This window comes from Salvelinus fontinalis, chromosome 1 (assembly GCF_029448725.1).
Source record: "Salvelinus fontinalis isolate EN_2023a chromosome 1, ASM2944872v1, whole genome shotgun sequence".
Lineage (NCBI taxonomy): Eukaryota > Metazoa > Chordata > Actinopteri > Salmoniformes > Salmonidae > Salvelinus > Salvelinus fontinalis.
In genome coordinates, this window is record NC_074665.1 from 33,998,970 (window position 1) to 34,066,389 (window position 67,420).

A 67,420-nucleotide genomic window follows, 5' to 3' on the forward strand; every position below is an offset into this window, starting at 1 on the left:
TCGCTAGAAATAAACACTTTTCTTAATATCATGGCTTATCAACATTCTTAGCTTGCCCATTCACTAAATATACTGTTACACAACTCTGACTGACACCGAATAGCTTAAGAATGCTAAGCGCTAATGGTAGGTTATTAGCATTAGCCAACCATTATGTTGAGGAAGACTAGCTCGTTAGCTACCACCAACCCTGCACAAACCTGTGGATAACTCTGCTGCTGAACTTTGACTTTCTGTCTGTTCTGCCTTCTCCACCCCATTCACTGCTTCCTCAACCTGCTCACTTTTTTCTGTCTTTCGGGAAGAAGTTCAGAATACCCATATTTGCTCTGAGCTATGCTGCACACTGACTGACAGTCATTTTGCTGAGTGATGACATCTAAATGGCGAAGGAGGGGTTAAGGGACGTGAGCGGTCCACTGCGTTTTGAAATCTCGACCCATAACAGCAGGCACCTCGTCCAATCAGTGCGGTATACTGTACTGTTTATTTTTGTCATAAAAAATGTCAGTAAAAATGTGTGTATGTATGTATGTATGTATGTATGTATGTATGTATGTATGTATGTATGTATGTATGTATGTATGTATATATATATATATATATATATATATATATATATATATATATATATATATATATATATATACTGCATAGTGCAAGTGATGCATGGTTGTGGAAAATAAAAATACATTTGGATCATCAAAATGTTCGGGGCTGGACCATGTTCCGTTTCTCACAAAAGCATCAGTATTTAAGCTCCGGATCAATTTCCCTCCTTTATGCCCTAATTTGGTAATGAAATTGGTGTCTATACCTATACCAAGTTGTATTGGAATTGACAAAGGTCTTAACCTAGCCTAATAGTGGCAATAGTATCAGATGCAATAGATTCCTCAAGAAGATATTGGTGTTCAAAGACAGAAATGCAGCCTACTCTTTCTGACGTTTACCATAAAACATTGTGATGTTCCGTACAGTATGGTCTTGTAATGAATAAAACGATTTTAAAGTTATTGATAGTAAGATGTACGCCCTTGGGTGTCATCTGTTGCTATTGATTAAAATCTAAGTCCGCGAAATCTTAGAGGAGAACATCAGGATGATAGGAAAACTGTGAGGAAACCTACACCTGCACACATACATTAAGGATCTTGGTACATTAACTCCAATTCAAACGACACATCTTCTTACAATGCCAGTATCTGCTTTGACACAGGAGAAAAGAGGTCTGTAAAGTGTCAGGAGATTAACTATGACATTTATGGAACTTAATTCTTTACAAAAATGAAGGCGACTACATTCAAAGGAGAAATATGTAATTTGCTGATGATGTGGGTCCACCTCAGTAATGACATAAAATTGTAATTGAATCCAATTAATATTTGTCTGGTTTGAGTACAGCTCTATCATCAAAAGAAAAACACATATAGGCCAATGCATACAGTAGGGTGTCAACTTCATTATCCTGATGCTGACATAGGCACAATTCTAGAACTAGCTCGAGATATATAAAATAACTTTTCATTTATGGAGCAAGCTCGTATCAACATCATTCTTCAAGTGTTCTATTACATGAAGAGATTTAAAAGTCCAATTGAAATGATATTCATTTGAACTAACTGTAAATATCAGGAATAATTTATGTTTGAAGCTTTCAGTTACTGAATTTGTAATAAAAGAAAATTGCAATGAGTCCATGGAAAGTGTTTGATACAGCATAAGCAGAATTATTACATAAAATGTATATTATTAAGTACGTATACTGTGCCATTGTAGGTATTTACAAATACTTCGCAATTAAAAACATGTCAACTAGTGCTAAGTTGTTGCTTCTCCAGTGGAACCTTAACCTGCTGGTGAGAGTGAGAAAATAACCTCTTGATTAGAGTACCAGACATGATCCCTTATTGCAACACATAAAGCAACTTAAATGGAAGAAGCATGTGAACTCAACAGACAAGTGTGGATAACTTGACCTTAAATGTGTTGAATATACTGCCCAGTATCTTCAACTACATACAACTACACAAAACTTTCTGATTCACCACCCTATTACCCCTGATATATTCAATTGTCATCCACATGCTTGACTCTGCAGCACACCTTGCAGTGATACAGTAAGATTGTAAATAAAAAATGTGGACGGTCCAGTAACGCAGCATCTTAAAATAGCATTCATAAATGGAAACGAGATGTCCAAAAATGAAATCCCATACATTGTTGAAGGTTGATGTATCATTCTTAATTTCTCAAATGACAAATGTACCAGGACATCACTCATGGCTCTAAACGGGGCTGCATATCTTCTAAATGGTGCAGGAATCTGATGTGGTTTTGAACAGAGAACTCCACGGAGCAGGCCTAATAAGCTGGGGAGACCATTGTTTCATTCTTTCCGTAGACATTTAGGTATTTGTATGTGTCTCATGCATGCTCACACGAGAGGGACTCTCTTGAGGCGCCCTGCATGGTGACATGCAGGCCATCTGAGGAAGTATTTGTTTGCGTTCGCCATTTTGCATGATGGAGCACTTTTCTTATAAACAATATATTTCAATGTTGTGCTTCTACATTTAGACTTAGAATTGGAAAGAGTATCTATTCAGGTATATTCGGAATACGTTCATCAAATGAAGTCAGGTGTTCCCTTTCAAAAATACGCAAACAAAATCCAATACTCTATTCAGTATTAATGTCAACAGAAATGTGTCTGATTGAAAGACCTGTCAGGGGGATATATGTGGGCAAGAAGAACACATAAAGGACATAGTTACCTTTCTTCAAAATGCTTTCACAGCTTAAACACATTTAATAAGAATATTTTGATTGACAGGAGCGAGGTATCCCACAATGTATTTTTGCTCTCACATTCCTTCTCAGCAGCTGTGTGTTGTTTTGAATGGAGTTGAAGAGACTAAAAACCGGCACAGCTCACGTACTAACTGAACTATTAACTATGAACCATTTATTAATCTGTGACTGTGCAGTTCAGTTGACTGCACACTAGCTGTGCCTTGTATTTGTGATGCAAGTATTACTTGTACTGCATCAATTGTTTTGTGGGTGTGCAATATTTTATCAAAGGGCTTTACAATTTCCTACAACAATTAAAGGAGTACTCTAATTGAAAGGAAAAGATTTACAGAATAAAAGTCCAAACAGGCGGCCTCCTAAGTGGCGCAGTGATCTGAGGCACTGCATCGCAGTGCCAGCTGTGCCACTACAGATTCTGGGTTCGAGTCCAGTCTCTGTCGCAGCCGGCCGTGACTGGGAGACCCATGGGGCGGCGCACAATTGGCCCAGAGTCGTCCGGGTTAGGGGAAAGTTTGGCCGGCAGGGATGTCCTTGTCCCGTCGCGCACTATGACTCCTGTGGTGGGCCGGTCTCAGTGCATGCTGACACGGTTGCCAGGTGTACGGTGTTTCCTCCGACACATTGGTGCGGCTGGCTTCCGGGTAAAGTGGGCATTGTGTCAAGAAGCAGTGCGGCTTGGTCGGGTTGTGTTTTGGAGGACGCACGGCTCTCGACCTTCGCCTTTCCCGAGTCCGTACGGGAGTTGCAGCGATGGGACAAGACTGGATACCACGAAATTGGGGAGAAAAAGGGGTAAAAAAAAAAAAAAAAAATCCAAACAGGGATATTTGCATGTATCTTTGTGTTGATGTACATGTTTCCAGGAGTCATTTAACCATGTATTGGTGTTGTCAGACAGTATCCAGCTCTGTGCTGAACCCAGGCTGAGTGAATGTGAGTCAGAACCACTGCGGAGGTCTGTGCAAGTGGCATAGCTGCAGAGCCCAGTGGGGCTTTCTCTGCTCCATCTCCACAGGTGCTTATTAGCACATAGGAGCTGCCATATGTTCATAGCTGGGCCACAGCCTGAGGGAGCACAAAGAGTCTTTGCCCATAATCTTCAGAACCTGATCAGGCCTCACTCCCAATAACAAGGCCACATGGTGTAGCATGTTAGTTAAGCAAAAATATAGCTCAAACATGATCTTTTTTTGAGTTACAGGACAACTTTTCTCCGCATCCCACCTCTATTTCCATACTCACCCGGTTCGAGTTGAAGGTCCGTTTGAAAAGAGATATGTATGTACAGAACGTGTAAGAGATATCTATTCTCAGTGACCAAGAATGATTTAGGTTCAGCACGTTTCATAGTAAAATGTTCTTTTAACAGATATCAAACAGCTTTTGACTTCACCAGTGGTCAAAATGTCTCACACCTGGTCAGCATGACAGAAACCCATCATGACAGAAACCCATTGTCATCTTAACAGCCCCCACTTTGTGAAACGTGAACGGTTCCGCTGTTAAAATCTGCGAGGGAAAGAAGAATGGGGAGGTGTTGGGGAGGATGGGAGCTGTCCGTGTTTGAAGTGGGCATATGGTCGTTGCATTTGCATTTAATACCCTTCAGATTACTTGTTTTAACTTGTGCTAAACACCTCACTCGGTTGAGGCTAATTTGATGAGGTCATGGTGTGACCCAATGACCCCCCTCTCTCCATGTTCTCTAAGTGAAACCAGCTGAGCCAGAGAGAGAGAGGGCCTCTGCCCTATCGACCGTGTGTGAATAGCTCGGGCTATCCCATCCCCACCCAACAATCTGGAGTTCTGTGCACTTAGCTCCACAGTGGACCGCTGTGCTGTGTCCACAAAGTCTGTAGACCTAGACCCTATTCCAACCCCCTTAAAGCTAAAGAGCTTCACAACCCTCTCGGCCACCAAAACAAGTGTAGTCAAAACACATACAATTGAGTCTGGAAAGAATAACATATGCCTCAGTTTCTTATCGCACACTTTTCACTTTGAAGATGTTTGCAGGAGAGGATTTGGGAAATATACATTTAACCAGAGATGTGTGCGTGACCTGCAGGACCCACATTAGGTTATTTATTTTCATTTCCAGGTATATACTTTCTTGTGTTACAAAACATTAAATTACTGCTGTGCCGTGCGATGTTCATTAAAATGTTCTTTCGACTTTACCCACAAGGAAAATAAGTAATTTTGAAATGTTTCTAATTGTCATCCTCCGCTTGTAATTGTTGTTGAAAAGGACAAATCAATGACGTGTTAACGTTTAGGAGTTGAACGTGTTTAGGATGTCAAACTTTTGGATTGTTTTGCATTTGTATCAACAATATGATTTGGCCGAACACTTGCATTAAGTTTTATTATAAAATACTGATGTCCTTTCAAAATAATAAATGGTCATTAAAAAAAAGTTTACAAAAAGGTATAATAATACATTTGTTTTTCGCAATTCATGTTAAAGGCCCAGTGCAGTCAAAATGCTAATTTTTGTATTTTATATCATGTTGTACAACAGCCGATGAAATTAACACTGTACAATTTTTGGAAAATGTGATCAGTGTTATTTCCTTCTAGTTGGTGGTTGACAATACAATCCACACAGGACATTCTAATCAGCAGGTTTGCATGGGCGGAAGTTTATGACATCACCATGCGGTAAATTGGTTAATAGACCAATAACGAAGAGTGTTCCAAACCTCTCGGTCAATAACAGCTTGTTTTCAGTTCCCCCTCCCCACTCAGACACCGCCCAGGCAAGTCCAAGCAACAGTTTTGCTTGAGAAATATATTTTTCCTGAAAGCTACATTTGGCCATTTTAATGGAAATCTATTACAGTAAGGCACTTAATTGTTACCCAGAAATGATTTGATATTGATATAAAACAGCTGCATATGGCCTTTAAAATAAACATGAATTATGAAAAGTCACAGTAGGGTGTTTACAATTTCCATTTTACTCTACTGGAAAGGTCTGTTTGACTGATGCACTACTAGACAGATCATACAAAAGAAACTTCGAACACAATTATATTTTGTTTCTGTATTTGCTTTAGCTCACATTGTCTTTCTAAAACACAAAAAACACATAAACATACACACGCATGCACACATACGCATGCACACGCACAAATACACACACACACACACACACACACACACACACACACACACACACACACACACACACACACACACACACACACACACACACACACACACACACACACACACACACACACACACACACACACACACACACACACACACACACACACACACACACACACACACACACACACACACCAGAACATGAATGTCCCCACATACAGTGTAGAAACACAAAAAGCCGTCTTATAGAATTTCAACGAAGGTTGTTGAGGACACCGATACGCAGTGAGAGTGCGACCACTCTGCTGGAGAGCAGGCTCAACTGTTGTCCAGAGAGCAGTCTGAGGGGCTACGTATTTCTAACCTCCAAGGCTACCGCTGCGAGGGCGCCTCAAGAGAGTCCCTCTCGTGTCAAAAGGGGAAGCCATTCGGCCTTTGCCTTTTGATCAGTTCACAAGTTACAGTTTTGCTCAGACCTTTTTTTTGTTGCATGCAAATGGAATTCCATCAAACACAGTGCCGAAAAAACATCTCTTTCTTCCGTGCCTAAATAGGACGTGCTCTTAACATGGGAAATTTCACAACCAAGTGCCTCAAGAGGGAACCCAGACAACTGAACAATAGCCTCAACTTAGGCTACAGGTGTAGACGGGGTTCCTTCTAAGGTCCAAAGTTCTTTCCAATCGTTGCCTTTGTGTGCTTAGAAGACCGCATTGATTCCCAATTAAAGGATTCGATATTCAGGATGGCATTTAGGACAAACTGCTTTCAAATATTTTCCCACAGCATACAATTAGATCACCAGGTTGAATTTATATTGTGTAATAGTGTGGCTGTTTTTCTGAATATTCATTTTGTAACCAGTATTTCCTGTTTTTAAAAGAAATCGTGGATAGCGATTTTTTTATAAAGAAAGCTTGGATAGGTTTTTTGGTAGAAACACCATCCCACTGGACGATCAGTTCTGGGTTTTATTTGGTGTGTTTCATATCATGCGTGTGCATTGGCTCTCCAAAGCTTTTAATTATGTCCCTCATAAAGTTCATGGTGATAGAAATTGGGAAGGGGGTGAGTCAAAACTCTTGTCAAGGTCATGTTCCGACAGAAAGCACCAATAATGCCATGGATAATCCCTCCCCCTCCAACACGGTCTGACCCGGGTCCTGCCGCTTGGAGGACTCAGAGGCTGGTGGAGCCTGGAGAACTGGAGGACAAGGACCCGGCTCACTCCTCGCATTAGGCATCCGAGAGACCCTGGATTATCTGCCAATTAGCACCAATTGTGGCGAATGGTTCAAATATAATGTTCCATATTTTTGTTATACTGTTTAATTTCTGCTCCTCTTCTCTTCCCCCTCTTCTCTTCAGCACAACTGAGATTGTCAACACTCTCCCTATGCTATTTCTCATTTAAAATAAAAGATTTGGGCTTTAATTAGCGTGGAATATGCCCTGCCAGCACAGCATTTGTTGGAGAGAGAGAAAGGAAGGGGGGGAGAGAGAGAGAAGGGAGTACTGTAAAATCATTTTAAGGGGGATACTGTGAAGGACTTGTTTGAACAGGCCCCAAGCCTTCCAGTGTTCCCTAATATTGGTGGAAAAGTCTGCTTTGTGTTGGAAGAACGTGTTGCCTGACTATTGTGCCCCCTATGGTGGTAGGGTTTGGTGAGTTTGGATTAGGAGACTCCGTTACATTACCCTGATAACTGGATCAAACTGTCTCATCCAGTGCATCAGATCCTCAAGTATTAGTCCTCATGACTCATTAAAGCATTTCAGTGGCTGATCTGAGGACGATGGTTACAGAAATAAATGTCTGAAACCTGAGTTAGCTAGTCATCCTTTGTCTCTCTCTCTATTAGATGTTCACATTTAATTATTTTAACCTTTATTTAACTAGGCAAGTCAGTTAAGAACAAATTCTTATTTACAATGACGGCCTAGGAACAATGGGTTAACTGCCTTGTTCAGAGGCAGAAGGACAGATTTTTTACCTTGTCAGCTCGGGGATTCGAGCTAGCAACCTTTCAGTTACTGGCCCAACTCTCTAACCACTAGGCTACCTGCCGGGGTCCGAAATGATTGACACCCTTGATAAAGATGAGTAATAATGACTGACGTTAAATATTTCAAACACTGAGCTATATTATATCCAGACAAATTGGGAAATTATATTATTTTATACTAATACAATTGCTCAGTGAAAGAGATTTTGTTTAACAAATAATATATTTTTTTTCTCAAAAAGGTAAGGGTCAAAATTATTGACACCCCTAAAGAATCTTATGAAGTAGTAGTCCAAAGTTTAGCATTTGGTCCTATATTCCTAGCACACAATGACTACATCAAGCTTGTGACTCTACAAACTTGTTGGGTGCATATGCAGTTAGTTTCTCTCACCTCTCACCATTACCAATAACAGGGGAGGTTAGCATGTCTTTGGGGTATGATAAATGACATTCTGTAACTTTCTCACTCATCATTATTCACGATTCATTCAGGATTATCCGTAGTCATGGTAGCATCAACATTCATTTAGTAGTGTTTAGAAACATTCTATTGTTATTTACAATGAAGGTGGCAATACATTATTTACCATCCATTTCTATTGTACACAAAATAATCTTAAACACAACCAAAGCGAACTGCAAATGCATCCAACAAGTTTGTAGATTCACAAGCTTAATGTAGTCATTGTGTGCTAGGAATATGGGACCAAATGCTAAACTTTTGACTGCTTCATTTATAAGAATATTTAGTCGTGTCAATTAATTTTGACTCTAACATTTTTGAGAAAATAGTACTTGTTAAACAAAATCTATTTCGCTAAGCAATTGTTTTAGTGTAAAATAATATAATTTCCCAACATTTTGAGCATACAATATAAGCTCAGTATTTAAATGATTTCCTTTGTACAGTCATTATTGCTCATCTTGATCAAGGGTGTCAATAATTTCGGGCCCCACTGTATACTTGTATTTCCCATGTAAAGTTACGAGTATCATATTTTTCCTTAACCTTTCATTTACAAACGATTAATGACTACCATCATCTTAAACTTTGAACTCGCACTGTATGCAAATACTCAAAACTGCTATAAGAGCACATTTCATGAACACACGTGTGCAGTTATTGTCATTTTCAAGACCACTGTAAAACTCATTAGTCGTTTTCAACATCCTAAGGTAAGATGGTGGTACAAATTGACAGTCTTTTCACACGCCTCCGTGATTACTGTGGCAAAATGACAATAATTAATCGGCTATGTCGGGATTCCCACATGGGTTTACAACACTATTGTACAGATTAATGGTTTCTAATTTGGAGGCAAATGACTAACTTTAGTGCTACCTCAGAGTATTTACAAAGGTCATCACAGTCAAGTTCCACCCTAAAGCCTTGATACCCACATATTGTGACAACAATGTGGTATAAGAGAGAAAATGCCCCTTATGATTACAAGTCTTTATGGGTTTATGGGTCGTTACAGACAACAATAGTGTGTGCAGCTAGCAAATATATTTCTGTGTGTATACCTCTTGATAATGGAAAACTGTACATTTGTACCACATCTATTGATAACAATATTAATTAATCCATGTCGCAACCTTTAAAATAAATCAGCATATGATTTTTAAGTATCATATATTTTTAGATTTTAGATCAAGCTCTTAGTTTCTGGGATAACAAATGAATTTCGAGAACACAACACATAGGGTAGTTAACAGTCTATGGTACATTCACAGACATCATGCTATACACCCTTGTGGGAGCAAGCAAAATGTGATTGTGTATCATTGTGTATACAGTAACTGCTTTAATGAACGTCAAATTCTTTGTTTCTTATGCGTTTCTTATGCGTTATGGTCTTTTTCTAATGGTCCCAATTGCTTACAGTAGCAGTAATTCGACTGGGGTCTGTACAGTAAAGGATTCTTATTAAAATGCTAAACTTAGTGCATTTACATCAAAGTGAATTAATGGAGAATGACCTTCATGACAATGTTTGAATATAAAAAAGAAAATGGTCTCTACGAGAATGCGGTAAAGACATGAACAGATTACATATAAAGCCTATCTCCTTTGATGTTAACTGTCCAGACCAATTAGGCCTGAGGACATCAGTGATTTCTGATGGTTTCACGGTTTCAGGTTGCAACATGAGCTTTCACTGTGCTATTCTTCACTGGAAAACCAACCAATCTGCTGAGATTTGGCTGAAATTAAATCAAATGTCTATAAAAAAAAATATGTAGATAGGTTCTTTTTGTTGAGAATAGGTGATTTGTAAAAGTTGTTGCAGTAACTTTCTTTATAGAATTTTCTGTTGCTATGTTTACGCAAAGGATCATGTCTACAATGGAATAGCTCATAAATGGTCAAATTAACCTCCACTATAAGCAGGTGTAAAGAAATAAAAAGCTGTCAACGAAGGGATATCACACTTTGCAAACTGTACAGCCTAAAAATAAGTATGTGCATCCACTGTACATCACTAAGTCTAGTTTTAACTTAAAACTGGTTCAGACTTTCTCTGTTGCTCTTTCCCAAAGTTATCACCAACCTGTCTCCAATATGAGAAACCAGCGTCCAGAGGTATGTGCGTTGTATGGAAGGGGTGTTTTGCTCAGGTTGGGCCAGAGGCCAGTGGTCATTAGCAATCCGGCTTCCCTTTATAGTGTTAATATGGGGTCAGGCTGTGGACTAAAAACCCTCGGCCACAGCTGGCACATACAGAGACTCCATGGACGGTGTTTTCACTACTGAAGAGAAAACAATCTACCCGCTGTTCCCCCTGGTCTGCTGGCCGACCTTGCCCTTGGGCAACACCAACATGCCCCAGCTGCTGTCGATCTGTGGCAGGGGGAAAACTGACCAGTTTGTCTCACTTGCATGGGCGTTCTCTTGTCTACGCTGTCGGCCCTTCCTTCAGGTGTGCTAGGGCCCTCTACCTCCCCTCTGTTTGATTACCTCGCAGGCCCAATGCTTAGGGCTTCTTAGGGCTAAGCATCTAACCCAATTCTCAGACTGATTCAGGGCCTCCAAATGCCTTTTAGATCCCTAATCCCAAACATTTAAGCCATTCCTGATGGGTTCAACTCAAGGTCCTGCTGTTTAACCAATCCAAAGAAATTCTACCTACCTTTAACCTTTTTGTATTATTATTTGCTGTCATAACTTAATTATTCTGGGGAATAATCTCTAGATCCCTAGAGTTATTGTTATAGCACAAGTGTGTGTGTGTTCGCACATGCATGTGTGTGTGTGTGTGTGTGTGTGTGTGTGTGTGTGTGTGTGTGTGTGTGTGTGTGTGTGTGTGTGTGTGTGTGTGTGTGTGTGTGTGTACAGAATGTGAGTATGCAGGTACATAATGTAAACATACTGTATAGTACATGCTCTTAAATTCCATCTAACTGACTGGGCCAGCCTATGTTCATTTAAACATGCAAACATTATGAATGAATACACACATCATACAAATGAACATTGGGCCACACCTTCCTGGAACTATCAGATGCCTTGGGCATTGGCATGTATGCATTTAGATGTATGCTTTACTTTTCTAAACATGCAAAGTAACAGTCACTAGCTTTGTTTCTTAACATGTCTTGCATATTTTACTTGTAAGTGCTGCACTCACTCTTTCACACGAGGTCAGAGAAATGCCACTGTTTTTTTGTGTACGCTTCTGTACAGGAGTTTGTGTACCCACCCAAACTCCCACTTTCTTATTGTGAAACGCTATACAAGGGTGGTATTTCTTCAGCAGTGCTTCCACTTCCCTCATTTAGTTTGGGTAAATAGTGGTGTCCAGGCCTCCACCTGTTTCAGGCTGCTTGAGAAATTAACTTTTCCTGAAAAGTCCCCTGACCTCTGATCTCTGAGGAGCAGGAAGGGGCTGCCAGCAAACCAGTGAGCCTGTGCCATCCTGTGTGGCCAGCTGCCATTTAACCCCCTAATTGTTACAAGGCAGCTACTGGCCCTCAAAAACCTAGTTTCCGGAAATCGCTCTTAAACAATCAAATAAACGCACATGCACGAAATTCGCTATGCCCAAGGCCTGAGAGAGAGAGTTTGTGTGGGCACACTCGCTGATTTTCTTAGGGGTTCGACCAGAGGAACGAGGCATGACAAATTATGAGGGAATTTTCTAAAATCTTAAGGCCATTTTGGACATAGTATACAAAATCAATTTTGACAGAATAGTCATTAGTAAGCTTAGTATTGCCGTTCATTTGCTAAACAAATATACAGTTGTCGTGTTCACTAGGCGTATGAAACATCAACAGTCAGGCTAAAAAAGATTAAGTATAGTTCAAGAATTCACTAGGTGTCACCCAATGTAATGGTCTACTCAGCATTCAGTTGCCATTTCACAGAAATCCTATAAAGGCTGTGAAAATGCTGTTATGGTCATAATGCTGTACACATTCAAATTAGAAAAGGGTGCGGTAATATCAAGTTGAAAGACAGTGCAGTAAAATGATTCCTACCTTAGGAAAGTGGTCAGTTGAATCTTGATCTCCCTTTGCTTACATAACACCAGAGAAGATGTCTAAAGATGTTGTTGTGCGTTTAGTAGTATTGACTCACACCAGGCCTCAGAAAGTGTTGTCGATTTTCCTCAGTACTTTTTATCATTTTATATGCTGGGGCCCATCAGGCTCTCTATGTGGTTGGCTGCACTTTGCTATTTTGTTCCATCCCCACACATTTGCTTTTTGCTTTGGCACTCACCTCCGGAGTCAGGCTTAGAGTGTTTCCCAACAGCCTTTCTGATAGCAGTCCTCGCCGTGATTGCTTCCCAGGATCAGAGCCGCGAACGCCAAGAGCAGGCGGCTCAGCATACCGCACATGCTGCAAGATCAAGGGTCATTCTTGGAAGCCTAGGATTATGGGGGAGGTAAAATGATATTTAGTATCCTTCTGCTTTGTTTTGGATCCCCCTAACTGACCCACCTTAACCCGTACTCCCATGCCACCTCAACCTAGAACTTAGACTCATGTAATTTCTTAAGAGGGGCTCTTGTGGGGCGTAGGGGTTGAAGTTCGGTAACGTAATGAAACAACAGACAGATGCAACGCAAACTTCAGCACCAGCAAATGAGGTTTGGAGAGAGTTCTAAAGCGACGCCAAGGTCAGTTGATGTAGGAACTGATGTCTGTCCCGAGCCTGACGGAAATAGAGTCCGAATCAAAGGCAGCTCATGACTGATATTTCAACGGAGGTCATTTATTACTGCAGGCAGAAAGTATGACATGTACAATACAGAAGCTAGCATCCACATTGACAGATAATGTATATGACAACATCTGCTTTATTATGCTGTGTAAATGACTGAGTTATCAAAGTATTTACTGTGCAAGTAGCTACTGACGTTTCCACAATTGTTTCAGCAAAATGATTCCGGTAATGTTAAAATGTTCACCTTTTCCACTATTTTGAATCTTTAAAAGTTGAGGCGTTTACTATGCAATGCTTGACTACAATGCAATAGCTTAAATCTGTCACCAATTCTATCCAGCCTTTATCTTTAAAAGTGTTTGAAGCTTAAGAAAGACGCTATTTTTTTATATTGAAAAGCTATGAAGGTAATTACACACTGGTAGGAATCCCAAAAGTGCAAATTGCTAATGATTTGTTCAAGATGATGTCAGGTTGATAAACAATAAGATGAGACATACTTTCTTATCACTTACTTACTGTAACTCAGCTTTTACGTTTCTGCACAACTGAAATAGTTCTTACAATATTCACACTAACAATTACGTAAGTAAGAATATAAATACTCATACAAAATAAAATATGAAAACAGAACGTCTGAAATGGTGGTGGATGAATGAAATGCCATTTTCTCAAATCCAGCTGTTTCAACACCCTTACACCCATCATATTACCTGTGATGAACAGTCATATATCTTTAATTCAAAATGTGCAGAAACTATATTAAATGCATATGAAAATTGATTACATCGTATTACTATCGTCAGTATTCGCAATTGAAGACAATTATAAATAACGACCATGACAAGTGGTAAGTATAGTTACAGAAAGCAGTTTATGCTGACATAAGTTTATGCTGACATAAACCATAAGCCATAAAATAGTTAGCCATACGTTTGGATAAGATTGTCTTTGGTTCTTCTTGATTTAAAGAACCATCAGCAACCAACCACAACTTCCTGTAAATCTGTATTGACTAACGTGTATTCAAAAAATATTATTAAGTACTGAAAATCTACAGATGTGTATATGTATATACTGTATTTGTTAAAAGAACATGTTTTGTTCAGTATGTAATATTGCTTAATCTGGTCGAGTTTATGCCTTGTACATGTTTCTCTTTAACCTTGTAGTAAGTTTGAACTTTTGTGATTTATATGATTTTAATATTGGTCTTTTGAATAATGATGAATATTGAAGGTATATAACTCCGATGTGCAATATCTGTGTTTTTCTTATGCTTTGAAACTAAAGTAATGTCATTATTTTTTTTTTTAAATAGCATCGGTTTTGTGCAGGGTGTCTCTAAAAGCATATGTTACAATTGTTTTAGGTTATCACATTGATTAAATTGATGTAGCAAATATTCATTCTAGGGTCTTTATCATATTTATCATATAGCTTTGACTGTCCATAGCCCATTTATACATATGCACTGTACATATATATCTGTATTTCAAAGAAAAAATAAATACAATTACAAAGTGTAAAGAGGTTGTCTCTCTATTGACTAAATATATACTGGAGTGTATTTCTCTAAACTATGTGTGCTACAGTGCCTAATCAGAACATAGCTATGATGAATCTGGTGCGCACAGTCATTGAAAGGTATTGTTTTAAAAGGGGGGGAGGGGGGGAATCACCTTTGTACAGATTTCAAAGGAACAATCAATTTGAAAAGTAAAGATTGTCATGCCCATTTTAGATTTCATAAGAAGATCCTCTTCCAGATTTCCAGATAAGATAAAGAACCTTTCTGTCCTTTCTTCTCAAATTCATTGATAAACAGTCTGTATTTGAAAGGGACAATCATATTTGTTCATTATTGAAATTATATAGACTATCACGCCGGTCGTGAGTCTGATTTCCTTCTGTCTGTTAAGGTCAACAGGAGTAATGGTGTAGAGGAGAGGAGGCTCTGGAGTCAGGACCACAGTAGGAGACAGACACTGCCCCAAAGAACTGCGTGCCTCTATCTCCCTTTCCTTCTCCATCCCCCCTGTGATTCAAATGCTATCTCAGCGTGCTAGAAGGGAATTGTCAGACCTGAGAGTGCCATTAAGTGGTGTGTTATTTACACATCATAGGCCAGTCTATTACATTGACATCCAGAGGGCCCTGTTCACCACTGTTCTCAGTGGGCTCGGGCCTTGCTCTCTGTTTGCTCTAAGGCCCCGCATGCTGATTGTGTGCTTTTGTGATATGACATTACAATACTGTGGATCACGCGTACATTTTCCTCTGATATAGTCTGAAAACATTTATTATTTGGGGGAAAACTTGATAAAAGGTCAAGTAAGTGATTGGGTGGGATGGGATGGGGTTATATAGAGTGGAGGGGGGCTTTACAATTGGATGGGGGATTAAGTTCTCTCTCATATATCTCTTACTTACAATTAATCCACACGTTTCATCCAAAAGATATTGTTTAAACTGAGGAAGAGCATGAAGCAAATGTTTGACTTATTTCAAATTCATTGAGTTCAAGCATAACATTGCTGGTCAGGGTGAGCCCTGAGACTCTAAAGGTGACCAGTACAGGGAATATCTCTGGTCAACATTCTCATCGTTGTCCCCCAAAACAGTCCTGCCATTTACCAAAGGCATAAAAATATTTGACGTATTATAATGGGATCTTTTTCCAGAGTGATTCCTGTAACTATTGTTGACAGAGGTGCCCCCAGGAAAATAAATCTGGTTTAGCTATTGGTATGAGTGACCCGTGACTGAACCCAAAGAAAGCACTAATGCAGGTGATGGACTATACATTTCCCCACCTAAATGTACTCTAGTACCTGGCCACAGATATATTAGTGTACCACAAATCAGTATGAAAATAGTATAGCTATTGTCAATACATTTATATGGACATTCACTTTTATGTATGTGTTGAAAAAAAGCTGCAGAATTGACTGTCTTAATTTGTTTTCCTTTGACTAAAGATATGAATGTATGAAAAAATGTATGTAAATTACTAGGCTGGTGTCAATGATGGTACTATATATAGGATAGAAATGCAAACTTATGAAAAACACCATCTTCCTAAATGTATACATTCTATTATTTTTTTAAACATTTATCACGCTATCATATAAAATATCCATTGTTCCTTAATCTGCATGTTATTCAAATCGCTTGACAGATCATCCCTACCAAACACAACAATAAAAGACAGCACTTTCCCAATGAACATACGCTGTAAAATTACACATGGGACAGTGACTCCCAGCACCACAGATGAGATGCACTTGGTAGTGTGTGTTAACCCCTCTTCCAAAGTACTATGCATTTTAGCCTATGTGATTTTGTATTATATTTTGCAGTTTGTAACAGGTTAATAATATGTATATTATTATTAATAATAATAATATTAATACAATTTTAACATCAAAGCTTGAGCATTCAGTGTAACTAAAAGTTACCGGACATTAGGGGGTAATATGCTGCACGACAAAGTGGTCTATATAACAATCCAGTATGGGGGAAACCAAATGTGTCACAAGTGTGATGAAAGAGCTCAGACATAACGCAACAGTTGTGAGCCAAAATCAAAAGGTGTGTCAAGTCCCTCTGCTACTCCGAGAATACAGTACGAGTCATTTGAAATCGATAGGCCACTCTGACAATCTGGTGTGAGGGACAGAAATGTACACCAGCCATCATATTGTTAAAGTAATTTACAACTGGCTTTTATTGGTATGTCCCTAACGATTACATTTCCCATTTGTAAAGACAACCATAAAACTGATAACAGTGTACTGCAATTGGAAAGTTTTAATTTGCTAAAAAAATATTGACAAATCATGTACGGAACCTGTGAGAAGGCAGATTGGAATCTATCATAAAATCTCCAGACTGTTCTCCACTCCTGTCTCTCATCCTGTGGTCTCTCTTCTAGCGAGCAGCACCCCACCCCACCAGAGTTGGAGTCAGTCCCAGTGGTATGAGTCTCTCTGTGGTTATCATACACCATCTAGTGGCTACAGCGGGTTAAAGGAGTTGCAGCAGGCCACCTTGGCCAGTACCTCTCTGTCTTAAAGTGGCAGCGTGGAGAGGAGCTTCCATTCATGGAAAAGGAATGAACGGGGCTGGTGAGGATGCACTGCGAAGCTCAACATTACAGCCAGTTGCAGTATTATGTTCTGTGTTCTAGTTCTATGTTAGTCAAGTGACATCTAAGAAAAATTGCAGATGATAGGGATGTGATGGTTGGAGTAGAAAACAATTGTTTGGGACATATTTGTATGCGTTATAATAGTAGTTATTCACAATTAGGAGAAAATAACAGTTCATCACATAAACAATTCAAAATTATATTTTTATTTGACAAAGTCTTACCTTTTAACCTTTTACCTATAAGTAAACATATATGGTAAAATACATGTGCCATGCAAATACATGGTCTGTTTTACTGAAAGTAGTTGATCAAATGTTCACATGCCATACGGCTAATGAGATTATACTGAATTCATACAGGACTAAAATACAGACATGAAAGCAATAATTTGTTGCTATAGAGGTACATATAGGCACTCAGTGAGCATAACTCTCCTAACCCTCAGCCTAATCACTATGATGCTAATCTCAACATAGGTTTACACAATTATAGGTCACCATGAGTTGAACGGAGTAAAGGTGATTGAGATAAAGTATTAGTTGAGGAGATGAATGTAAGGACTCAGTATAGCATAATGGTGAACGCAGAACGTTGCCTACAGGTTCAAGGGGAATGGTATAAACATGTCAGATGAATGTTATCTTTATCACTTTAGAGGTGTTGAGATATGAGAATCAGGTTGTCCAGTCCAGGTTGCTTTGAAACACGATGTGTGAATTGAATGTGATCTCTAAAAAGGATACAGAGAGAGGTATTGAGATTTGAGCAGAATGTGGTTCGCGTTACAGAGATATGAAGCCATAAGAATGTGTGAAAGCAGTGCCCTCGCCATCCTCTCATTTCACGAGCCGATTATCCAATTGAAAACTGATCCTTAGTTAACTCCCATTGTGTGCCTCTCTCAAAGAAGAAATGCACAGAATTGATCTCAGGTCTCAAAAGTGGAGGCTGTGGAGTTTGAGTTACAGATGGGACCATTTGATTCACCACTGGTGGCAATTTACACACTGAAAAACAGAGCTCTTGCAGAGAGAACCTGTGAGCCAGAAGTGTTCCACCTGTTTCATAACCTTGTCGAAGCTGGAGCACCATTTTGTCTGACTTCACTTCTCTGGAAAAAAATGTCTTGGTGTGACAATGTCAAACAGGGTATGTTTGACGATTCATCCCTGTACAGTAAGCATGTCATGGTAAAAGAGGCCCCACTTGTTGGATCTCCTAATGGATTGTGGCTCCTGCTGTCAACGGCTCAGCTCTGTGCTCTCTCCCTGTAATTTCCACCCCATCTTCACTGTTATGGTGTGCTTTCAAAAACGTGTGTACAATCATTTAAGTCAAGCCAGGAAGGGAAAAAATCTATGGTGTTTGTAACAGCAACTTTATAGAGTTTATGGATGTACTTTTGTAGAACAGAAATACTTTTATAGGAGAACAGAAACCACTCTGATAACGCTACATCACAGTTCTTACATATAACAGCTACAGAGGATGCACTCTCTTCCAACAATATCATTTGAACACAAACATATTCACATTTTATGTCCACAGAAGGTGACATATTGGTCTATAGTTCAATTTTACATTATGGTTTTGCTCTACAGTTATAATCAATAGCCATGCCTGGGAATCAACCAGGACAACAAGGGGAGAGTGAAACCCTTCTCTCAGTGTGAAATAAAAAGGTGTCACAAGACACCTCATTGTATAGCAGAGAAAAAGAGAACTCAGTACTTAAAGCCCTTTTTTCAAAGGATTTATTTTAATCAGCCCGGAACCTCCATTCCATTTGTTCATCTGACTGGTGATGCAATCCCTGCAGTCCAAAGCCCTCCATTCATTAGATTGTTTTAATATGACTGAAAGCACTTGTGCAAATAAACAGTCAGTTACAGTGGATAGAAAGGAATCCCTGCGTCCAAGCATGAACCAACAGTGACTAATTCCAAGTTGCGCCTTTTATCTTTTTAATCCCATGCAATGCAGTTTGCAGGTCTTAGAAAAGACTTAGAAATGACATCTAATAGGCTTCAAATCAAGTACTAATTAAAACTGCATTAACCTTAATGAATCGGAAAAATTGAGACCCCAATTTATTGGTGTTTATACAAGAGCTGGCTTCAATAATAAGTGACGCAACCTGCTCTTTGGGATGAACTCCTCTTCCTAATGTGAACCTCCTGTGTGTGTGTGTGTGTGTGTGTGTGTGTGTGTGTGTGTGTGTGTGTGTGTGTGTGTGTGTGTGTGTGTGTGTGTGTGTGTGTGTGTGTGTGTGTGTGTGTGTGTGTGTGTGTGTGTGTGTGTGTGTAGTGTGTTTGGCCCTCCTCATCATTACAAACCTTGTTAGAGGTTAAACTTAGCAACATTAAGACATCTTTAGAGTCAGGAAAACAGACGGAGCAGCATTGTGCCAATCAGCACCACAGGTGTTTATAATTGTCTGACTAATTGCTTCATTACTTATTTTAAGGCCTGAGCCCCGTCGAGCACCGTCTGTGGTTCCATCACATCTGCATTTTGTGAAGCCCACTTCAGCTTCCACGGGAAGTCTCTCCAGAGTTTTAACATGTATCTGCTTGTTACATTGATTTCCCACGAGGACATCATTTATTTATTCGCTGATTCCAACTCAAACGCCTTTAATGGAAATTCCCATGGCGGTATATGAGCAAGGTGGTACGACAATGTGTTGTCGGCTATCTCATTAGTAACTGAGAGAAGAGAGTTGTAAAAAAGACCACGTAAATTATGCAATTCAAGTCATTGTTTTAGCCCTATTGTTTAGGGTGCAGTGTTCTAGCGATGCTGAAGTCTAATATTGGCAGATGACTATGACTGCTGTGAGTTACAGCCTCAGTCTGTTGCTGAGGGGACCCAGAAGAGTTTCCACTGAGACCTGCCGTCCTAATAAATCAGGGACCACAAATGAGTGGAAGACCTGGGGAAAACAATATGGTTTTCTAGCACTGAGGCATCAGCATAAACCACCAGCTAACCAGGGATCTGATTTCAACCTAGGATATTATCACGGTCATGTCAAGATTTGTGTAAATAACAAAACAAAGACACTGATTTGTCCATTGCCGTCAAATGCTGCTATTTATGTATTTTAATTATTAGGAAATATGAACAGAGCAGATGTCATCAATAGTACTGAGACATTTAACATTCCATATACAGGAAGAACAGTGAGAAATCCCATCTCCCAGACCAATAAGAAAACTCCCCCAGGCGTAGGCGTATGGATACCCATGTGAAATTACTTGAAAAAGGACCCCTTCAACCTGAGCCACCTTTGCCCACCCACATAGGCAATGAGGCAGTTATGTATCCACCCTCATGTCTTCATGTGTGCAGACCAATTATCTCCGAATCATCTATGGATGTAACCTGTGACTTATGGCAGATGTATGTCAAAGCCCTTATGTATTTGTCTGTATTTCAGAGGGATTTTGAAGTGACGATGGGAATGTAAAAGCTATATTATACCCCCTCTCTGTTGAGTCTGTCTTTAACCAGCATGAAATGCTTGTGGTCAAATGTTATTCATTTAAAATGTGTCTATGCTGGTTATCCCACTGAGATAAACATGTACAATAATATTCACTTGAAGTTCAGTTCCACGCAATTACACACAGTAAGTCACAATTAGTGTTGGCTAACTATATATCTTGCAAACGATCAAATAATGAACTACTGTGGATATTGTATCTCATAAGCAGTTTGCATGTCCCTGTTACCATAGTATTAGACCTATCGTACAACAAGCCTTGTTCCTCTAAGGCCTCTTCTATGTATAGGTTTGTATCAATAGTAATAGTCAGACAATAATAGCATGTCACCTCTGTGACTTTTGCTCGAGAGATTCACCTGGAAGTCCCTGTCAAAAAAATAAATACATACATTTATCAAGAACTGAAGGCAAATCCTGAACAGTTATAGGCTGCAGCGCACATATGGGCTCACAAAGTAACACAAGCATCTTCCATATTTACATCATCTTCGACATCCTCTAAATGTGTAATTTCCAGAGGAAAGAGTTAATTAAATTACAAAGCATTTAAAAGTAGAATATATATCTCTCCTCCTTGCCAGATGATGGTGGGCATGTCCAAACTTGATTCTCCCTGACAACACAGCTAACGGTTGTTATAGTCACTCAGGCATGCTGAAGCCTTTAGAGAATTCAGGAGTGTCTCATGTAATGTCAACATTCTAGCCAAAACATGCTATACATGATTTAAATCATGGATCAGATCATTACAATTCTTGTAACGTAGGGGATAATCGTCGTAAAGTCGTAAGGAAACATCAGACAGATTAAACGGAGGTAACATGAAGTGGAGCAAGAGGTTAGAAAGAAGAAAAGTAGTTTGACTAAATATACTATATGGAATAATTAATATGATCAGGTAGTCAAAGCATTGTCTATGTTGTTCCTTCAACCGTGGGTATTTCAAAAACAAGTGGCAAAATATGTCATGTTCTTTGCAGCTCATGTGCAATAGACTTGGCATCAATGCAATAACTATGGGAAGTGATTTATTTTCTTAAAGCAATTAAATGCCCACTTGATCATTTCTCAGGGAAAATATGGGAATGTGGCAAACAAATTAAAAGAGCCCTCCATGACTAAACCTATCCTAGGATTGGGTTGAAACATCGCATTTACAGTACATGGAAGCCAAACCTTTTAATCTACATTGGGGGGGGGGCAGAAATGTGCATTCAATGTATGTATGCAGATGCTTATTCATTTCAATTTATGTAACCCCACTTACTCCCACAGTTTCATTAATGATGCTCGTTATCAGCTGTGTTTAAGAGGTAATGGACAATGCTGAATTTTGAGTGTTTACAGTGCTGGTGAAAAATCCTGCTTTACCCCCTTTGTAATGTATCGCCAGCAAGCTAGGAGATTAACAGTGTTTGTCATTCTTCCTGCAGCTGTATTATAATGCAAAACAAGGAGGGGAGAAGGAAAAAAAAGCTACGAGCGTACAACTTTGAAATGGTGACTTGGAATAGCTACCATGGTCAGAAGAACTGGCACCCCCCTCCATCACCTAATCCACACCGTAATTCCTTATCTAATTAGAGGGAGGCTTTGCGCTAGCTAGGCTGCCACAAAAACACGGGAGGAGGATGGATTGTGAGAGAGGAGGAGGGAAAGAATGGAAAGAGGAGATGGGGGTGCAGTTGAGGAAGACATGGATGTGTCAGGGCCTTGCAAACCATCGCTGGGGACAAGCTCAGCAGCCGCTACGTTGACCTATCATTTTTACCATGAGAGATCATCATGATTGATCTCAACTAACTGCAACTTCCACTCAGTGGACAGCTGGTGGACATGAAACCTGTTTTCAATCAGCCTCTGTAGTGCCACCATGTAGTCTCTTGATACCAAATTGCCTGTACCATCTACTGCTCTGGAGCTTATCATACACTGTACAAGTAAGTTTTACCAGATTTTAGTAGACAGCACAAACGTTATGGAAGGCAAAGGAAATAGACAACACAACAGTGCACATTCACCAAGCATTTGTATTACCCATCACTTACAGTGACGTAATAGATGCAAGATTGGAGGCCTATCTGTCAGGACCCGGTGTGAGAACCAGTCACTAATAGTCGGCAGAACCCAGAAGATGAGGCAGACACAGCAGTACTAGAGACGGTGGTTTAATCAAGGTAAAAGATCTTCAGGCAAAAAATATGAAACCACAACGTCAAAAGTAAAGCCAAGAGAAAAAATGGATATCCTCCAAAATACAATGAAAATCCACAAAGTGGTAAGAACAGCAGGGGAAAACAAACCTCAAAAGACTAAAAATAAACAAGAATAAAACCAGAGTACCTCTGGAAAATCCAACAAGAGAAACATATGTTCACAGCATGGCTGGGGCTGGGTGCTAACATACAAACACAGAGCAAAGAACTGAGGGACACTAATGGTTTAAATACCTACAAGGAAATGAGGCACGGGTGAAAACAATAATTAGAAGGGGAAAAAAACCAAAAGGTTCAAAAAGGTGCAATGGGGACATCTAGTGACCATAACCTGAATAGTCCTGGCCAAAACCTGACACTATCAATCCAATAACTAACATGCAGTAATTAAAAGACAGTGCTGATGGAATAAAACACATCTGGCAAAACAGGATTATTGAATAATCATAAATCACTTCACCAGGGCATAATCATATTTTGACCTACTTAGCTCTCGAGTCCTGTAACTTATGGGTACTTCATAAAGAAGAACTAATTTGTTATTTGAAATGTTTATATCATTAACATTTTGTATTTATTTGTTTAACCTTCATTTAACTAGGCAAGCCAGTTAAGAATAAATTCTTATTTACAATGACGGCCTATCCCGGCCAAACCCGTCCCTAACCCGGACGACGCTGGGCCAATTGTGCGGGATCGAACCAGGGTCTGTGGGGACACCTCTAGCGCTGCGATGCAGTGCCTTACCACTCAGGAGCAAAGCCCATTATATCGATAACACCATATGTCTTGATCCTTTCGAATTAGATCAGTTTAAATTCCTTCAATTGACTAGATTGAGAGTCTTTCATCTATTTAAGGTTGAAAAGCACCTGAACAAGGGCAAAATAGGAGAAACATGAAACAATGATGAAACAATGATGCAACAACAAAACAATGGAAAATGAAATTACTGAATAAATCAATAAGGAGTGCAACGTTCTTGCATTTAGAGTTTTACATTGGATTTCTTTAGAAAAGAAAACATTATATAAATAATAATAATGCATATTGATTTAAAATCCCACTGTGGCTCACCTTCATAGATTTTATATTTGAATAAGGTACATACAGTACATATAATAGAAGAGGTAAATGGAAGGTCTAAGAAGCTATCCATAAAGCTCTTTCATCCTTTCAGACGAATGTAACGCAAATACTATTAAACAGACTTTCTTGGCGTCAAAGTGCGTGTCTACTAAAAAAAGATCAGACAGGGGCACTTGTTATGTTGGAATGTCCAGAGTCAATGCAGCATAGGATGAGGTTTAGTACATTTTTATATAGAGAGGTATTTTATAGCCAAAATGTGGGGTCTAAACGAAGAAGAGTCTAGATTATAAGGTTAACAGTCCATTGAGTCATTATAGCTTGGCCAACCTTATACACAATTCATCAGGGGCGTCAGTGGGGTCAGAAATGATTTATAAAGATGAGCAGGAATGACTGTATAAAATAAATAATTTAAATACTGAGCTACATTGTATGCAAAAATATTTGGGACATTATATTATTTTATAATGATACAGAGAAAAAGATTTTGTTAAACAAGTAATACAAAAAAAATCTCAAAACCGTAAGGGTTCAAATGATTGACAAGCCCGTTTTCAATACCTTTCTCAATAACTCACCTTGTGAGGAAAACGGCTATAGTAATTAATGCAGTCTTTTGTTGATTGTTGTATTTACTGTAGTGTTTTTGTGGACTGTGGTATTCTGCAGTATTTACTGTAGTGTTATTGTAGACTGTAGTATACTGTAGTATTTACTGTAGTGTGTTATTGCGGATATTAATATAGTGTTTTTGTTTTATTATCTTTGACATAGAAGTTGAGGATTTCTCCCGGGGGAATACTAGATCAAATGTTCCATAACCTGTAGGTAGGCAGGACTGGGGTCTGAAAAGATAGTTCAGAGCTTCTGCTCTTTTCTATAACCTGTAGGGACACAATATATGGTCTATACCTGGCATGTAGGATTCTTACTTATGGGGGAGGGGAATGGGCAGGGTATATGCAAATTAAATACTGTAGTTAAAAAATTGTCGTGTTTTTGCGAACTGTATTGTTTTTGCGGACATTTGCTGTAGTACTTACTATAGTATTCTACAGTATACTACAACATTCTATAGTAAGTACTACACATGTTAGTGGGACACTAGTGTGTAGTATAGTATAGTATTCTACAGCAGGGGTTCAATGTGTTCTCCACTCATAACACATTCATTTTAGAAAAAGGGTCAGTGCCGTCATCCTCACAAGGTGAGGTATTGAAAGATATTGAAAACAGGGGTGTCTTTCACTGCCTTTCATGTACAGTGCATTCAGAAAGTATTCAGAAACCTTGACTTTTTCCAAATTTTCTTGCGTTATAGCCTGACTATAGCCTGAATTGTTTTACCTCATCAATCTACACACAATATCCCATAACAACGAAGCGAAAACAGGGTTTTAGACATTTTTGCAAATGTATAAAAAAATAAACAGAAATACTTTATTCACATTAATATTCAGACCCTTTGCTATGAGACACGAAATTGAGCTCAGGTGCATCCTGTTCACACTGATCATCCTTGAGATGTTTCCACCTGTGGTAAGTACAATTGATTGGACATGATTTGGAAAGGCACACACCTGTCTATCCAAACCATGAGGTCGAAGGAATTGTCCGTAGAGCTCCAAGACAGGATTGTGTCGAGGCACAGATCTGGGAAAGGGTAAGAAGACAGTGGCCTCCATCATTCTTAAATGGAAAAAGTTTGGAACCACCAAGACTCTTCCTAGAGCTGGCCACCCAGCCAAACTAAGGAATCGGGGGAGAAGGGCCTTGGTCAGGGAGGTAACCACAAAACCGATGGTAAATCTGACAGAGCTCCAGAGCTCCTCTGTGTACATGGGAGAACCTTCCAGAAGGACAACCAATCTCTGCTGCACTCGACCAATCAGGCCTTTATGGTAGAGTGGCCAGACGGAAGCCACTCCTCAGTAAAAGTCACATGACAGTCCATTTGTAGTTTGCCAAAAGGCACCTAAAGACTCTCAGACCATGAGAAACAATATTCTCTGGTCTGATGAAACCAAGATTGAACTCTTTGGCCTGAATGCCAAGTGTCGCGTCTGGAGGAAACCTGGCACCATCCCTACGATGAAGCATGTTGATGGCAGCACCATGCTGTGGGGATGTTTTTCAGCAGCAGGGACTGGGAGACTAGTCAGGATCAAGGGAAAGATGAACGGAGCAAAGTACAGAGAGATCCTTGATGAAAACCTGCTCCAGAGTGCTCAGGACCTCAGACTGGGGAGAAGGTTCACCTCCCAATAGGACAAGGAGCGGCTTCGGGACAAGTCTCTGAAAATCATTGAGTGGCCCAGCTAGAGCCCAGACTTGAACCCGATCGAACATCTCTGGAGAGACCTGAAAATAGCTCCCCATCCAACCTGACAGAAATTGAGAGGATCTGCAAGAGAAGAATGGGAGAAACTTCCCAAATGCCAAGCTTGTAGCGTCATACACAAGAAGATTCGAGGCTGTAATCGCTGCCAAAGGTGCTTCAACAAAGTACTGAGTAAAGGGTCTGAATACTTACTGTAACATAATTTAAATGTTTATTTTAATAAATTTGCAAATATTTCTAAAAACCTGTTTTTAGGTTTAATCAATTTTAGAATAAGGCTGTAACGTAACAAAATGTGGAAAAAGTCAAGGGGTCTGAATACTTTCCGGATTCACTGTATTTCAAACGTGAGCTTGTCCGAGGTGTCGGACTCGACAACAGTTGCTATCCATTGGAGCGTTGCGATTGGTTGCCCAAAAATCTCTTTCTCTGAGCAATTGGCCCTATGCAATGCACCTCCCCCAAATTTTGGGAAACCAATCGCAGTGCTCCAATGGATAGCAACTGTCGTCGAGTCCGACACTGCACTATCCCTTTAATATAAACTAGAAATAATAAAGGTCCAAGAACCAATCCCTGTGGAACACCACACTTGATCTCAAGCGCGGCGGAAGTTTACTCCTTTGACAGATTGCATTCTTCCTTTTAAATTGCTGGAGTACCACAGCAAGGACTGATCACTCACACTTATAGTTCTAAGCTTTTGTAATAGAATATTATAACCAATGGTATCAAATGCTTTGGCAATACTTTGTTACCAATGGCATTGTTAGTTATGCTGCCACTTACAGGAATTACATTGGACTTCCTCACGGGTTAGATCCAGTAAACTCCCTGGTGATAACTCCTTGCATTAACAATACAATACAGTACATTGGACCAGGAATACGATACTGTAGACAGTGCTTACCAAGGTCAAGGAAACTCCCAAGCGTAATTACTAATACCCCAAACACAAAGGCATTGTTATTGAACAAGTATAATGCCAGATATTACCAGAGCAACACTGCAGTCTATCAGGGAACAGCCTAGGAAGACATAGGGTGGGCATCAATTTAGCCTACTTATCTAAAGTCTCTAATTACTTGGTTTATTTGATAAACAGAACAAGAAGAATCCTTAAATGATTCTGCAAGATCCAAAGGGGATTAATTTCTCACTCCTTGAAAAAACAAATCTCGGGTAGAATCCCTTACTTCACTCTTTAATCACACATTAATTAGGAGCAATAGGGGCACCAGTTACACTTGGCATTTTGGAAGATTGGGGGAGAAAAAAACCTCCATTAGCCTCTCCAGAGGAAGAGGCAAACACATCAGGCTAAAACAAAGGCTCCACAATCATACAGAACAGCAGGAAGTGAGGGTTGGGGAAAAGAGGATCTGGGCTCATGAAAGTCCCACACAATGCTGATATTTCCTTAATGCAGAGCCACACTGGAAACCCACACTGGCACAGCCTAGAACACTGTTCTATTAAAAAATAATGAGCCCAGACTCCAGTGGATTATGAGCTGTCTAGACATTATTAAAATGGAAAAGGTACGGCATGTTTTCAAAAAAAAATTACATGCCAATTTTCAACCGTCCACTAGGGGCAATGCATGTGCCTGTTACCATTCAGGGTGTTGGGATGTGGTTGAGGATGGGCATAAACTGTGAACTACAGCTCTGAGCATCGCAGGTTCCATCCTTTGAGAAATCAATGAGAGAAGTGAAAAAAATTCTTCCTTCGTTGTACATTTTCTCGATTTCTAAAGGCACAACCTAGATTCGAGCCAATGTCTTAAAGGGATAGTTCAACCAAATTACTAAATGACATTGGTTTCCTCACCCTGTAAGCAGTCTATGGTCATATGGGCATGCCTTGGTTTAGTTTCTCTGACACTGTTTCCATGACTTGAATGGGATTTGTGCCACAGGCTAAAACGTTAGCATGTGGAAAGAGTGCCAGGGAAACGAAACCAAAGCATAGGTTGCTGTCATGTCTTGTCCATAGACTGCTTACAGGGAAAGGAAACCAATGGGGTCATTTTCTAATTTGGGTAAGCTATCCCTTTAGGTAGCTGAACATGTTATTGCTCCAACCTCGTAAAAAAACAACTTTATATCTAAGGAGTGCCCATGATTTGATGACATGCACATGCGTAGTTCGGTGTGACACGACAGTTAGACCCGATGACATGTTTCTGTGCATGACCTTAGCTAGCTAACATCGCCATGACATCGCCTACAAGCGTGATCGGGGATTTCTATTGGAGAAGCGGTTTGAAGATATCTTCATACTAAACCATCTTTGGGGATGCTTTCTCCCACCACCTGGCCAAGCTTCAAACTCTTGATGGCTTAGTGATGTCTGTTGATGAATCTTTTTGTTTTTTTTCAAAATGAAAAATTGTAAGGAACAAAGCTAAAAACAAAGACTATTTAGTTTGTTTTGAAATCATTAAGTTCTCGCTCCGTTTAATTTCTTCACCAGCTTAAATAAAGAGGTAGCGTCTCAAGCAATCTTGGCCTTGTTTGTTTAAGGTAATTACTACTTGTCCTCCCATCCTGCCAGCCCAGATGATGCATGAAAATTACCGTTCCCCCTACTTCAATCAACGCGGAGAAAAGAAAAAGGGAGAAAGGGGAACAGAAGAAAGCAGATGGGAGTTGGGTGTTGCTGAGAGAGGGAAACTCTGTGAGACACACACATCTCCCTCCCTGCATGACAAGAAAGGGCACTGTCTCTGATTAATTAGCTGGAGTTGGTAATCAGTTTAATAAGTCTGAAGTTGATGGTGAGAGGTCCCCTTTGGCGGGGCCTGGCTAAGCTGAGCTCTGCGTTCGAGGCCCGCTCTTTCTTCCACAGAGTAAACACACGGTCTCTATTTACATAAAGAGTTGTTTCTTTTTTGTTGGGGCCTATTTTGCCAAAACTGCCTGAAAGCCTCACACTACTGCTTAAGTCACTTCCAAACAAGGAAAAGAGGGGAGTCTGGGACAAATTCATGAATTTTTCAACATATGAGAACTAATTAAATTGCAGCCTTTTGAAATAGGTATAGGGTGAAGACACCTCTGGTCACTGGTCCTACAAAGGAGGTATAATGCCTTTAAAGCTAATGTCAGCTTCTTAGTATTCAGTTCAGTCCTCTAACAACCCAAACACTAGAAAGGATCAGTCTTTTTCACTCATTCTGAATGGCAAATCTTATTAGAAGAGTTTTGCCAGCTGCACATTGTGGACAACATGACTTCAATGATCTGCCACAAAGCCTTACACTGCCATAAGCATTGCATTACACTTGATAGGACATACTAGGACGGCTCATTACACGAACATCACGCTTTCCATAAGTAAAACAGAACAGTGTATCTCAGCTGTCAGTCAATATCAATCCATGCAAATAAAACACATTTCCCATTTTCATAGAGGCGCTCGTTTGTACCCTTACCAATAAGTTAGCTGGAATTCTTGCTATTTTCAAAAATACTTCCTTTAGCTAATGCATGTGTTAGTATCTGCACTCGCCATCATAGATGGGTGTGACGCGGGCACCAAACATGTTCAGAAACTCTAAGACAAAACCAGGACAGCATTATCTCATCCTTTTGAAGATGATTCATCTTCTCTCGCTCTCTTTGTTTCTGCACTGCGTCTTCAAGCAGCAAACCCCGAAATGTCACAATAGCAAGAGAGATGGGATGCAGGTCTCTACACCATTTAAGGAACCAAAAAAAAAACATTTCTATAAATGTGATTAAAATGGCTTTAACACAACTTCTTCAAAATGAATGACTGTCAGATCAATCTTGTTCATGGAGGACGTACCAGGCACCATAGATATATCTACTCAACACAACTTGAACTATTTTATCATCTAAATGTGGGTTATTGTCTTCATTTACAACTTCTCAGTACTGTACATTAACCCGACCAAGTTTACTATGCCAATGGCATAGTGCCAACATAAACATAAATCATGTTACATCCCACGTGGTCTTTTCTTTCCTTCCATTGAATGTTTTGCATAAAAACATCCAAGAAAATCGAACAAAAAAGTTAAAGATATTACTTTTAGTACTGCGTTCTTTTGAAAAAAAAATCCATTCTGTCATGGTACAGCAGTTGTTTCCAGACCAGACTCACAGGACTCAGCGTCTGATAAGGGACGGCCACATAACCCATGCAGTTAATGATAGTCCGTTGTTACAACACAAAGCCAGCCAAGTAGCTGATAGTACACAGAAATGATTTAAGCAGTGTTAAGTGGCCTATTGTCATTCAAATGATAAATCATGCTTGGCAGAGGTTTTTAGAATGGCTTTTACAAAGCTTTGCTATTGTTCGTGTCGACACAAGGTCTTTAGAAAGTCAGAATTTAGGGAATACTTTGGAGCGTTTCGAGAAGTTACTTGGGGTTTGAAGATACATTTGTTCCGTGCTCATCAGGCCTTCACTAACAGTCAGAAGAGCCTTAAACCACAACCTTCTGCCTCGGCTATAACAGCAAGGAGAGGAGCGTCACAAAGCTGCAGACGAGACTGATAAATGGTTCAAAGAAGCACTACATTTTACACAAATGTATTTTCTCCAATCAGTTCAAGACTACCGTAATATAAACATTTACTTGTGTGTACATTACATCAACCAACAGGACCCCCCCCCAAGCCATAAAACTGCTACAGCTAATCAAATGGCTACCCGGACTACCTGCATTGACCATTTTGTTACACTGCTGCTACTGTCTATTATCTATCCTGTTGCCCAGTCACTTTACCCCTACCTACAATGAGCTCCAAAAGCAAATGTTTTGTTTTGGCTCTGTACACCAGCACTTTGAATTTGAAATTATACATTGACTATGAGGATAAAGTGAAGACTGTCACTTTAATTTGAGGGTATTTTCCATCCATATTGGGTGAACCGAAATGACAACACTTTTTGTACATAGTGGATCAAAAGTATTGGGACAAATTCACTTCTATATGTGTATTAAAGTAGTAAAAAGTTAAGTATTTGGTCCCATATTCATTGCATGCAGTGACTACATCAAGCGTGGGACTCTACACATTTGTTGGATGAATTTGTTGTTTGTTTTGGTTCTGTTTCAGAAAAACAAAAATCCCAATAGAAATGAATGGTAAATAATGTAATGTGTCATTCTGGAGTCACTCTTATTTTAAATAACAATAGAATGTTTTTAAACACTTCTACATTCATGTGGATGCTACCATGATTACGGATAATCCTGAATGAATCATGAATAATGATGAGTGAGAAAGTTGCAGACGCACAAATATCATAACCCCCAAGACATGCTAACCTTTAACCATTACAATAACAGGGGAGGTTAGCATTTTTTTTGGGGGGGGGGTATGATATTTGTGCATCTGTAACTTTCTCACTCATCATTATTCACAATTCATTTTTTATCTTTAACTCTGCATTGTTAGAAAATGACGCGTAAGTAAGCACTTCACTATTAATTGTTCAAGCAATTCATTGTCTCTGTTGTTTTCAATCAAGCACAGTTCTATAATAACCGACTTATTGTAGGTGGTTCTTTCTTTAGGAAGTTGATCGTGAATGGCCCAAAAGCCAGACTGTGCTCATTCATTGGACAAATCAAGGTAACGTTAATTGCATCACTTAAGTTCATTAAGTTCATCCCCTGAGGCGATTTCTGAGGCGATTTCATTTGTAAGACAAAGGAACACTTTTTGGTCTATCAGTACTGTATTGACCTCAAGGTTATGGGGAATCATTTGATGCAGGTTTGTTTTTACTGTAAGTGGCTGTTTCAAAGCAATTTATTTTACTCAGTAACTCTGCCCCAATTTCCTGGATGCACCGAACTATATTTGGTGAGAGGTCTCTCTACTCTCCCATTTCTAATCACAACTTTTCACAATAAAAGTCCTGTTACATGTTCTTGGACTGCAGTTTTTGTAAAAGTGGCATATTTAAGAACACATTTTCAGTTAAGGTACTTAACAGAACAAATGAGTAAAACATTGCGTTGTATAATACTGACTGTAAAACAAAGCAAGCAGGGAGGTAGATAAATATATATATAATGTCTCCTTAACCAGGTATTGCTCTGATGTTGCTTAATATTTCATTATCTTTTTTGGGCATTGTTAAATAGTTCTTTAAAAGAAAAATGTAACATTAATTTAGCTAGTTAATAATTCATACAGTTAAAATGCAATATGCAGTTTGCTTAGTGAAGATGAATGCCTAATGACTGCATGCTCGGCATATTTGTTCTTGGGAACATTTTTTTCTATTTCCAGATAGTATTTTTTATTTTTTTTAATTAAAAGTTCATTTTCATTTAGACTTCTTTAAGATATGTAAAATTTTAATACATTATTTCAAATGCAATTTGCAGCTCATATAATGTAATATAAGTAATCCGCATACACTGTTTTATTATTGTGGGATTGTATTTAAACAATCCTTTATCAGATTTGATAAATGTTATGTCTACTTGACCTCACTCCCATAGCTTCAAGCAAGTTGTAGTTTCAGAAAAATGAGGAGAGCATTAAATTACAGCGAATCGAAGTATGATACAGTGGGAATATTTCTTGCTTGGTACTTAGCAGCTTGGGTCTTGGAATTTACCGTGGAGTTCCAAAACTTCAATTAGTGAAAGAAATTTGAAATAACATACATTCATGATTTGTTGTGAAGCTTTGTGGTCACCCAAGAGGTCCTCTGTTCTTGTTCTGGATTTTATATGAAAACAGTCACATGAATCTCAGGTCCTCATTAACTACTTCATTTCCCTTCCACATCCATATTATATAGACCAGTGGCGTCAAACTCATTTTTCCCCGGGGGATGCATTTTTTTTAATCAAACCACCCGCGTCCCGGCCCGTGGGCCACATGTTTGACAACCCTGATAAATCAAATCAAATCAAATGTATTTATATAGCCCTTCGTACATCAGCCGATATCTCAAAGTGCTGTACAGAAACCCAGCCTAAAACCCCAAACAGCAAGCAATGCAGGTGTAGAAGCACGGTGGCTAGGAAAAACTCCCTAGAAAGGCCAAAACCTAGGAAGAAACCTAGAGAGGAAACCTGATATAGACAATAGACACAGTAAGTGATACTATAGTCTATATAAACACTTACTAAGTCCATTGTCTTTCACTCTCTCTCTGATACAGCCTACAATGGATTTCAATTCCTTGAGAAGTCTCTTGATTCTTTGAAAGTAAGCTATTGATTGCTGCACGTTGACGTTCAACACAGTTCTGAGATTACTATTCCCGTGCAGTGAAAGAGACATATAATAAGTCTTATTATAACATAGTAAAAAGGCTCATACATGCTTATACTGTAACACAATCTAAAGATTTATACCTACATTCTTTAAGAAAGACCACTCCGTGTACTAAAAAAAGTAGGAACACCCAAACACTGTCAAACAAATCTTTTCAAAGGACATGGGGTTAATTTGGCTTGGAGATTAATCTATTTTGCTGTGATTAATTGTGACAGAGCCATAATCATTTAATGATTGTTGCATTAGAATAAATGGCATTAATTTAGTGTTATAATTCTGCACATCTTGACAAACAAGACCCACTAAATAACCCGGTGGCCTTTTTCAAGAGTGATGATTACGCTAATTAAAACGGCATAACATCTGTGAGGGCTGTGGATGTGCCAGAATTAAACAGGTCATTAAATCAGCCGAGGAAAATGTCAACATCCACACCGCCTGTCGCTCTGAGGCTAGTTTACATTCATCACGAGAATGAATATGAAACACAACTGAACTCATTCAATAAGGAAGCATCAGCAGTGACACAAAATGCACATTTTATTTTATTTAGCTACAATTTGAAATAATACAAATCTACAACAAATGCACTGTATATCCAGCTATCCGTGGATGTACGTGAGCCTATGAGAGATCCCTCTTCTAAGAGACCAGTCCATTGTGTGTCAGCTATTTTGAATGTTTCCCTTATCTGTGGCATCTCAGTTGAGACATAGAGATATTTTCCTGGGGTCATATCCTGGAGCTTCTGGAGTTATGTCTCTTTTTATATTTGTTTGCTTTTAATCAAGTGATACCAGCTAGTCATCCTATTGATATGTTATTACAAGGTACATGGGTCCCTTTTCACGGTAGAACCGACACAACAATGCGCAACAACTTTTTTTCAACCATTTAATAGGATTGCTGTTGTTTTCATCCCACTGCTGAGAACAACCACTTTTCCCCCCATAAAGTGTTTCAACATGTGCCCAAGGAGTTTGTCTATGCATTTCACAACAAATCAACGTAGGTCAGGGGCCAAGCCTGGCTTGCAGTAAAAACCCATTGAAAATGGCTCCTTAACATGGAGAGAAGGAAACAGGATTTTACTGCTGCTTAAAAAGCAGCTCCTCTTTGCTCAAGGCATTATGCAGTGTTCAAAGAGATTAATAAACTGAGATGCTATTGATACGGTGGCTGCACCGCTCTTGGCTGTATGCTGGCCATGTTCAATGAAAATCCTCGTCTTGCTAACATTTAAATGGCTCCTTTTTTTTTTATTTTTTTTTTACATATATCAAAAGCATATTCACAGATGCGTATTGCTTCTGGCCATTGTTCTGAGTCAATTGGTGCAACAGAATTATGCCAAGGACACAGAATGAGATGACATACATATAAAAGGGCCTTTCCAAGAGAAGGTAAACATAATCTGAGAACAGGTCAAATGGAATATCACCCCTGTGTGAAGCAGTTATTTTCTCTGAGAGTTGGGGGTCATGCAATGTTTATGAAATGAACTACAATAACCACACAGTGCCAGCAGCGCAAGTTGACTGTGACACCCATAGATATACCATGGTGACACCATTTAAAGTGTTTTGAGTTATGATCATCAGGACAGTGTTTAGATGCCTGTCAATCGTTCTTTATTAAATAACTATTCCTTTTAAAATATCAGTAAAAAAAAAAAAAATGTGTCATGCTTTGTAAACAACGTGTAAAGTAACAGTGAAATGCTTACTTGCGGGCCGTTCTCAACAATGCCGAAAGAAAAAAGGAAAAATAATAACACAAGGAATAAATACACAATGAGTAAAGATATCTTGGCTCTATACACACGGTACCAGTACCAAGTCGATGTGCATGGGTACAAAGTAAACAGAAAAGGATGTCATGGCTTTAGAAGCTTCTGATAAGCTAATTGGCATAATGTGTACCTTGTACCTGTGGATGTTTTTCAAGGCCTACCTTCAAACTCAGTGCCTCTTTGCTTGACATCATGGGAAAATCAAAAGAAATCAGCCAAGACCTCACAAAACAAATGTGACTTCCAAAAGTCTGGTTCATCCTTGGAAGCAATTTCCAAATGCCTGAAGGTACCACGTTCATCAGTACAAACAATAGTACGCAAGTACAAAAACCATGGGACCACGCAGCTCTCATACCGCTCAGGAAGGAGACGCGTTCTGTCTTAGAGATGAATGTACTTTGGTGCGAAAAGTGCAAATCAATCACAGAACAACAGCAACGGACCTTGTGAAGATGCTGGAGGAGACAGGTACAAACGTATCTATATCCACAGTAAAACGAGTCCTATATCGACATAACCTGAAAGGCCACTCAGCAAGGAAGAGGGCACTGCTCCAAAACCGCCATATAAAAGCCAGGCTACGGTTTGCAACTGCACCGGTTTGCAACTGCACAGGGGGACAAAGATCGTACTTTTTGGAGAAATGTCTGATGAAACAAAAATAGAACTGTTTGGCCATAATGACCATTGCTATGTTTGGAGGAAAAAGGGGAATGCTTGCAAGCCGAAGAACACCATCCCAACCATGAAGCACGGGGGTAGCAGCATCATGATGTGGGGGTGCTTTGCTGCTGGAGGGACTGGTGCACTTCACAAAATGGATGGCACCATGAGGAATGAAAATGATGTGGATATATTGAAGCAACATCTCAAGACATCAGTCAGGAAGTTAAAGCCTGGTTGCAAATGGGTCTTCCAAATGAACAATGACTCCAAGCATACTTCCAAAGTTGTGGCAAAGTGGCTTAAGGACAACAAAGTCAAGGTATTGGAGTGGCCATCACAAAGCCCTGACCTCAACCCTATGGAAAATTTGTGGGCAGAACTGAAATAGCATGTGCGAGCAAGGAGGCCTTACAAACCTGACTCAGTTACACCAGCTCTGTCAGAAGGAATGGGCCAAACTTCACCCAACTTATTGTGGGAAGCTTGTAGAAGGCTACCCAAAACGTTTGACCCAAGTTAAACAATTTAAAAGAAATGCTACCAAATACTAATTTAGTGTATGTAAACTTTTGACCCACTGGGAATTAAAGAAAATCTGAAATAAATCATTCTCTCTACTATTATTCTGACATTTCACATTCTTAAAATAAAGTGGTGATCCTAACTGACCTAAGACAGGGAATTTTTACTAGGATTAAATGTCAGGAATTGTGAAAAACTGAGTTTAAATGTATTTGGCTAAGGTGTATGTAAATTTCTGACTTCAAGTACATGTTGTCACGCCTACTCCCGCTCTCCCTCTCTGGCGCCCTTCATTACGCACACCTGTCAACATCATTACTCGCATCTGCGCTCATTGGACTCACCTGGAGTCCCACGCCTCAGCATGCTCGTCATGCTCCCACGCCTCAGCCGGCTCGTCGGGCTCCTACACTTCAGCCAGCTAGTCCAGCGCCCATGCCTCGGCCGGCCCGTCAGGCTCACCCAGGTGGGACACTGGGTGGTGCCCCTGGGGGTGGGGTACTGTCACGCCAGCTCCCGCTCTCCCTCTCTGGTGTTTTAGGGCACCAGGCTGCCCTTCATTACGCACACCTGTCACCATCATTAAGCGCATCTGCATTCATTGGACTTACATGGACTTCTTCATGTTGTTGATTGCTCCCTCTATATCTGTCTGTTCCTCAGTTTTGTTTCCCGTGTCAGCATTATTGTCGTTATGTCATTTTGGTCCCCCGTCCAGATACGTTTTTTGTTTTGTTTGATGTCCGTTTTCCATTAAATGTTCACTCCCTGTACTTGCTTCTCGTCTCCAGCGTCGGTCCTTACACATGTAGGGATAAAGTGACTAGGCAACAGTATAGAAAATAAACAGTAGTAGCAGTGTATGTGTTGAGTCAAAAAAGTTAGTGAAAAAAGGGTCAATGCAGATATTCCGGGTAGCTATTGGTTAACTATTTATCTAATTATTTAGCAGTCTTATGAATTGGGGGTAGAAGCTGTTCAGGATCCCGTTGGTTCCAGACTTAGTGCAACAGTACCACTTGCCGTGCGCTAGAAGAGAGAACAGTCTATGACTAGGGTGGCTTTAGACTGACAATTCTTAGGGCCTTCCTCTAACACCGCCTGGTATAGAGATCCTGAATGACAGGGAGCTCAGCCCCAGTAATGTACTGGGCTGTACACATTACCTTCTGTTACACTTTGCGGCCAGGTGCCAAGTAGTTGCCATACCAAGTGGTGATGCAGTCAGTCAACATGCTCTCAATGGTGCAGCTGTAGAACATTTAGAGGATCTCAGGGCCCATGCCGAATCTTTTCAGCCTTCTGAGGGGGAAGAGGCTTGTCATGCGTTCTTCATGACTGTGTTGGTGGACCATGGTAATTCCTTAGTGATGTGGACACCAAGGAACTTGAAGCTCTCGACCCACTCCACAACAGCCCCGTCAATGTGGATGGGGGCATGCTCGGCCCTCCATTTCCTAAGGTCCGCGATCAGCTCCTTTTTCTTTCTGACGTTGAGGGAGACCACATTGCCAGGTCACCGACATCTGCCCTATAGGCTGTCTCATCATCATCGGTGATCAGGCCAACCACTGTCGTGTCATCAACAAACTTAATGATGTTGGAGTTGTGTGCAGCCACGCAGTCGTGGGTGAGCAGGGAGTACAGGAGGGGACTAAGAATGGACACAAGAGGCCCCTGGGCTGAGGGTCAGCATGGCGGATATGTTGTTGCCTACACTCACCACCTGGGGGTGGCTCATCACGAATTCCATGATCCAGATGCAACGGAAGAGTTCAGTCCCAGGGTCCAGAGCTTAGTGATGAGCTTGGAGGGCACTAATACCAAATGAGCTACATGGGACACCATTTTTCAACAATAGATTTTGTTGATGGTGGTTGAAAATGCTGTCTCAGGCACCACTCCAGAATCTCCCATACGTGTTCAATTGGTTTAAGATCTGGTGAATGAGATGGCCATGGTTAACATCATTTTCATGCTCATCAAAACATTGTGACCACTCGTGCCCTGTGGATGGGGGCATTGCCATCTTATGGGGTATAGCCATGGTAGCCAAATTAATGGCTTGCCCAGCATTTTTTATACATGACGGGATGTTATTTGCTTAATTAACTCAGAAACCACACCTGTGTGAAAGCACCAGCTTTCAATATACTCTAATTTACTCAAGTGTTTCCATTATTTTGGCAGTTCTTTCTCACAAAATGTGCACCAACAAATAAATAATCGTATCATGTAAAATTCTGAAAACTATTGCCAGTAACAGTAAGTTATACCCTTAACCTGGTTCTGCTTGTCAAAGTGTTATCTTTTTCTGCGGAATTCATTGTAGTTCTCAGCCCTTTTCAGATGTTCACAGTTTTAAGCCGCTCCGGTCAAGTAAACTTTTTATGCTGATGTTCTGCCTATTTTTCTTGCAGTGCTAGACTGATTCAGCATACACAGCAAGACTATGAGGATAGGATACAGCATTTGGGAGTGGGTGCAAAAATGTGTGAAGAGCAAACAACCGAGGTGGATTAATCCAGATTGCCTTGGAGCAAAGCAATCATTTTGCATTGTTAACAAAATAATATAGGTTTATGAATAATGGCAATTACCAGTCGTGGACTTTTTCCGCATGCAATTTGAAATTACAATAATTAATCGCAATCTGCATTGGGGGAAGCATTTGGGACGGACCAGTTGGAGAACAGGTCGCTGCAGAGAAAAACAAGATCACAGTGCAAAGAAACTGTAAAGAGGAGCATCAAATCTTCTGAATACACAACAACAACGTAATCACCGCTCATACTCTTTACAGCTATAGAGTAGGCTCCTTAGAAATATCCCGTGCTTCTTGTTTAAGCGGAGGAACAATGACATCTCTCTCAGCATGGGTGAAGGCCAACAGCAAAGCCTCTGTTTCCTTGTCCCTCTGTTCACACAATTTACGACTGCTCACAACAGTTTACAGCAGCCAAATTTCATTTTGCACCGGCAAATCCTACCGCACATTATCCTGTACATTGCATTAGGAGCCTAATCTTTTCTTTCTCTACCTCCTCAGAAGAAAGGAGCACCTTCATGATTAACCCACTTTACAGCAATGAATAAACGCATCATCCAGTAATGTACACCAGATTTAATTTGAAGGGAAAAAATCCCCGAAATGCTAAAAAATAAATAAATCACAGAAATGTAATGGAACACAGCACATAAAGCAGCCACCATGGAGTGCTCAGAGAATTAATTTGAACATTCCATACATTTTACAGATTAGATGTTTTTTTTATATTTATTGTTAGTTGTGTACAGTATCTTGACAATTTCACAAACATGATGGTACTAACGTGACGCAAAAATGATATGCATAAACAAAAATATTATCAAACACAAACGTCATTAAATTAACTGAGAAATGACACAAATCTTCATTTTCTTGCTCTTCAGTGAAGACGTAAAGTCACATATAGCCCATGTTGCTTTTGGTTTCCCATCTTTGCTTGGCTTCAAACCTGAATCGATGTTAAAATACTGATTTAGCAAAACTTCTTTGCAAAATGTATTACTTATTACAGAAATTATAATGACAAAAATGAATCTGTATGAAATATACATATTTCCATGTTCTTGAGAGCTTGAAATAACAGTTAGTTGTGTGTTGTTCTTAGACATTAGCATAATACATTATACACATATTCTTACCATGACATCCACTGTGACAGTTCAAAAGTGCCCGTCTAATGTTAAGGGACGGCTACAGTACACACTTTCTCTGTATAGTTAAACCCTAGCATGTATTTATACCTGTGCATGAACTAAGTAAGAAAGAAGGTGGCAAGCTAGCCAAATATGCATAACAAATGTATGTTGCTAACAAACTGCGATTTAATGTAAATTAGGGAGATAATTGTGGGGAGGAAAGTAAAAAAGACAAACCCCCAAGCGATTTGTTTCTTCCTTTTCTGGGCTGCCCGCGAAGCCTCCACTTCCTGTTTGCTTTGCACAAAGTCACGGCAATCGGTGGCTTGCGCGATTTTCACGGCCAACTATTGAAAGAGACAAGGCCCATTAGATGATGTAAATCAGTCTCTCTCTCTTCCAACTGACATGTCAGGGTGGCTTCTCATGAGTGCCTCCGGTTCCCATTTTGTCTCACCCTGACCATGATGCAATGACGGCACCTAGATTGTGGGTTGGCGAAGAATAAAACATAGTAAATACACATTCAACTGCTCAACAGTAAATCGAAAATAAGACAGTCAACCATTTACCATGACTATCATAATATTTACTTAAAATCGTTTGAATGTACAGTAAAAGGAAATGTTTTATTTGAAACGGGCAGATCTTTAAAATCAGAGGTTAAAGGAATGACCATGACTGCAAGTGGCAAACACATTTTGTTCAAATATCAGTGAGGGAGTGCATGTATTGTTGAGCAGAATAATCCCAATAACCCTAGTGACACAGGAAACAAAAAGGCAACATCCAGTCACTCCACACTTGGAACAAATCTCCAACCCTTTAGGTAATTATTTCGAACATTCAGAGTACAATCAGGGGAAAGAAGAAATGTGCCACCATATCTCAACAACAACATGCTAGTCAATTTAAAAAATAGATTATAATTAAGTGAGATAAACTTTATTAGAAAGACAAAATGTTGGGACTAAGCAGGACAGTGCAAGCAGCCAGGACACATTTAACTCTAAAGGCTTTTTATCACCATATTTCAGGAACCAAGGGTGTAAAATGTTCTAATTTGGGATACATTAAAAGCCATAAAGGTCTTTCAAAAAGATTAATGGTACTTTGCTTGGATTAAAGATAAGGGCTTCAGCTGGCTGCAAGTACTGGGCTCCGGCTGGGCCCTCGAGGCATTCATCTATACAGTCACTTGGAAGATTTGTAAAAGCGTCTGCATAACCTGAAGCTAACATACTATGACAGTTTTCTAATTCCTTGCAATTTTTTCTAGGTTTTAAAGGCCCATCAATCATGTTTTCTAGGCAGAACTCTGGAGAAAGGGTAAGTTACAATGGGTGATCATTCTCATGTTGGGAGTAGATTTGCCAGCAGATAACACCAGGGCGTTTTGAGCACCATGTTTAAGTGATGTAGGTGCTAAATGCTTTTGCTTGGATGTGGCGCAGGCTGGGATCCTAAATCTGAAGGTCTATTCAATTGTTGACAATTCTCCTGCGTTCACACATTTGCCAAAAATAAAAGTCATTGGGTAAAAGGCATCGGTTTGAGAGAAAATAAAAGGAAATTGGAAGATGCTAAATGGCTCCTTGAGCTTTACAACCAGAGATGTATCTTTTTTTTAACACAAGGATTACCCACATTAACCTGCTCTCCTGTGGGGAGCATTTGAAATTCAAAATGTCTAGAAACCACGCCTTCCTTAAAACCCCCCCAAAAAGACACTGACACATTGACACTTTGACATAATTAAAATCCTCTCACATACCCCCTCCCCCCTCTTCTCTTTTGAATGCAGCCACTGAGCGGGTAAAGCGGTAAAGGTCTTTATATATTTATTTTTTATCAATTCAGTCTACATCCCTGATTGTCTTTACTGGGGCTCAACATTAATGTCAACCAAGTTACCTAGGCGACAGAACAGATCAAAGAGACAAAAAAAGCCCTCAAATGTCTGATTAATCAAGCCTGCAAACAGCTTATTTCTTTTAGCCTGCATGCAAGTATGAAAATGAGATTCCGAGAGCAGTACATTGTGCAGATTTGTTCATTCTTATCTGAACAAAGCCAGCGGCAGCTTATTTCATGGATCACTGGCACTGTCAGCGCTGTGGCGCCGAGCAGGTGACGGCTCCTCTTTCTGTGGCGAGAACAAAATTAGCAAAAAGTCGGCACAAATTAGCCTCTCATATTTTCTGTAATATGACATTATTTTTCATTTACTTTTTTGATCCACTTTTCAGGATTTTTTCTCCCCCTCCCCTTGTGTGTGTCTTAGTGCCAAATCCTTTCAAATCACAAGCCAGCAGAAATGAAAACATTTGCTGCCAGAATAAAAACACAAAGCTAGAAAATAAATGGGCCTATTCGACACAAAAACCTCATGTGTTCTTTGTTTAAGGCAGTCATACAAGCCTATTCCATGTTTCCGTAAGACCAATGTTAAAATGAAGATTTAGTGTCCGATACCTTCAATTTTTTTCTCCCAAAACCATTTTCTTTTCTTTCAATTCCGTCCTGAGCACAGCCTCTGTTAAACACAAGGTTTATTCAAAGGATTAATACTGTGACCTTTGGAAGGTTTTGCGAATTTTTGCTGCATTATACTGCCACTGCTGCAGTAGCTTAGAACCACTAGGAAAGTTAAATCAATAGGACCACTTTCTGTTGTCACTCATGTTTGGGTTGTCATAGAGATTCAAGTGGACTCCCAAATATGTGGCCTCGCTATACTATATATCACTTCAGCACAGGCCATGTTAAAGATAAGGCCGTGATAAGGCATGTCCATTGTATTGACACAATATAGTATTGAGATAATGCAAGTTATCGATCATAGTCCACTTTGAGCTGACTTCTATGCTACTGCACAGCCTACTGCATAGACAGCATGGATGTGGCTTCTGTCAGTGACACAAATGGAATCCCTTCCAAAGTATACAAGACATTGCGGATCATGCAGGTATTTCAACCAGTTCACCAACATGAGCTTCGTCATCACAATGATTTACTGACAACTGTGCATTTCTCAGAATCCTTGGATATTCCAAGATACACATTACAAACAACAGCAGCTTCAAAAGACAATGGTAGGGAGAGAAGATTCAACTTAACGCAAATGCTCCTCTATATTAATAAAGTGTTCAGGCTGGTATTAACAATATGACATAAATGATGGCTTTAAGGAAGAAATGGCCTTAAACCCATTCATAAAATGTGGTATCCAGGGAAGCCTCTTCCAATTAAAACATGTGAGAGGTGGATTAACAGGGGCTAGGTGGCTTTGCCTCGCTAAATCACCACCCCGAGCTGCTCCGCTGCATTTGACGTGTAAACGATTAATGACCAGCCTAATTCCCTTATCACACTACCTTAATGCCTAAATAATGTGGCCTTAGTCAACTTTGGAAAGCAGGGCTATATAAGAATGGAATAAATATCAGATTAGGCAGCTCATGTGCAATTTCAGTCTAATTTCGAAGAATCGAGGTAGGGAGGAAAAAAGGAAAATGGGTTTCTAGTCTGAAAAGTTAGATTGCTATACTTCAACTTGACCTTGTTTATGCCATGTAAAAGCATTACTGCGAACAATGAAGTATAAGGCAGTCTGTCCACTAAATTGCTTTGATGCCATTCAATCTATTTCCAATTAGTGGTTGTCCTATCGGTGCAAGTTAAACAAAGAAATTACTATGTTGATAAGAACAAGTCTTGACAATGATTTGAGTGAAGCCCAGCAAACTGGGGACGTCCTGAAGACATGCGGCGACGTTCCCATTAGGTCCTTCAAGCGATTACTTTTCCACTGGACTTTCTAAAAACATTCTAACATTGCGTGATGGTCCCAAAGGAACGTTCTCTGGGGGACCTTTGTCTAGTTCCCTGTAAGTTCCCAGGACGTCACTGAGGACCATGTCAGGACATTCTCAGGACTTTAATTTGACTACTCCTTAGGATGTTGCGTGATGGTCCCAAGGGAACGTTCTCTTCGGGACGTTTTTATAGTTCCTCGGTTTGTCCAATGGTCCCCTGAACGTTATTGGGACATTGTGTCATGGTCCCCTGGAGGTTTTGTCTAGTTCCCAATTTGTCCCAGGGACGGTTTTTAGGACGTTCTTTGGATGTTGTGTCATTGTCCCCTGGAGGTTGTCTAGTTCCCGGTTTTAGGACGTTCTTTGGATGTTGTGTCATGGTCCCCTGGCCGTTGTCTGTTTCCCGGTTTGTCCCAGGGACATTTTTAACAGGTAGTAGGAAGATTGGAATGCCGTGAACCAAGAGGTGGTGAGGTTAAATCTCAGATGAGAACATGTTAAATAATAATTACAGTATGAATAAACATACACAATATAATCAAGTATGTCAAAGTGTTCAATATGTAAGTTGAAAACACTGTATGCAATATATTGTAGTGAGTAGCTACCTCATCAAGAGGTCCTAAGTTTATCTTGGCATAAAGGCTATAAGGAGTTGGGTTTACAATCCAATGACCCAAGTTTAAGTCCCGGTCAGGGCTACCACCGAATTTGCGAATTGGTGTCAGAAGTGTGATGGCGCTACCGTGAGGCCATCGAAGGTGTGCCCAGGCATTAGGTAATTGAGATGGGGAAGAAGAGGGGTAGTGACGCGACTTTAATCCAACACCTAGCAACCTCGTCAAGAGGTTTTAGATCTCTTGGTGTAACAGCTAAGGTGTTGTGTTGGCAGTCGCTGGAACCGGTTTTGAGTCCTGGGACGTGGGCGAAACTTGGTCAATAAGGAATCCAATTTTTTGTGATGACGAATAGTCCATATTCTGTAGGTGTTAAAAAACATCTAAGTACATCAACGCATTACTGGCATTGGTTGTCTGGTGAGACCATTTGACTGCTTATCTAATCAAAGCCATGAGCTGTATATCCTCCCCATATCATTTTTTTTTATTCCGGATGCATTGCCATATTCTCTCAATAAAGATTAGCATTATTGTCATTCAGGGGGCAGTCGTAAGAGGTTTATGTAATCTTGCTGCCAATTTGACAAACAGCATTACATGACATGCAAAAAGAGAGCCACTCCTGGGAAGATATTGCCGAACTGCCAGTGGTATAATGCATGTCTCTATTTTTCTGTTCCCTAATAATCTGATGCTAGATACTGTCATCTTTAGGGACTGAAAAAGAGTCGGAAAGTTTGCCCGCTTTGTGCATATTCCATTATCTTGCCTCTTCTGAGTAGGGAAGGCTTATTAGCAAGCTTTGAACTCATACTTACAATAATGTGCCATCAACAGTTTTATAAGCTAATTAGAAAAACAGTTTAATTAATGACTGACTGGCAATAAAATGGCAATCATGAAAAAAGAAACTAAGGGTGCTAAGCTTCCACTAGCACCAATTAAGGCCTAATTACAAACAAATTATATATGTGTTTTGCTGTGGGCTTTAATAAAAAAATGGCTTTAATTAAAAGAGAAAACATGCTAATTAATTAAACAGCACAAAAAAAATCTACATTGAAAAGTATGCTTTGCCTATCAAGTAATTAATGAAATACAATAATCTAAATGAGATTCCCAAGCATTTGATAAAAGCTTAGTACCCATTTCACAAAATCCATTTCAAAATTAAATGGGCAGAAATTGCAGGCGAGTCATCCAGAGATACATACAATAAGAGTTCATTCTGTGATGAATTGCTTATGCTGAAGGAAAAAGGAACGCAGAAGAGACTTTCCTTAACTGTTTCTCAGTCGCCCGGGGTCCTCGCAGGAGAGAGGAAGAAAGCCTCATTTTCTGATGTGGGGCGGGCACAGCTTAAATCTGAAAATGAGTGTTTTCCACAAAAACAATGCTCATTAAAAAATGTGGCATCACAGAGAAAGGTACTGAAAAGAGAAAACACCAAAATAACATGAAACACTTAGTTCAGCTCCTCTTCTCACCTAAATAGCCATGTTGTGCCACCTTTGCTTTATAGTACTTAGTGGTTTCCAAAGCAATGCGTGCCATGGTGGTATGGGTTTCTTTCCTAATATACAGTACCAGTCCAAACTTCCAGACGAGCTCCAATGCCATACAACTCTCATTCCGTGGCCTCCAACCGCTCTTAAATACAAGTAAAACTAAATGCATGCTATTCAACCGATCGCTGCCTGCACCTGCCCGCCTGTCCAGCATCACTACTCTGAACGGTTCTGACTTAGGTATTTGTAGTTGTCCACATATTCTAGGTGTCTGGTTAGACTGTAAACTCTTCTTCCAGACTCACATCAAACATCTCCAATCCAAAGTTAAATCTAGAATTGGCTTCCTATTTCACAACAAAACATCCTTCACTCATGCTGCCAAACATACCCTTGTAAAACTCACCATCCTGATCCTCAACTTTGGCGATGTCATTTACAAAATAGCCTCCAATACCCTACTCAATAAATTGGATGCAGTCTATCACAGTGCCATCCGTTCTGTCACCAAATCCCCATACACTACCCACCACTGCGCCCTGTATGCTCTCGTTGGCTGGCCCTCACTTCATACTCGTCGCCAAACACACTGGCTCCAGGTCATCTACAAGACCCTGCTAGGTAAAGTCCCCCCTTATCTCAGCTCGCTGGTCACCATAGCGGCACCCACCTGTAGCACGCGCTCCAGCAGGTATAGCTCTCTGGTCACCCCCAAAACCAATTCCTCCTTTGGCCACCTTTCCTTCCAGTTCTCTGCTGCCAATGACTGGAACAAACTACAAAAATCTCTGAAACTGGAAACACTTATCTCCCTCACTAGCTTTAAGCACCAGCTGTCAGAGCAGCTCACAGATTACTGCACATAGCCCATACAACTACCTCTTCCCCTACTGTATTTATTTATTTTGCACCCATTTACATTACATTTAAGTCATTTAGCAGACGCTCTTATCCAGAGCGACTTACAAATTGGTGCATTCACCATGAAATCCAGTGGAACAACCACTTTACAATAGTGCATCTAACTCTTTTAAGGGGGGGGGGGGTTAGAAGGATTACTTTATCCTATCCTAGGATAGGTGCACCCCATTATTTATATACATTATTCTACTTTGCACATTCTTCCACTGCAAATCTACCATTCCAGTGTTTTACTAGCTATATTGTATTTACTTCACCACCATGGCCTTTTTTTCCTTTACTTCCCTTCTCACCTCATTTGCTCACATTGTATATAGACTTATTTTTCTACTGTATTATTGACTGTATGTTTGTTTTACTCCGTGTTGTATGTGTCGAACTGCTTTGCTTTATCTTGGCCAGGTGTCAATTGTAAATGAGAACTTTTTCTCAACTTGCCTACCTGGTTAAATCAAGGTGAAAAATAAAATAATAAAATACCAGTCAAAAGTTCAGACACACCTACTCATTCCAGGGTTTTTCTTTATTTTAACTATTTTCTACATTGTAGAAGTGTATATTTGAGATTCTTCAAAGTAGCCTTGATGACAGCTTGACATGCTCTTGGCATTCTTTCAACCAGCTTCATGAGGTAGTCACCTGGAATGCACTTCAATTAACAGGAGTGCCTAATTAAAAGTTAATTTGTGGGATTTCTTTCCTTCTTAATGCATTTGAGACAATCAGTTGTGTTGCAACAAGGTAGGGGTGGTATACAGAAGACAGCACTATTTGGTAAAACGCCAAATTCATATTATGGCAAGGAGAGCTCAAATAAGCAATGAGAAACAACAGTCCATCATTACCTTAAGACATGAAGGTCAGTCAATATCAAACATTTCAAGAAACAAGAAGTTTCTTCAAGTGCAGTCGCAAAAACCATCAAGCGCTATGATGAAACTGGCTCTCATGAGGTCCGCAACAGAAGAGGAAGACCCAGAGTTACCTCTGCTGCAGAGTATAAGTTCATTAGTCAACTGCACCTCAGATTGCAGCCCAAATAAATGCTTCAGAGTTCAAGTAACAGACACATCTCAACATCAACTGTTCAGAAGAGACTGCGTGAATCAGGCCTTCATTGTCGAATTGCTGCAAAGAAACCACTACTAAAAAGGACACCAATAATAAGAAGACTTGCTTGGGCCAAGAAACACAAGCAATGGACATTAGACCGGTGGAAATCAGTCCTTTCGTCTGATGAGTCCAAATTTGAGACTTTTGGTTTCAACCGTTGTGACTTTGTGAAACAGAGTAGGTGAACATATGATCTCCGCATGTGTGGTTCCCACCGTGAAGCATGGAGGTGGTGGTGTGATGGTGCTTTGATGGTGACACTGTCTGTGATTTATTTAGAATTCAAGGCACACTTAACCAGCATATCTACCACAGCGATACGCCATTCCATCTGGTTTGCACATAGTGGGACCATAATTTGTTTTTCAACAGGACAATGACCCAAAACACACCTCCAGGCTGTGTAAGGGCTATTTGACAAAGGAGAATGATGGAGTGCTGCATCAGATGACCTGGCCTCCAGTTGAGATCATTTTGGATGAGTTGGACCGCAGAGTGAAGGAAAAGCAGCCAACAAGAGCTCAGTATATGTGGGAACTCCTTCAAGACTGCTGGAAAAGCAATCCACAAGAAGCTGGTTGAGAGAATGCCAAGAGTGTGCCAAGCTGTCGTCAAAGCAAAGGGTGGCTACTTAAATTTTGATTTGTTTAACACTATTTTGGTTACTACATGATTCCATATGTGTTATTTCATAGTTTTGATGTCTTCACTATTATTCTACAATGTAGGAAATAGTAAAAATAAAGAAAACCCTTGAATGAGTAGGCGTTTCCAAACTTTTGACTGGTACTGTATCTCTGGCTTCATTGAAATAGTAGAAGAAATTAGGTTGATAATAATATCATACCATTTTGAGTGGTATGAGAAGTAAAGATGCAAGTTAGCCTGTGGACACAGAATATCTGGGCCTTCCAGCAACCACCATTTACATGGCTCTAGGCCTATATCTCAGTCATACAATGATCTAACGTCAGGTGACTGTTAATTTGCCACGAGCAGCACCTGTGGATAATTTAGCTTGTCTTTCTGTGTTCAGAAATGTCACTCCTAACCATCTATCTATGGTGTGTTGAAGACTGTAATTTCTATGGGTTCTGTACTTTAGACTACCAGTGGTTAGCCAAGTGTTTATGACGAACCATGCAGGCGTTTCTTTCTTTCCATCATTTCCATATTCTTTAGCTTCTGGAACTCATGAAAAGGACATGACACCCCCTATTGTGTCAGAATATAGAGTTTCTGTTTTGAAGTGGTAATGTACGCTAATAGCTGTGATCACTGCTAAGGGGAAACTGGAAGCACTAACACGGTGTGACAGTCTTTTGTCTTGTATTATTTTCACTTATTATATGAAAAGTACTGCCTCAGAGTAAAAAACTAAATATTAAAAAAAGGGAGCTTATTGCTCGGTTTGTAGAGGAGAGGGATGTGCTCAATTGTTGCAGGATGGAAGTCCACTGAAGAGACAGAGAATTACAATCACCATTGGATTAAGTTGTGCTTGGCTATTTTACTTTGGGCTAGCTGTTAAACTCATTCATAATGTATTACGAATGAATAATAGGCATTTATGCACTTGTGTAGGCAGTTATAAGAAGCTATGAGCTGCTACGAATGCTTCTAACAGTTGCTGTATTATTGGATATATACGTTTTAACTGAATACAGCCTTCTTTGTTTCATTTTTCAGGAATGCTTTCTGGAATCCATCTTTTAAATATGAGCTGCCGGATCCTATCAACTCTCCTGACAGAGGGTGAGCGAGTTATATATAGCACTTAATATTATGCTAATTAAAGGAAATTAATTACTCCATTTGCAATGTACAGCTGTGTAAAATAATGTTCAATAATCAAAGGACGGCGTTGCAAGTGCCCTAATTGGAAGACTTGCACCACTTAATCTACTGAACTAATATTAAGAAGTACTTTAGGGGCCAGAAGCTATTCCTAGTATTTTGGGACTTCTAAGCCAGCCTTTGAGAAACAACAAGAAAAGTACGGCTCTGCCAAAGATCAACAAACCAAACTGCACGTAAGAAAAGAAGAAACATCGCCAACCCTATCTGCAAACAATGGTTTTCTAAAATGTAAAGGTATTAGGGATGAAAACGAAAGAGCTTCTTTCAAAACAACACTACCTCAGTAAGGTACCAGTTAATAACATGAACAGATACCTAAGAAGAAACGTGATTGCTTTGTGTCACATTTTGGTGGACTTAATACTGAACTTGAACTTTTAAGAACCAAGCTTTAAAAAGTATTTGAAACAAAGAATTTCAGACTTTGGAGAATATTTAAAGATATACTTTAATGAGGAGACAATCTCAAAGCAACCTGTAATATTCTGGCAGTGTATTTTAGAACTCGAACAGATGAAAGCACATGTATCAGAGAATTTCTAAGAAGCCTTAAAAAAAGGGTTTTACCAAATTGTTTTAATATTCAGATTCAAAGTAAACAAAAAAATAATGAATTGATTGTCGCGAGCTCAAAACACAGCAGAAACAAACAATTCCTTTAAATGGAGGAACATCTTCAGACATTTCACTTTGGTTCGAAAAGCAATGCTGGTAGATTGAGAACTGAAATACTGTGACAACCTGGTACACTGTGAACTGTGTTTCTTTACAAACAATGCCTTGGGGGACAGACACAGCCCTCTTTAGTAATTCACAGCTGTCTAAATCCTTTTCCGTTCTTTCCATTACGAAAACCTGGTACTATTCCTCCACTAAAAAGCCTGCCATAATAATGTCTCTCAAGTGTTATGACTGTGAACAAATTAAACAAATAGGCCATTACATACAGTATCAAATGAGACGCTTCAATAATAACCTTGAAATCTATTCTGACCACAGTTGGGAATATTGATCCACTAAATGTTTGTCACCATAGGACTGTCCAGAGTCAACACTAGTGTCGCAATCATAATTTGCAAAGTGCAATGAGGTTGAACTCAAGAAGAATTAGACGTGGGTATAAAACTCTCCACTTCTACGCACATTTCCCCAGAGCATGTTTAATACGCCACATGCTATTATTTATCTAGGAAACGAAGCCGCAACCGTGACGCTGCCAGCAGCCAACACTTGAGCCATCTGTAGCAAACTACACTTCTCTCAAGTTTATCCTCTACCATAGATACAGTATATTTGGTCCAACATCCACTAAAGAGATGGAGAAAAAACATATTTGAAAAGGGATATGGCAGCAGTAACACGTCAGTATCCCCTTCTGTACAACGTGGTCAACATACTACAGTAGAATAAATGGTGAAATGTCTATATCCTACTCATTCATGGTAGTGTATGCTGCTGTATTTTCCTCTCTATTTACAAGAAGTCGGTGGAATTTGTAGGTCACTTGTCATTAGCTCTCATAGTCATTTAGATAATTTTACAGAGAGGCTGATATTGGGCTAAATGTTACCAGGCACTACAGAACAATGAATGCAGTTTCATACTCACCAATTTTGTTGTATGTGAGAATTTCTTGAAAACTTCAGTCAATTCACTGTTCTGAGCATGAGGTAAACACAGATACAGAGTGAGCTATGGCTGCCAGACTGCTGTCAAGCCCATCCTTCATGTTCCTGGCAAGCTACAAGGGAGGTGACAGAGAGGCAAAGAACCTCAGCTAAGTCTGCCCAAATCCACTAGTGCTCTAAGAGGCTTTCTGGAACTACAGGTGCCACTTTGTCAGCCACAAAGCAAGTTTTTAATTTTACATTTCTCTAACCTTTCATTTGGCCAGTTGCATTATTGTGTTTTATCGTCTGTTTTATTTTATGCTGGGTACAAGAATCAGCCTTCAACATTAGTCTGCTGGCATATCAAATCACTTACCGTGCGTGTCCCTCATCAACATTTTTAATAGAGAACTAGGTTTTAATGTTTGATAGAGTACGACGAGTTTGCGTGCATTGCCTAACCTTTGTTGAAGTTCAAGTGTTTATCTGAATTAAGGTTTCGGTACATGGCTGACAGACATTAAGTGTGTATGCTGAACTGATGCATGAATATCACTGCTTCTATAAGGGCATCACCTCTCACCTCTAGTTGTGACAATTGAACATACTGTAATCCCCAACTATGAAAAGTAGTAGCTGTGTCTTTTTAACTGCAATTATGGGTGCGTGGGCTACATTTTCTACTAAATTAGCTTCAAACCGCTTGATCCATGATGCCTGGCGAGACGAGTGGTTTCAAAACTGCAGGCATTGCATTTAGGGACGTGTGCACTTCAAAGGTATGAAACTTGCACCTTGAGAATGTTTTAAAAGTTGGCTTGAAGGCAATGTACCCTTTCATTAAAAAGCAGAGGCAAAAGTCCTTTAGACACTGCCACACTTCAAAAATAAGGGGGAGGGATTTCCATTAACTCAATGGAAAAGGGCTGCAGGACTTCTCAATCAAGTGTGCCTGTGTGTGTTTTTGTTCCCCTATGTCTTTGCAGGAAGAAATGGCCGCGGATCCATTAGTTTGATTTGTCACAGCGGGAGCGCCCCAAAGATCTCTTATCAGTGCAACGTACCTCTCGAGTGGCGAGTCTGTCGCTCATCTCCTCCGCCTTCCCAAAGTCCCCTTCAGCGATGGCGCTCTCTATGCTCTTTTCTAGGCTGGACTGGAGAAGGGGAACATTTTGTGATTTTAGAAATAGAAAAGGGGGGAAAATGTAAGAGTAACTTCCCCAGGGCCTTATTTTTTATAGGATTGCTATTAATACAAATATGTAGATTTTCCTTCACAAATGAAAACCTTTTTGATTGGATATTAGAAGGGAAATCTTTTTTTCTTTTTTTTCTTGTAGGGGGGGGGGGGTGTTACCAAACATAAATGTGACTCTTTAATTACACATTTCCATTACAGACTGGAGCAGGGGAGGGGGCAAAGATGCCCCTGGTTACTGATGGCAGGGTGGTTCCCTAAAAAAGGAGACTATCCGAAGTAGTACAGTAAAGAGCATTTCTCCAAAAATCTTTCAAAAGGGCACATGACAGGCAAGATGTTATACTTCTATATATTAGGGGAGCCCGCTCTGAAGCATCTTCATAAAAAATGATTCAAGGACTCATGGCCCTGTGTGGTTCAGTTGGTAGAGCATGGTGTTTGCAACGCCAGGATTGTGGGTTCCATTCCCGGGGCCACCTATATATAAAATGTATGCACGCATGACTGCAAGTTGCTGTGGATAAAAGTGTCTGCTAAATGGCATATAGAAACATATATATATAAAGACTCAAGTTGTTTATGGACGCACACTCATCCCTCAAATGAATTTGGAAAAAGACAGCAAGTGGAGCCTAATAATGAAATGAAAGATGGTAGTAATAACTACATATATACAAACTTCTACTACCACCACAACTTTACAGTAGCCTTTTTGCTGACAATGTGAACTGAATTATAGACTGAATGTGCATGTCCCAAATAAAATATTTTGTGCCTAGTGTGTAATTGACTTAACATTTGTTAATGTAATATGGAATGTCTAAATGACATTGATCACTAATGAGAATGTTTGAACACGGAGGAGCAAGACCTTCTCGTTATGTTGACTTGACAAGTTCTGTTTAATTCAGCTTCTTGTTAATTATATCTTATCCATTCAAAGTAGGCCTCCTCTTTTGAAAATGAGTAGAAAACGCAGCAAAAATTCAATTTTATGGTACTTTGAGATAAAGTGAATTCAAATAACACTCCAAATAAGCATTACTGGAACTTCCAATTGAATTAGGACAAATTCCCCATCTTATACACAATTATTATATTTGCAACCACTTTGCTTACATGACAATTTACATATAAAAATATGTATGTCTCTTTCTTGTTCTATTACATCAGACTTATCAAGTACATAACTTAATTTCTTACTTGAATCCATTTAGAAATAAACTCGTTTTTCCAAGAGTTACTTATCTTATGACACACACACACACACACTACAGCTATTCACCAGCACTTTCCTGCACATAGATGCAGGGCTGAGACACACAAAAACAAAAGCAGGTGACTGTCTGTGATTCCATTTTCCATACATCCGTTTCCCAAAAAAATATAGCCTAAGCTAGTGCTATGCAGGCTAGATCCATGCCCCTGTAGGCTAGATTCATGGGTCTGACAATTAGGCTACTCAAAATGTGAGAGGCTATGTTATTGTTCTATACGTGGCTTTCCATAAACAGTAACAAGGTGTGCAGGAGCTGTCAGGTCTTTGTACAGACATTCAGTACACACACACACTTCTCTCCAGAGCAAATCTACATCTTACATTAATCTCAACCAAAAAGGACAGTGGAGAATCATCCCAATGCCAAGATTAAGGTAATCTCATCATTACATTTAACACTATCTTTTATATTTTACTCAACGTCAGATTTGAGTCTAAAAACCTCTTAATCCACCTGTCATATTTGATAAAACAATGAGAAGTTACACAGGCATGGATATGGAAAGACAGAACACGTTCAATGCTTTTACCATAACTTGATGGCATTAAACACAGACAGGCAGGCGAGTAATGTGGCAGACATCTTTGTTACCTTGGGAGCAGGCTTGCTACAGGCAGGGGGTTGAAATCTATCATTGATGCCAAAGTACTGCGTAAGCCCATCCCAACGCCTTTCATGCTCCGCTTGAGGTTCTCTGCTGAGAAAAAAAAAGAAAGTGTGTTCATGTTCATTATCGGTTCAGTACAAGACTACAGCATATGTTTAGAATATACATGGGTGATAAGTACACATGCAATTTTTTAGAAAGCCCTAGTAGAATAGGCTATTAGGTAGGCCTACACCAACAAGGCTATGTCCCGATTCACCACCCTTTTTCAGAACACCTACCGTCATGGATTAAAAAGCATAGGATTGGTGTAGCCTAAGCATTGACTAGAGCGAGTTTCCACAATTCTAAAATCCATGCAAGAAAGTGGGTGAAGTACCAGGACTCAGCCTTAAGTCTATTGTAGAGCTACAGTTGAAGTAAGAAGTTTACAAACACCTGAGCCAAATACATTTAAACTCAGTTTAACAATTCCTGACATTTAATCCTAGTACAAATTCCTTGTCTTAGGTCAGTTAGGATCACAACTTAATTTTAAGAATGTGACATGTCAGAATAATAGTAGATAAAAGCTGAAATAATTAATTCTACTTCAGCTCTTATTTCTTTCATCACATTCCCAGTGGGTCAGAAGTTCACATACACTCAATTCATATTTGGTAGCATTGCCTTTTAATTGTTTAACTTGGGTCAAACGTTTTGGGTAGCCTTCCACAAGCTTCCCACAATAAGTTGGGTGAATTTTGGCCCATTCCTCCTGACAGAGCTAGTGTAACTGAGTCAGGTTTCTAGGCCTCCTTGCTCACACACACTTTTTCAGTTCTGCCCACACATTTTCTATAGGATTGAGGTCAGGGCTTTGTGTTGCCCACTCCAATACCTTGACTTTGTTGTCCTTAAGCCATTTTGCCATAACTTTGGAAGTATGCTTGGGGTCACTGTCCATTTGGAAGACCCATTTGCGACCAAGCTTTAACTTCCTGACTGATGTCTTGAGATGTTGCTTCAATATAATCACATCATTTTATTTTCTAATGATGCCATCTATTTTGTGAAGTGCACCAGTCCATCCTGCAGCAAAGCACCCCCACAACATGATGCTGCCACCCCCGTGCTTCACGGTTGGGATGGTGTTCTTTGACTTGCAAGCCTCCCCCTTTTTCCTCCAAACATAATGATGGTCATTATGGCCAAACAGTTCTATTTTTGCTTTATCAGACCAGAGGACATTTCTCCAAAAAGTACGGTCTTTGTCCCCATGTGCAGTTGCAAACCGTAGTCTGGCTTTTTTTAATGACCGTTTTGAAACAGTCTCCTTGCTGAGCGGCCTTTCAGGTTATGTCGATATAGGACGCATTTTACTGTGGATATAGATCCTTTTGACCCGTTTCCTCCAGCATCTTCACAAGGTATTTGCTGTTGTTCTGGGATTGATTTGCACCTTTCGCACCAAAGTTCGTTCATCTCTAGGAGACAGAACACGTCTCCTTCCTGAGCGGTATGACGGCTGCATGGTCCCATGGTGTTTATACTTGCGTACTATTGTTTGTACAGATGAACATGGTACTTTCAGGCGTTTGGAAATCGCTCCCAAGGATGAACCAGACTTGTTGAGGTCTTCACTGATTTCTTCTGATTTTCCCATGATGTCAAGCAAAGAGGCAGTGAGTTTGAAGGTTGGCCTTGAAATACATCCATAGGTACACCTCCAATTGACTCAAATTATGTCAATTAGCCTATCAGAAGCTTCTAAAGCCATGACATATTTTCTGGAATTTTCCAAGCTGTTTAAAGGCACAGTCAACTTAGTGTATGTAAACTGGAATTGTGATACAGTGAATTAAGTGAAATAACCTGTCTGTAAACAATTGTTGAAAAAATTACTTGTGTCATGCACAAAGTAGATGTCCTAACCGACTTACCAAAACTATAGTTTGTTAACAAGAAATTTGTGGAGTGGTTGAAAAATGAGTTTTAATGACTCCAACCTAAGTGTATGTAAACTTCCGACTTCAACTGTAGGTGATACAATTACATTTTCAAAAATCGATAGGTCTACATTACCTTTCATTGTTTGATTCCATGTTCTTAGTTGCTGATCTTTCATCTGTTTAGTGATGTGAAACACAAAGACATTCATCTTGGTTCCCTGTGAACTGTCTAGTAAACTCCAAAAATCACCCTTTGTTGTATTGTGTCATGACCTCAGAAATATAAGCTACACTGTGGTTATATCCCTTGAAAAACAATGAAAAGGGGTAGACTGGTTGACTATTTTTTTCAGTGACTTTTATTAATTCAATTATAATACCATTCAGAATTGAACAAGGACAAATGAAAGTCAGTGAATAGGCACTTTAAAAAACAAGGGTCATGAGACACTTGGACACAGGATGACCGCTCTGTTCTGGTTTTCCCCTTTCCATTATTTCTGTGATAGATAGATCAAGTAGGGTAGGCTTACATCTGACCAGAGCAAAGATGTCCTTGATCTTTATCTTCAGTGGCTATTGTGTGTACGTGTTAAAAAGTGCAATTGACCTTTCTTATATCGTCCTTTTCTCTGCGGTCTTTTTTGGGGGAGCGTCATTGTGTTGATCTCATCTTTTTTCTTCTGCTGCTCTTTACATTTCTAAAGAACATGAAGCGCAACCTTAGCAACCTTCACATTTAGCAAAAACAAATCATTAACCCAAATCATGAAAACCTCCTTTTCAACAGTTAACACATTTTTTGCGTGATGTGTATATCACGTTAGTGACTTTAGTCACTTTAAAACATACAATGTAGCCTATCAACATTTTTTCTTCACATACTTGCCAATTCTCCTCGGAAATCCCGGGTAAGGAGTCCAAACACGGGTCATGTTCTATGAAGGGCTGGATACAAGAATAACTTGTGTCTCCAAGTGTAACACAATTTTGCTTAAGACCATGCGAAAGTCCAATTGCAGGACGTTGAACGTTAGTTGCGGCTATTTCTTGATTTGCAACACCTTGGTCGTCTTCATCATCTGAACTAAAATCGGTCAGACCTTTCGGTAAAAGTCCACTATACATGTTGAGAAGGGCAAATCAACAACGATGTATGCTCGGGTTATGACGTGTGTTAGTCATAATCCAAAACAAACTGGTATACCTATTTTTTTTTACCAAATCAAAGATTGTAAACATTTTCACTTCCTGGTGGACACTATGACTCTTGCAAAACAACCGCTCTGATTGGGTAAAACAATGTAATTTCTACCAATGAGAACTGTTTTTCTATCGATGCGCCAAACCCCATGATTGCGTTCCAGGTCGTCTTTATTAGGCTACAATTGCAATGCGCATCTCAGATTATAACTGAGATGTTGAACACTTGTCCCTGTTAGAATTAACAGAATTGTGGAGCGATAACTTGCCAAAAAAGGGTAGAATTGTCACACCCCAAAAATGCTTTGGGGAGGGCTGTGTTTTTTTTTATTAGGCACAGGGAGTGTAGTGCGTCTTCTACTTGGTTTATCTTCGCCCTTATGCAGGTGTTCACTATAATTTCTTCCATTCTAGACAAATGTCCTCATCTGCTTGCATTCCCCTTCCCTACAGTGCATTCGGAAAGTATTCAGACCCATTGACTTTTTCTAAATTTTATTACGTTACAGCCATATTCTAAAATTGATAACATTGCTTTTTGAATGCCAAGAGTGTGCAAATATGTTTCAAGGAAAAGGGTGGCTACTTCGAAGAATCTCAAATATAAAATATATGTTAACACTTTTTTGGTTACTACATGATTTCATATGTGCTATTTCACAGTTTTGATGTCTTCACTATTATTCTACAATGTGGAAAATAGTCAACATAAAGAAAAACCCTTGAATGAGTAGGTGTGTCCAAACTTTTGACTGGTACTCTATATATATACATATCTGCCAACATTTCTAAAAACCTGTTTTCGCTTTGTCGTTATGGGATATTGTGTGTAGATTGATGAGGACATGTTTTTATTTAATCAATTTTAGAATAAGGCTGTAACGTATAAAAATGCAGAAGAAGTCAAGGGGTCTGAATACTTTCCGAATGCACTTTAAATCAAGGTGTTTTGGTACTTTCCTTATGTACTACTTTTTCCCGAGCGCTAACTATACCACAAGACAATATAGTCTGCCAGTTTAACTGTCTACGGGCTTAGCTGTATTTTTCCTACATTTTAAAGAACATATGGAGCTGTATTTGTGTATTTAAAAAAAAATCTCAATACCAAATTATCTTGGTAACAATTAAGTACCTTACTGTAATTGTTTTCCACTAAAATTGTCAAAAATTGCTTTTTAACAAAAATACATTTCTCAAGCAAGGTTTAAAATCACATATTTAGAAGATAAATTGTAGGCGGTTTTTATGACTTTGTGGCTGTGGTAACGAGTGACGACCAGGCACAACTCTGATATAAAGTGTTTTTTCTCTCAAAGTTGCCGGTATGTCACGTGTCCTACTTATATCAGTACACTCGTAACAACCCAATCATTACGAAACTTCTATTCGATCAAATCAGCCATATGTAGCAAATACGCCATTACATTTTTTGTTTACAAAATTCGACACTCTCAATGACCTTCTAACAAAAACCCCTCGCTTGGTGAACAAAAAAACTAAAAATCGCCACCTGCTGGAGAAGACAGATTTTGGGCCGAGTTATCCCTCTCGCTTCGCCCGTTCCTTTCTGGTGTGTATCAATCCACTCGAGCGGAGGGGCCTAATAGGAGCAATATGTAGCCTGAAAACTAGCTATTATTGTCAGAGAGGTGGAACTCTATTTGTTATTGGTCTATTAACTTATATCACCTGGTGTTGTCACCAGGCATGCCAAAACTCCACTCATGCAAAACCTGCTGATTAGAAGTTCCTGTGTAGACAGTGGCATGTATTCATGGATGGATGTATTCAGGCTCCCCCCCCCAAAATTAAGAAAAAGTAAAAGTAAAAAATAATTAAGAAAAATTGATATTTTGTCTCCCTGTTTTTCATAATTTTCCTTAAATTCGCAAGAGGCTGAATGTATCTCATAGGAGAAAGCATTCGAGCGAGCGAAACAGCAACCCTCTGTCTCTCTACGTTTAGAGATGCTGTTGTAACAGTATAACTTTAAACGGTCCCTCGCCCCGACACGGGCGCGAACCAGGGACCCTCTGCACACATCAACAACTGACACCCACGAAGCGTCGTTACCCATCGCTCCACAAAAGCCGCGGCACTACTCAGAGCAAGTGACGTAACTGATTGAAATGCTACTAGCGCGCACCCGCTAACTAGCTAGCCATTTCACATCCGTTACACTGTCTGTCCAAACGAGTATGCCATTGTTGACGCCCATAGCTTTGAAGGCAAGGGAAGCCAGTGAGCATCTAGCCTCCGTTGACAAACAAAGTATATAAAATCAGCTTTGAGCTAAACTGAGCGAGCTCAACTGTGAATGGTCCTGGCGCACCAAAAAAAGTTTCACGGGAAGCCAGCTTGGTTTTGGTGTCACTCCTATCCAATCCAAATGAAAGCATTATGTAATTGCCAGAAAAACTTGAATTGTTGCATCTTGTTGCGTTGTTGTCCTCCGGTGGCTAGCTAGCCAGCTAGCTAAAATTGTCCCTTTCCTAAATTGGCCTTGGATGGAGATAGGGATTTGGACTTGTGGTTTTACTTAATTCTCCGTACTGGCCAATGATTATAACAGCGATTCTGATCCAACCATTAATTCATACATTATTGTGCCCCTGGCCTGAGAGGATGGATGTTCAATATGTAGCTAGATGTATAATGCTAATGTTAACTAGCTAATGTTGCCCATGGATGGAAGTTAGGCTAGTGAGCAAGCACTTTAGCCAGGTAGCGTAGGACAACAAAAATTAAAGTGTGTACTGTATGACAGAGTGATAGACCGTTTCGTCAACATGAAAGAGAGGAGGATGGCATTGGCATTCCTCTACAAGTAGTGTGAGTCAACATGTTTTTCTACTTGCACGAACGCGCACGCACACACACAGAAATCAGAACCATGGACAGCCACATCATTCCCCAGTGATTTTACCCACACACCACTACTGTGTGTAGATTGTATTTTCAGCCACAAATGATCAGGAAATAACACCGATAACATTTTTTTCACACTTTTACAGTGTTAATTTCATCAGCTGTTGCACGATATGATACAAAACACAGGAAACAGAATTCTTACGGCACTTCAACAAGGTTTAACATTACTCATGGCTTCTGGAAGGTGTGTAGAAAACGTAGTAAGAGAGGAAAGATACATTTGAGTGGTGTTTTAAGGGCAATATAGTAAATACAATGTTTACCTATTACATTTCAGACTCAAAGCCATAAACACTAACCAATCATTTTTTGGTTCAAAATGAAATAATACATTTTTATTGAGTTGACGCCCACAGATTTAGAAAATGTGCCAGGTGGTTGATCTCCCATGAGACAATCCGATCATTGGCCTCTTTCATCCTCCTCACTCTCCTCTGACTCTCTTATTGCCTAACATAGCAGACACAGATATGAGATGTACCGTAGTGAGCCAGTGACAGAACAGTAGTCATTGATGCAGGCTTTTAGGTGGGGTAGTGTACAGTATATCTTTCGTGCCAGTTCCAGAGCCATGCTGCTATCATCAAGTGTGCCTTTGTTTTATGAAGCTGCAATTTACATGTCCTGAGACAGCAGCCTGTTTCAAACTCACCTGGACATCTTCCTGTCTGAATCTGAAACTGCACTGTATCTCCTCCTGCTGCTTTGTGCTCTGTCTCTCTCTTTGTGCTCTCACCCTCTTGCACATGTATGACTGAGGAAGCCAGTGACGGATTACATTTAGGAAGAAGAGTAGTTTACCAAGGCTACAGTAATATAGTGATATGACATCACCAATACTTTGTCACAGATTGTGTATTGACTAATACTATGTTGACCAGAGTTATTATTTATAGACAGGTAGAAGGTGTTAATGTGTCCCACAGATACAGGGTGCAATGAGTTCATCATGCAGACATTGTCGCAATGGTATGTTTGTAAACATGACAGGTAATCAGAGAATTCACAATATATGACAAATGCTTTATTCACACATAATACCTATAGAGCCATGAAGCCATAAACCACCTGAGCCACAGCCTGTTCACCCCGCTATCATCCAGAAGGTGAGGTCAGTACAGGTGCATCAAAGCTGGGACCGAGAAACTGAAAAACAGCTTCTATCTCAAGGCCATCAGAGTGTTAAATAGACATCATTAGCCGGCTTCCAGCCGGTTACGTAACCCTGCACCTTAGAGGTTGCTGCCCTATATACATAGACATGGAATCACTGACCACTTTAATAATGGAACACTAGTCACTTTAATAATGTTTAAAATAATGTTTACATACTGCTTTACTCATCTCATCTGTATATACTCCGACATTGCTCAATCTAATATTTGTATATTTCTTAATTCCATTCTTTTACTTTTAGATTAGTGTGTATTGTTGTGAACTGTTAGATACAACTGTACTGTTGGAGCTAGGAACACAAGCATTTTGCTACACCCGCACTAACATCTGCTAAATGTGTATATGTGACCAATACGATTTGATTCTGATTTGATACACGTGTGCACCAAAGTTGAATCTGAGTTTAAGTAAGCTGCACTCTGTACACTCCTGACATTAGGGAGTATCACACTCACCTCACCAACTTCCCTACCTGCCCTTTCGTCCTCCTCACTCTGCTCTGACTTTCTTGTTGTCTAACATAGCAGACCTAGACATGAGATGTACAGTAGTGGGCCAGTGACAGAATCGTAGCCATTGAATTTGGAATAAACAAAATCGCGGAGCTCCTGTGAAAATATTGGGGGGGGGGAACAAAATAGCCATCTGGAATATACATTTAAAGTTTGATTTGATTCAATTATATTCTTCAACTTAGATGTTTGGTTGAGATGGAGACGTGAATCCAACATATCAATTATTAATTTGTAGACAAACTGAATATTGAATTGTGTTTGATTGTCAACGCAACCGAATGTCAACATTTGAAGGAGATGTATCTTCTGCTTGGATAGTTCCATCTGTGCCACTGACTAAATCGTCTTTAATTCCACTTTGTCTACAAATTAATAATGAATATGTTGGATTCACGTCTCCATCTCAACCAAAAACCTAAGTGAAATAATAGAACTAAATCAACACAAACTTAAATGCACTATTTAAAGTGCATTTGATGTTTGATTTAACTTAGTCCTATTCTGTAATTTACATTTTTGTTTCAGATGGAGATGTGATTCGAACATATTCATTATTAATTTGTAGGCAAATTGGAATAAAAGACGACTAATTAAGTGACACAAAAGATACATCACCTTCAAATGTTGATATTTAGTTGGTTCAATAATACAACTTTTGCAATACAGTAAATTGCCTTACAATATCTTATCTTATCAATATCTTACAAACTAATATACTGTATTTATTCAACCTTAAAATGAGTCACGCATCCATGGCCACATTCTGAGGTTACTGTAACTACAGTTGAAGTCGGAAGTTTACATACACTTAGGTTTTAAACCACTGCACAAAATTCTTGTTAACAAACTATAGTTTTGGCAAGTCGGTTAGGACATCTACTTTGTGCATCACACAAGTCACCATTGTTTATATACAGATTATTTCACTTATAATTCACTGTATCACAATTCCAGTGGCTCAGAAGTTTACATACACTAAGTTGACTGTGCATTTAAACAGCTTTGAAAATTCCAGAAAATTATGTCATGGCTTTAGAGGCTTCTGAAAGGCTAATTGACATAATATGAGTCAATTGGAAGTGTACCTGTGGATGTATTTCAAGGCCTTCCTTCAAACTCAGTGCCTCTTTGCTTGACATCATGGGAAAATCAAAAGAAATCAGCCAAGACCTCAGAAAAAAAATTGTAGAACTCCACAAGTCTGGTTCATCCTTGGGAGTAATTTCCAAACGCCTGAAGGTACCATTTTCATCTGTACAAACAATAGTACGCAAGTATAAACACCATGGGACCACGCAGCCGTCACACCGCTCAGGAAGGAGATGCATTCTGTCTCCTAGAGATGAACGTACTTTGGTGTTAAAAGTGCGAATCAATCCCAGAACAACAGCAAAGGACCGTGTGAAGATGCTGGAGGAAACAGACACAAAGTATCTATATCCACAGTAAAACGAGTCCTATATCGATACAACCTGAAAGGCCGCTCAGCAAGGAAGAAGCCACTGCTCCAAAACCGCCCTAAAAAAGCCAGACTACGGTTTACATCGGCACATGTGGACAAAGACCGTACTTTTTGGAGAAATGTCCTCTGGTCTGATGAAACAAAAATAGAACTGTTTGGCCATAATCCCCATTGTTATGTTTGGAGGAAAAAGGGGGAGGCTTGCAAGCCGAAGAACACCATCCCAACCATGAGGCACAGGGGTGGCAGCATCATGTTGTGGGGGTGCTTTGCTGCAGGAGGGACTGGTGCACTTCACAAAATAGATGGCATCATGAGGAGGAAAATTATGTGGTTATATTGAAGCAACATCTCAAGACATCAGTCAGGAAGTTAAAGCTTGGTCGCAAATGGGTCTACGAAATGGACAATGACCCCAAGCATACTTCCAAAGTTGTGGCAAAATGGCTTAAGGACAACAAAGTGAAGGTATTGGGGTGGCCATCACAAAGCCCTGACCTCAAACCTATAGAAAATTTGTGGGCAGAACTGAAAAAGTGTGTGCGAGCAAGGAGGCCTACAAACCTGACTCAGTTACACCAGCTCTGTCAGGAGGAATGGGCCAAAATTCACCCAATTTATTGTGGGAAGCTTGTGGAAGGCTACCCAAAATGTTTGACCCAAGTTAAACAATTAAAAGGCAATGCTACCAAATACTAATTGAGTGTATGTGAACTTTTGACCCACTGGGAATGTGATGAAAGAAATAAAAGCTGAAAGAAATCATTCTCTCTACTATTATTCTTACATTTCACATTCTTAAAATAAAGTTGTGATCCTAACTGACCTAAGACAGGGAATTTTTACAAGAAGTAAATGTCAGGAATTGTGAAAAACTGAGTTTAAATGTATTTGGCTAAGGTGTATGTAAACTTCCGACTTCAACTGTATGAATATCTTCTTGTCTTTACATTTGAGTCAAATCAAATTTCAAATCAAATCAAATTTGATTGGTCACATACACATGGTTAGCAGATGTTAATGTGAGTGTAGTGAAATGCTTGTGCTTCTAGTTCCGACCGTGCAGTAATATCTAACAAGTAATCTAACAATTTCACAACAACTACCTTATACACACAAGTGTAAAGGAATGAATAAGAATATGTACATATAAATATATGGATGAGCGATGGCCGAACAGCATAGGCAAGATGCAGTAGATGGTATAGAGTACAGTATATACATATGAGATGAGTAATGTAGGGTATGTAAACATTATATAAAGTGGCATTGTCTAAAGTGACTAGTGATACCTTTATTACATCCAATTTTGAAATATTAATGTGGCTAGAGATTTGAGTCAGTATGTTGGTAGCAGCCACTCAATGTTAGTGATGACTGTTTAAAAGTCTGATGGCCTTGAGATAGAAGCTGTTTTTCAGACTCTCAGTCCCAGCTTTGATGCACCTGTACTGACCTCACCTTCTGGATGATAGCGGGGTGAACAGGCAGGGGCTCAGGTGGTTGTTGTCCTTGATGATCTTTTTGGCCTTCCTGTGACATCGGGTTTTGTAGGTGTCCTGGAGGGCGGGTAGTTTGCCCCCGGTGATGCGTTGTGCAGACCTCACTACCCTCTGCAGAGCCTTACGGTTGTGGGCGGAGAAGTTGCCGTACCAGGCGGTGATACAGCCCGACAGCATGCTCTCGATTGTGCATCTGTAAAAGTTTGTGTGTTTTTGGTGACAAGCCAAATTTCTTCAGCCTCCTGAGGTTGAAGAGGCGCTGCTTCACCTTCTTCACCACGCTGTCTGTGTGGATGGACCATTTCAGTTTGTCCGTGATGTGTACGCCGAGGAACTTAAAACGTTCCACTTTCTCCACTGCTGTCCTGTCGATTTGGATAGGGGGGTGCTTCCTCTGCTGTTTCCTGAAGTCCACGATCATCTCCTTTGTTTTGTTGACGTTGAGTGTGAGCTTATTTTCCTGACAACACACTCTGAGGGCCCTCACCTCCTCCCTGTAGGCCGTCTCTTCGTTGTTGGTAATCAAGCCAACCACTGTAGTGTTTTCTGCAAACTTGATGATTGAGTTGGAGGCGTGCATGGCCACGCAGTCGTGGGTGAACAAGGAGTACAGGAGAGGGCTGAGAACGCACCCTTGTGGGGGCCCAGTGTTGAGGATCAGTGGGGTGGAGATGTTGTTTCCTACCCTCACCACCTGGGGCGGCCCGTCAGAAAGTCCAGGGTGCAGTGTGATTGCGATTGCGTCGTCTGTGGACCTATTGGGGTGGTAAGCAAATTGGAGTGGGTCTAGGGTGTCAGGTAGGGTGGAGGTGATATGATCCTTGACAAGTCTCTCAAAGCACTTCATGATGACGGAAGTAAGAAAGTTGTTTAGTTTGTCTGGGAGCAAGACATCGGTGTCTGCGATGGGGCTGATTTTCTTTTTGTAATCCGTGATTGTCTGTAGACCCTGCCACATACGTCTCGTGTCTGAGCCGTTGAATTGCGACTCTACTTTGTCTCTATACTGACGCTTAGCTTGTTTGATTGCCTTGCGGAGGGAATAGCTACACTGTTTGTATTCAGTCATGTTTCCGGTCGCCTTGCCATGATTAAAAGCAGTGGTTCGCGCTTTCACTTTTGCGCGAATGCTGCCATCAATCCACGGTTTCTGGTTGGGGAAGGTTTTAATTGTCACCATAGGTACAACATCACCGATGCACTTTCTAATAAACTCGCTCACCGAATCAGCGTATACATCAATGTTGTTGTCCTATGCTATCCGGAACATATCCCAGTCCACGTGATCGAAGCAATCTTGAAGCGTCGAATCAGATTAGTTGGACCAGCATTGAACAGACTTCAGCACGGGCGTTTCACGTTCTAGTTTCTGTCTATAGGCTGGGAGGAACAAAATGGAGTCGTGGTGAGATTTGCCGAAAGGAGGGAGAGGGAGGGCTTTGTATACGTCGTGGAAGTTAGAGTAGCAATGATTCCGAATTTTGCCAGCCCGGGTCGCGCATTCGATATGCTGATAAAATTTTGTGAGCCTTGTTTTCAGATTAGCCTTGTTAAAATCCCCAGCTACAATAAAGGCAGCCTCAGGATATGTGGTTTCCAGTTTACATAGAGTCCAATGAAGTTCTTTCAGGGCCGGTCGAGGTGTCTGCTTGGGGTGGGGGGGGGGGGGGGGGGGGATATACACGGCTGTGCATACATTTTCATACTGGTCCCCCGTGGGAAACAAACTCATAACCCTAGCATTGGAAGCACCATGCTCTACCAACT

The 67,420-nt window shown here is 40.0% G+C and overlaps 1 protein-coding gene across 5 annotated transcripts; it reads right to left on the reverse strand.

The window, feature by feature from the left end:
• Nucleotides 1-39,817: 39,817 nt before the first annotated feature.
• LOC129853480 (protein FAM204A-like) lies at nucleotides 39,818-58,144 on the reverse strand. Of its 5 annotated transcripts, none has more exons than XM_055919596.1 (7): nucleotides 57,747-58,142; nucleotides 57,472-57,562; nucleotides 56,995-57,037; nucleotides 54,915-55,017; nucleotides 52,907-52,996; nucleotides 40,630-40,739; nucleotides 39,818-40,205 (listed from the first exon to the last, which is right to left on the reverse strand). In XM_055919596.1, exons 1-7 carry the CDS (start codon nucleotides 57,987-57,989, stop codon nucleotides 40,154-40,156), a joined length of 732 nt encoding a protein of 243 aa, XP_055775571.1. In that variant the 5' UTR covers nucleotides 57,990-58,142; the 3' UTR covers nucleotides 39,818-40,153. The 5 variants fall into 5 exon arrangements, with proteins under 5 accessions (XP_055775571.1, XP_055775562.1, XP_055775587.1 ...); XM_055919587.1 differs by having other exon boundaries at nucleotides 54,915-55,020; XM_055919604.1 differs by lacking the exons at nucleotides 39,818-40,205; nucleotides 40,630-40,739 and adding exons at nucleotides 41,322-46,195; nucleotides 51,841-51,973 and having other exon boundaries at nucleotides 54,915-55,020; nucleotides 57,747-58,144.
• Nucleotides 58,145-67,420: the final 9,276 nt, after the last annotated feature.

Excerpts from the sequence above, each read along its gene's own strand:
- LOC129853480 (XM_055919579.1), bottom strand. The coding sequence starts at position 57,989 with ATGTATAGTGGACTTTTACCGAAAGGTCTGACCGATTTTAGTTCAGAT. Across the intron at positions 57,038-57,471 it reads AAAAGGACGATATAAGAAAG|ATGAAAGATCAGCAACTAAG; the intron begins GTCAATTGCACT and ends ATCACTAAACAG. Across the intron at positions 55,021-56,994 it reads ATGGAATCAAACAATGAAAG|CAGAGAACCTCAAGCGGAGC; the intron begins GTAATGTAGACC and ends TTTTTTTCTCAG.